The 57,500-nt window shown below is 36.9% G+C and overlaps 2 long non-coding RNA genes across 2 annotated transcripts in view; one reads left to right on the top strand and one right to left on the bottom strand.

Annotated features, from left to right (window-relative positions):
- Positions 1-11,059: 11,059 nt before the first annotated feature.
- LOC118767249 lies at positions 11,060-42,851 on the bottom strand. The gene is made up of 3 exons (XR_005003151.1): positions 42,728-42,851; positions 13,523-13,577; positions 11,060-12,066 (listed from the first exon to the last, which is right to left on the bottom strand). It is a non-coding gene; the product is annotated as an uncharacterized LOC118767249 (long non-coding RNA).
- A 12,090-nt stretch (positions 42,852-54,941) lies between these two features.
- LOC118767250 overlaps positions 54,942-57,500 on the top strand; it is a 7,936-nt gene continuing 5,377 nt past the window's right edge. The window contains exon 1 of the long non-coding RNA XR_005003152.1: positions 54,942-54,979. This is a non-coding gene — a long non-coding RNA (uncharacterized LOC118767250). The remainder of the gene's footprint in view (positions 54,980-57,500) is intronic.

Genomic DNA, 57,500 nt, shown 5'->3' with positions numbered 1-57,500 from the left:
GAAATATATGGCTATTGTTCGAGTATTATTTAAACTTAGAATGACCTTTTAAGAATTTAGAGGAATAGATTATTTTATATACTTAGTCGTAGAAATAAACTTTAATTAGGTCAGGACGCATTCACATCACTGACCACTCATAATGAGGATAAAATAACACCATATAAAGTAAGTAGATACATTGAAAAGGATTTTTAAAAAGAGGATATAAGAGATAAAGAGGAAATAAATATTGTTTTAATTTAAGTATTCAGACCAGCCTAAAGTAATAAAAATTTTATACTTTTTTGAATATTAGAAACAGAATTGATAGAGATGAGTAAAGTAAGTTGAAATTCTAATCATATTTAGTCATAATCCACACAAAAAAATCCCCCTATCATTTTAAGGCTTAATGTGTGATTGTTAAAATCTAACTAGAGTAAATCTATGATTATTTGATTAGGATAACTTATGTGTACTTCTATTTATGTGATATGCTATTTAAAAAAAAAAAAACTTTATTTAGAAAGTACTTCAATACTTTTTTTAAATGAATGCACACATTTCAGAGCTAATTCATTTCAGTGATTTAATAACCAGCAATTAGAGGTAAAAATATGGAATATTTCTTCCAAGCATAGGTTATACTTTGAGTTCCCAATTTTATACAGTGAAGTGCTACTAATAATTGTTCATGTAGTGTCTTTATCATTTAAAGACCAGATGAACCCATTCAAACTTGTACAATTCATTTTTTCCCTATTTTTGAATAAAGGAATGTGGCTAGATAATCTCTGCTTAAAGTCATTAGAACATGACCCTACATAGTAATAAGAAAGCCATCAGCCATTACTATGTTTTTCTGTAATAATATGACTGGTGGTAATAATAACTATATGGATATGTGAGAATATAATATGAGTAATTCTAGTGTGATAATAAAACCTGTTTGGCTAACAATAGGAATGAAAACAATAGAGAGCCTACTGTAAGGTAGATAGATAACTGAACAGAGTAACAAATCTGACACACCCAATTTAACCAATAGTGAAATTAATAATATCCATAGAGTAATACGTAGTAACATATATAGAGTACTTAATACTTCAGCCAATAGCAAGCACAGGGTTAGTATTAATAAGAATTATTGTAACTGTAAGAGTAAATTATGTTCACTTGAAAGGCAATGCCTAAAAAAAAAAAATTTATAGATGTACAGAAACAGCTGATAACATTTCTAATACTATACAGGGTCATGTTCTACTGAACTTAATCAGGGATTACATAACCAGCTTCCTTCAAAGACTGCACCAAATTCTCCTATCTACTTTGGCATGATTTATATGGCTGGATGCCCTTCCTAACACCAGCTGTTTTACAGCATGCACTGAGTAATTTTTTATACCACCAACACTAGTGAGATAACCATGCACCTCACAAGACTATGAACCTTTGAGGTGGGCATGAGGTCACCATATGCTTAGAGATGAAGGAGTTAAAGTATGTGAGAAGGAAACTGAGCAGGTTTCCTATAAAGGAGCAACAGAGCAACTGACATTTAGAAGAGAGGGTGAGCATGATCAGTAGGAGCTGTAAAGAGATAAATAGTGGTGATGCAGTATTCAGGTGGCCTTTCAATGTATGACATGAGTAGAAATGAGTGGGGCCAAAAGAAGTAAAACTGTGAGTGGGTTAGGGTTTGCAAGGCTGTATTGGGAAGCAAGTGGGGGGAAGGTAGGTAACAAATGTAAAGATTAGATAGGATGCAAAGGTGAGGGAATGGTGGATAATGATGATACACTTGACATTGGAGTGAATGAGAGAGAGAGTGAGAGTGATGACATGTAGTTGGGTAGGTTGCAGAAGAGAGAGGCATGTGTTGTGCACGAGGAGAGATAATTTGGTGTTCAGCAGTGGAGTGATCAGTGTAATATGTGGGAGGAGAGAATGATATTATGAGATGAAGAATGGTTATCAAATGAAGTAGTGATTCTGGGAAGTAAGAAAAATGAAGTGGTATCATGGAAGAACTGCAGTGAAAGAAAGATAGATGGAAGAGAAATTTGAGGTGAAGGGCCTATTTGTGCTTATATACACATACACAACACTCCAGAATTCATGTTTCACTGAGGTGGCCAGTGTTTTGTCATGTCCTCTATGAGACTCACAGTTCTTTTGTCCCGTGTCTTCCTGGATTTCTCTCTTCTACAAATTAATCCACATTTAGTGACCAACACTTCTTTATACAATTGTCCTCATCCATATGCATCATGTGTCCATTGAACACATCTGACTCCTCTTATTCATAGTTGTTCTCTCAACACATTTATACTGTCATTCTTACACGCTGACATTGGGGAGAGCCCTTTGGTCATGAATGACCATGGGATTGCACCTAGAAAGTTACCCTCCGAGGCACAAGTCCAGGCAAGGTTGCTTCTGGATGGCCAGCAGTCGTCCATGCATACCGGCCTCCCCTCTCCATACCACTGATGTTATCCAAGGGAAAGGCAAAGGCTGATACAGCTTGGCACCAATGATGTTGCAACTCATTTATACAGCTGAGATAAGTAGAGCAATGTGAAATAAAGTGTCTTGTTCAAGAACACAACATGCAGCCCAGTCCGAGAATTGAACTCGCAACCTCACGATCATAAGGTCAACACTTTAACCACTGAGCCATGTGCCTTCACACTGACATTACACACCCAATAAAACATGTTCACTTCATTACTTTACAGTCTTTTCAGGTCCCCTGCATTTAGCACCTGTATCTCACTACCACACACCATTGCAGTTCTAACACAAGCGTCACCTTTCATTGTAAGGAAAAATATCCTTGTTGCTAACAGTGGCAGTAGCTCCCTGAACTTTCCCCAATCCATTTAAACTTTAGCTACTATACTATCAGAACAAAGACCTCCCTTGCTAATTACATCTCCCAAATAACAAAAGCCATCAACTACTTCTAGGGAAACATGCATACATGTATGTAATTATGTATGTTTCTCTCCCTATATCATCATCATTGTTTAACATCCACTTTCCATACTGGCATGGATTGGATGATTTGACTGAGGACTGGCAACCCAGATGGCCGCACCGGGCTCCAATCTTGATCTGTCAGAGTTTCTACAGCTGGATGCCCTTCCTAACGCTAACCACTCCGAGAGTGTAGTGGGTGCTTTTACGTGCCACCGGCATGGGGGTCAGTAAGGCGACGCTGGTAACAATCATGCTCGTATGGTACCTTTTACATGCCACTGGCACGGAAGCCAGTTAGCCGCTCAGGCAACAATCACGCTCGGATGGTCCTCTTAGCACCCCACAAGCACGGGGCACAAGTGTCAGTAAGGTGACGCAGGCAACTTTCACGCCCGAATGGTGTCTTTCACATGCCACTGGCACGGAAGTCAGTCAGCCGCTCTGTCAACAATCACGCTCGGATGGTGCTCTTTGTGCCCCACCAGCACGGATACCAGTCATTGAATTTGATTTCGATTTCACTTGCCTCAACAGGTCTTCGCAAGCAGAGTTTAGTGTCCAAAGAAGGAAAGGTACACAATAGTGGGCAGGTTACACCCCTGGCATAGGCCACGAGGTTATATGAATGTATGGACAGATGTATGTATGGATGGATGCATGCATGCACACATATATACATGCATCAGAAATTATGACAAGCACAAGCTAATAGTTTATATTATTTGTTCCATAACCATAACCCCATTGTGGATTTTGTAATCCAAATATCCATGCACACACACACATGCACACGCACACATGTGATCATCCAGGCAATAACGGAGAAATTTCAGACTAGTTGCCCTTAAGAACAGCTATATACTAATGACCATTTTCTTATTGTGGAATTTGTAGTAGAGTCAGAAAAGAAATTCTTGTTGTAAAAGGGTCTTAAAGTTAACTTAATAAAAAATCAATCAAAGGTCCCTTAGTAAAAACTAAAGTTCGTTTTAGAAGGAAAACGGATAGGACTCTAATACCTTTAGAGAAAATAGCCCTGCTCAATATATAAGAAATGGAATAACAGAAAGGTTAACAGAGAAAACAGTCTTTGTAGCAGATGCACAGGTGCAATAAACACTAAGGACACACAAGAAATAGATTTTCTTCAGATTGCAAGACAGAGTGTGAGAGAAAACCATGATGTCATTGGAGAGAAATGTGTTCACATGGATGATGGTTCCCTTGCGTTTAGTAATTCTGCAAAGAAAAAGGCTTGGAGATGCCATTATGAAAGACTGCTGAATGTGGAGAACGAATGGGAGGAGGATAGTCTGCCAAAGGTTGGCCCAATTGAGGGACCAGCAACCCAAATCAACAGTACCCTGGTAGATAAAGCAATTAAAGATATGAAGACAGGGTAAGCACCTGGCCCAACAAGAATCACCACTGAGATACTTAAACTATCAGGCAGGGTGGGTTATGGTCTTGTTTGTTTGTTTTTGTTTTTTTTGGTAATTCATATTTAGAAAGTGGATCTTCGGTTTGGCAGTTGTTTCTAGCTTGTCGGGCTTTCCGGTTGGAGCATACTTGGAAATTGAAGATTTTGAAAACACCAAAAATGTTTTCAAAATTTTAATTTTCTCCCTCCCCACCCTTCTGGCAAAGAAAAAAAGGAGGTGGGGGAAATTAAAATTTTGAAAATGTGATTCGTCGTTTAACTGCTGTTTCTAGCATGTCGATAGATACTTTTTATGTCTGCTATTTTAGTAGAAGGAGAGGGTGTTTATTTATTTTTTACAAATTAAGATTTTACACTTTTTTTTTCAGAATTATATAATCCCCGTATTTTTCTACGTCTTTCGCAAAAAAAAAGGAATTTCTAAAAAAAAGTGAAAAAATTGGAAAGGGGGGGGGTAAAATTTTGAAATGCCGATTTTTATTGCAGATTCGGAATCTCCGCAGTCAAAAAGGTGGGTTTCTGTAGAAAAAAATACAATAATAACCGAAAGGGGGTGCGGTCCATGTCCTTCACCTCCGCTTCCATCCGTCCATATATACACACACACATACTGCAAACAAGACATCAAACTAGAGTTTGAATGAAAACAGATAGAGCGTGGGTAAAGGGAAAGAATCGTAAAGCTTTATAGTGCTGGTTAATTCCCTTGTGTTGGATACAACAGTGCAAACTGCCTTTTGATAAAATTTATTCAAATATACATTTACACACACACACACATAATATAAAATATTATTATTATGTAGTATATAATTATGCAATTGTTAATTGTTATCCATCCGAGAATTTAAGTTTGAATATGTATATATACAAATACATATTGATAAATAGTTATTATAAACGAACCAGATAGTATATTACTGGCAATACATTGTAGTAATTGGGTTGGAGTGAACGAATTAAATTGAGTCAAATTTATTGATTGCCTTAATTCTGCCTGTATTGTGTACGAAAACTGCATGTGATTGATCGTATTTACATAAAGAAATAATATTCATATGTTTAAAGTATTCGTATCATATTAGTCTATTACGATGTTTATTCTTGTATATACTATAAGTGTATATGTATACAAGATGACACAAATAAGTTTTCATATGTATATTTGTGTGTGTGTGGTGTGCGCGCACGATGTCTCCTGGTCCAGACAACATTCCTCTGGAGCTCATCCAGAATGGTGGCTAGTCTTGAAGAACAAAGCTATTTAACTGCATCTCGAGAATGGGGGAAGCTCAAATAGTACCTGTAGATTTAAAGAATGTCCATAAAGTTATCATCTTTATAGAAGGAAATCGCAACATTTATAGTATAACGTTAATGAGAAATGCGAAAATTGATATCGACTTGAAATGAACTGGTAAGCGACGGTTTAGTCTCCGTTATAAAATGCAATGATAACCATACATGAAATAGCAATATAACAGGTTACAACAATGATGTGTGAGAGACTTCGTGGTTAGGGTGAACTGTTGATCTAGTAGACAAAGTTGACGTACTGTTTGGGGTGTACAGAGCAGCCGTTGGTCTGTTGGTCGTGTGGTCTTCATACAGTAACGATGTAGACAGGTGGAGAAGATGAAAGCGGAGACTGGCTGGTGTCAGACACATCGTTATTGGAGACGAGTTGCGTGTGCCAAAGAATTTCTTTATTTGCCTAGAGGGGCATACATAGAGGAGGGTGGGTAGAACAAGGACGATCTTTACACAGGGCTGGAGTTACAATCATAAAATTAAAAATTGATTAAATTGGTATGTTAAATCGAAAAGATGAATGAGAATAAAATTAAATGATTATAATGAACACAGTTCTTGAGTTTTTATTTAAACCGCCGACTTTTTCCTTTGTTTTCCGTTCCTTTTTTACTTTCATTTTCGCCTTGACCGGCTACACTAGCACGGCCCCATTCAATCTCGGCTTCTTTACAACAGTTATCCATCTTCTCTCGAACACTTTTTGAGACAGGCACTTTTTCTCCAGACGGATCTTTCTTATCAGGTGGTAGTTAAAATGACTTACCAACCCGTGTCTGGAGATAAAGTTGCCTGTCTCAGTTCTCCTTCCACGCGTCATCCTTACTGTGTTTTTCACTATGGCTACTACACAGAAAAAGGACGCCTCTCTTTCCTTATTAAAGGAAGAAGGTGGTACGATCTTAATGATGGACTCAGTCGATAGCTGTACTCTTTACGTTTCCCACATCAGTTATTCGACATAGGTTATATCAGTCCCCTCAATTCTTCACAATGTACGAAGGCGTGCGCGACAGTTTCTCTGACGCGCCCGCACCTCGGTCATGTGGGAGGGGGGGGGGCCTACCTTGATAACCTCTCTCGAACTGGTAAGGCCGATCGGTAACACAGCCAAGCTAAGGATTTCTGGAAATTATCCAGGTACCTTGGCCCGAATGTCATTCCAAACAGGTTGACTAGCTGGTTCCCATCAAAGTTCAGAACCTCCCCCAGGACGTCATCGGACTCGTGCTCTACCAACCCGCTATAAAAATCCGCAGTGTTAGCCCCGTTGCCGGTACTACTCGCATGGTAAGACAGAGTGAGTGCTTGTCTGCACTCCTGCCATTCACTCATTCTAGGTCTTCACTTGATCCATGCGCCTATGTCCTGTAGGGATGTTAATTGCAGAAAAAAGAACTTGACGTGCGGTGACCACATCTGTTCACCATCCAGGTAGAGTCAGAAATGTCTCAGCCTCAGCGCAAACTTGTGCATCATCAGCCAAGGCATCCTAAACCACCTTTCAACGGTTTCTGGCAGCAGATGGAGCGCCTCACTTAATGGTGGTTTCTCTTACCACAAGAAGTGGAAAAGGATTCATTCCAACCTGGTCAGCCACACACCAGGGCAAGGTACAACGGTTAGGTGATAGGTTATCCCAGATGCTATAAGCACCTGTACAACCTCCGCCCTCCTTAACAAGGATAGCATCCTCCCAGACTGCACTCTGTGACCTCACTCCAATTTTTCTCCATCTGGAGATCTGGTCCAAACCAGATCCCAAGCAGTTTAACCAAGCTCTCTGTCCAATGTCCAACGATACTGTTGGGAGGCATCAACTTGCCCCCAACCTCTGCAGCAGTGGCTCAAGAGCCAATACATACAGAAGCAGGGACAAGGAGCAGCCCTGGAGAACTGAACACTCGATTGCAAACAGCTTCGAGAAGAAATGGTTCACCCGGATGACTGAATTGATGTCACTATACATAGCATTGATCCAGTCATGGAAAGTTGGACCCAGTCCAACTGCCGCCAGATACCAATTGTCAGCCCTGTCGAATGCTTTAGACTGGTCTAAATTCACCAGTGCCCAACCCTTGCCAGGAATTTTATTAACCCTCCCTACGGTGTAGCGAATGGGTGAAGGCTGTCATGTATTGTCCTTCTTGGGATGGTGCATGTCTGCACCTCTCCTACCAAGTCGCCTATAACAAGTCTCACTCTCTTGGCTAACACCTTGGCCAAAATCTTTAACTCTGTGTTTAGCAGAGTTATGGGCCTGAAATTATTAATGATATCCCCCTTATTTGGGTCCTTCCTGATCAGTGTTTACTACTCCCCGGTTCACAGACTTGGGAATTCTCCCATTCTGCTGCCAGTTTGCATATATACCAGCCAGTATGTTCCTGAAGAAGTCTAGCATACTTTTATAAAATTCATACAGTAGACCATCCAGTCCTGGCAACTTGTCCCCGGGGCACTCAGAAAGCACCTCTATAACCTCTGCAGCTGTGATTGGCCTTTCATAATGCTCAGCTTCACATGCTGAAATATGTGGGCCACCGGCCAGGAAATTCCAAAGAACATCTCTATGGTCCAGCACCCCACCCCTCCCAAACAACACAGCGAAGTGTTTGTAGAAGGCCTTACACATCTCTTCCTGTCCTTGGATCTCCTGTCCATGCTCATCTACCACAGACCTTATTGTAGCATCTATGCCACATTGGGTTTCTACTAAGCAAGCCCACCCAGCAACGTTGATACCCTCGCAACCCAGTGCATGTACTTTTGCCCAAACTCTGCATCCTTCATGTTTGGCATTAAGGTGTCGGTCCAAGACCTATCTTGCAGCCAAAACTTGGGGTGCAGAGCCCACTCCCAGTGTCTCTTCTAACACCTTAACTAAATTCCCTTCTACTCTAGCCTATTCTAGACTTAACCGTTTGCTAAATCTAATAGATTCAAGTCGAATGGCTTGTTTGAGGGCACACCACCACCAGTTATTTAACATAGTGCCAGTTAGTGCCCTCATTACTAACTCCTTAATCTGGCTAGAGTAAGTTTTGCAAGCCAATAGGGACTTGTTCAACTTCCAGTAGCCAGACCCCTATCTATGGACTTTATCTATATGCATCCCACATGTCACTAATTTGTGATCCATGTAGGGTACATAGGTAAATTATGGACAACTAAAACTAGACTTATCTCTAGAATTAACTGTTATCCTATCTATATAAGACCTGATGGATCCATCATTATTACTCCTAGTGCACATTGGAATGCTTGGATTATCAAGTCTGTATCAATCTGCCAGCCTAAATCACTTCAGCAGATCGACGAGGCACGAGTTACATCTCATATCATTTGAGCCTACACTATCCTGGTGTGCATCAAGAATAGCGTTAAAGTTTCCTAGCATAACTAGTGTCTTTGACATCACAAGAAAGTTCTCCAAGCGTCAATAGAAATCATTCCGTCTGCCTGTCATGCCAAGTGCGTAAATGCCAATCAACCTGAAGGCCTTACCTCTGAATGTTAGACCCAGAACAACCGACTCACCTTCTGGGTCCACAAAGATTGTACATGTCTGCAGGGTCAAGTTTTTCCAGAGCAATACTACAATGCTCACCATCCCCCCTGTCCAACTAGGAGACATGACTTTCTCATAGCCATTCAGGAGAGTTGAGAAGGCCTGCAGCTAGTCCAACTTGGCCTCTGTAGCAACCATAACATCTATTCTATGTGACCTGAGGTCTTCAAATAAACAAACCTGCCTCCACTTCAAGCTCAGGCCATGCACATTCAAACAATCTATACACAGAAGAGTAAAATGACAAAGAAGGAAAGTAGAGCTTACCTGCCCTTTCATCTTTCAAGGAGGGTTGTTCTCAGTATCAATGAGATCTGTTCCCCACTTCCTCTCTTTTAGGCTTGGTTCCGCTGGCAGGTTAAATACTTTTGGCAACTCTGTCAGTTTTACAATACCTTTGGGGTTTCTTCCTTTAAGCTCTGTGTACAGTTTTCAGGAAATTTTCCAGATTGTGATTGGACTTTTACTATCACTGTTGGTATAGGTTAGACTTTGTTGGTGGGTTTTGATAACCCCTTCAAAGTATTTGTTATTGCTTTTATATACCACTGTAATGAACACCAAACAAATGCCCGATGTGCAATGCTTTTTCTATATCTCCTATTATGTTATTGCCTAATTTGTCTCAACAAAAATTATGCAGTGGTACAACACTAATTGTGCACAAATTGTGCAAATATTCTCACTGGTTGAGATAAATGTGACAGCATCTTCGTTCCTCACATACCAGTTATACCATCTAATATCCCATTCAAATTTAAACCCTTACAGTTTCCTATCCCACTTTCTTTTGCCATGAGCATTAATAAAAGTCAGAGCCAAACACAAAAAGTTGCTGGATTGCAACTCAAAAAACAAACAGAAGTTCGTATATGAAATACATTTTTTTTCTACTGCAATTTATTACATGCTTTTCTCTTATACAATACACATACAGGATGAGTAAACCTAAATCTGACTGACAGGACACAGCATTTGTAATTTCATTGGACTATTACTTACTGTTACCTTGACTTCCATTCCTGTAATATAGTTTTGGAATTTCTGCTTACACCATAGTTCAGATTTGAAACTGAATTTTTCAATTCTCCTTGGGCATATGGCCTATGCAAATATCAAAAGAAACCCTGTCAAATGGGTCTTCCACCTCACCTGTGGCCTTCTCAGCACCATTGCACAGTCACTTGGATCGCCTAAAGCTATTCTTCTATATGATATAGCTATTCTTCTAGCTTCATTCGTGGTATACTACCTATTCAAGTGTCAAAAGGAACAGTGACAAATGGATGCTCTACTTGACCTGTAGCCTTTTCAGTGTGATCACAGTCACCTGGTTTCCGTAAAGCTATTCTTCTATATGATATACCCATTTTTCTAGCTTCTCAATTCTGATATGAGCATTAATAAAAGTTGCTGGATTTGCAACTTGAAGAACAAACAGAAGTTCGTATATGAAATCCATCTTTTTTCTACTTCAATTACTATACACACATACAGGAGGAGTAAATCTATATATAATAACTCTTTGAATGTGGCTCCCAAGAAACAGTAAAAGTAATTACCCAATCAATGATGGGCATTACTGCTAGTATATATATATATATATATATATATATATATGTATTTACAGGGAGCATATGATATTAGAGGACAGATTTACATTTATAAAAATACAGATAAATAAATAACAGATAACTTTATTTATCAAAAAAATGCTATGAGGATGAAAATAAATCTTCTTTTCTATAATGTTATTTAATAAAGTCACCTTCACTTCAACAACAGCTTCTATATGAGATCTAAATCATCTACATGCTCGAATCAAGTGGTCCTGGTTCATTTTGGACATTACTCTAACTATGGCAGCTTTCAAAGAATCTTCCTTGACCTCTTTTTCAACAACACTGCACATGTAATAGTCCAAGGATTGAGATCTGGAGAATTAGGAGGCCAAATGTTAGGGGTTATGTGATCATGAAAATTTTCAGCCATCCATTCCTGTGTTACTAGAGCCATATGTGATAGTGCAGGGTCTTACTGAAACACATATGGCCTCCCATTGCATACACTGTCTATCCAGGGCTTAACAATTATTTCCAGGACCTCAATGTAGGCAGCAGAGTTAACTCTAAGGCCTTGTTGAAAGAAGTAAGAAGGCGTCACATGTCCTTCATTGCTTACAGCCCCTAAAACCATGAGAGTTCTAAGAAATTTTGTATACATTACACTTGGTACTTCAGAAGAGTCTGCACATAATCTCTGTTGTTTCTTCTGTTAACTGATCTTGATCGAAGTTTTTCTCATTTGAGGAAAACCAAGTCTAATCTTCTGCTGGATTTTTCAGTTTGTTTAAGAGCCTTTTAGATATGATGTGATTTTCTTTTGCTTTTTCTGACAAGTTGACCTTTCCTCATCATATAAGATTTATAGCTGATGTCTTCGAGGACAACATTTCTGACTGTTCCTTCTGACACATGGAAATCTTTTGCAATTGACCCCATGGACTTTCTGGGATTGTAATCAATGGTCTATTGAACTTGCTGGATAAATTCAGGTGTTCTGATGATTTTAGAGCATTTAGAATGCTTTTTATGCTTTGATACTGGTGAAACATTTCCATCTTCTGTCTCTAGCTCCTTATAAGCTTTGTAGATGAAAGATCTGACAACTTTTATAATTGAGATATTTATAAATCACTATGATCAGCCTTTATAACCACAATAACAGCATGCCTCTTCATTTCTTGAGTAATCTGAGGGTCTGCCATCATGATTTTCTGAAACAAAGATTATACAGAGTTAGCAAAAAATGCAGCAATGAGCCAAAAAAGGTATGCCCTCAAATTTTTTATGCACTCTGTATATATTAGCCTTTGGGATTTGCCTGAAATACAGAGAGAGAGAGAGAGAGGAAAAAGGGTAAAGAAGAAAAAAAAATAGATAAGAAGATAGAGAGAGAGAAGCCCTCGCTAAAGCTGACAACAATGATAAAATTGAATATGTGTGTGTGTGTGTGAGAGAGAGAGAGAGAGAGAGGAGAGAGAGAATTAAAAAGCTACAAATACATAATGGCCATGAAAATAACTGTCATTGAATCAATAACACAAATTATAATAAATCTGACCATACCAAAAATATAGTTAATCCTAATAACATCAAATACCTAAAATAGTGTTCCTAATATTTAAATAAAAATAAAGCAATAATTAAAAATAAGACTAAACTATAACAAAAGTTACTAATTTAGATACTTCTATTGATAAAACTAATATTGTAATTAATAGTAGTGATTTTAGTGTTAATAATAATAATAATAATAATAATAATGATAGTAGTAGTAGTAGTAGTAGTAGTAGTAGTAGTAGTAGTAGTAGTAGTAGTAGTAGTAGTAGTAGTAGTAGTTTTTTTATTATTATTATTATTATTATTATTATTATTATTATTATTATTATATAAAATAGGTGGGTAAAGAAAAGAATGCATGGAGAATTTCAGAATGTTGAAGATAAGACAGACAGAGAAAAAAGATAGCTGTGGATGACTAAAAGTGATTCAAAATCAGAAACAGAGGCTCTAATCTGTGCTGCCCAAGACCAAGCACTAGGAACAAACTACATAAGATGCAGAATAGACAACACATCAGAAAGTGATAAGTGCAGAATCTGTGGACAAAATGGTGAAACCGTATGGCATATTACCAGCCAATGTACACCACATGCTCAGAAGGAATATAAGAGAAGCCATGACAATATAGCAAGGCTTGTCCATTGGACACTTTGCAACAAGTATGGACTTGACAGAGAAAAAATTGGTACAACCATAAACCCGAAGGCATCATGGGAAAGGATAATGCAAAGATCCTGTGGGATTTTATGATTCAGTGCAATCATGAGATAGAGAATAGGAAGCCAGACATAGTCTTAATTGAGAAAGAAAGCAAACTATGCTGGATCATAGATATAGCATGCCCAGTTGACAACAAGGTATGCAATAAGGAAGAAAGTAAAGTTGAAAGATATGACAGGTTAGCTTGGGAGGTTAAGCAGTTGGGGTTGATGAAAAAGGTGATAGTAGTACCAATAATTGTCAGAGCCCTGGGAACAGTGAGTAAAAATCTTGAGAAGTACATGGAACAAATAAGGGCTGCAATAAGGATGGGGCACTTGCAGAAAACAGCACTGCTTGGAACTGCTTGAATACTCCAGAAGGTGCTCAAAAAATAAGGGGTGTTACCTTAGTTCACTGGTAGTGAACAGCTGACAACGTAGTACATCTCCAGAATTAGAAGCTGTGTAAAGGCAATGATAATAATAATAATAATAATAATAATAATAATAATAATAATAATAATAATAACGATGATGATAACGATAGTTGTAATAATGATTATAGTAACAACTTTCAACTTGATTCAGCATTTAAAAACTATAGTACTGGAAGTAAGTACAAAAATAAACATTCCAAATAAGTAGAATTTACAACTTTAATAAAAAAAAAAAAAAGCAACAGAAAAATTTTGTGGTACAATGCTCCATTTGGAATCCATATTTCTGATGAAATTCTTCTTTTAAGCAATTACATAAACATTTCCCACCTTCTAATAAATAACAAAAATTATTTAACAGACATACACTTAAATGTTCATACTCTATAACATTGAACTTTTAAATATACATAAATAGACAAACAGCTTTAAACTATAAAAAATCAAATAATATTACAATTTACCTAAATAATGATGATGATGATGATGATGATGATGATGATAATAATAATGATAATAATAATAACAATAATAATAATAATGATAATGATAATAATAATAATAATAATAATAATAATAATAATAATAATAATAATAATAATAATAATTAGAAGAGCCAAATTAATTGTGGAAAGTAGGCTCAATGGAAAAAACGAAATCAGGGCAATGAACACATGGGATGTTTCCTTGATGCAATCTGGTGCAGGTGTTGTTAAGTGGACAAAAGAATGAGCTGGAAGAAATGGACAGGAAAATCAGAAAAACAACGACAATTAACAAGGAACTACACCCAAAAAACGATATTGACAGGCTGTATGTGCCTGAACAAGTAAGAGGTCTGAACAAGTGAGTAAGAGGCATCATAGAATGCAGGATCTGTGTTGTCAATGAGAAGAACAGCCTGGGATGATACATCAAACAGCAGAGTGAATCCTTGCTTGCCACTGTTAGAATTAATAATACAATACCTACCACAAATGTGATGCACCCACAAACATTTAAGAAACAAGATGAAGAAGAAAGAATAAACAATTGGAAAATGAAATCACTGCATGGACAATACCTCAGAGAAATCGAAGGAAAAGACAAGACCAACACTTGGAGATGGTAAAGAAAAAGTGATCTAAAAGGATACACTAAAGCATTTGTATGTAGTGCCAGAAACAAGCTCTGAGGACTAATTACACCAAGCTTCGAATAGATAAGAGTAGCAAATTACCTCTTTGTAGGATGTGTAGCAGCAAAAATAAAACAATCTCATATATTGTGAGTGAGTGTAGCAAGCTGGTTCAAAAGCACTATGAAAGGAGGCATAACGTGGCTAAGTTTGTTCTCTGGAGACTATGTGAAAAGTATGGCCTAGACAGAGCACCAAAATAGTATGAACATGACCCAGAAGGAATCACCATAAACAATGAATTTAAGATACCATAGGATCTTACAAACCAATGGGACTACCTAATCAATTCTCAGAGACCAGACACTGTTGTGGTAGATAAAATAAAAAAAGAAATCATCAAGATTATAGATATTGCAATATTTGAAGATGCACGCTTATGTGACAAAGAACTGGAAAAGATGGAAAAATACAGACAACTAAAAGACGAAATTGCAAGAATGGAATGACAGGAGAGTGTCTGTTATATCCCAGCAGTTTTCGGGACACTTGGAACACTAACAACCAAGTTTGAGAAATATATCAGAGAATATGGAACTGACATGAGAGCAGTACAGGTCCAAAAAACTGCTCTGCTGGGGGCAGCTAGGATTTTGAGATTGGTACTTGGGTGTTGAATGGCTTCCACAATAATTAAGATCCAATTAGCAAAGCTTACAACTTGCAGAAAGAGACGCTGTATGACATCTGACAACAGGCTGCTGTCTGCTCTTACTGAATCAACCAGAGCAAACAAGACCAAGTGCTCTGAGAAGTAAAACAATAATAATAATAATAATAATAATAATAATAATAATAATAATATATAATAATAATAATAATTCATGAACTAATGCTCTAGACTTACCCAAAACCACTCATGAAAGAATACCCTAGACTTGCCCTAAATCACTTCACGAATGAATGCCCTAGATTTACCCAAAACCACTACAAGTTGTGGTGACATGATCAGGTAGCGAAAGCGCTACTTGGAAAACTGTGTGAAAAGTGAGGACTAGAGAGAAGCAAGATGTGATATGAGCACAAACTGCAGAGAGTGGCAGAGTCAGAGACTAGCAAAATTCTCTGGGATTTCCCAATCCAAACAGATTAGATATTAGAGCATAACAGTCCATACCTAGTGGTGGTGGACAAGATGCACCACATATGCTATGTAGTTGATGTTGCATGCCCTTTTGACCCACAAATAGTCAAGAAAGAAAGCAAAAAGATAGATAAATACAACCTTCTTAAGTACGAAATGGCTCAGCTATGGAAAATGAAGAAGGGGAAGATAGCGCCAATTATTGTTGGGTTCTTGGAAACAGTATCAGAAGGCATCAAGGGGAATATAAAGGAAATTGGAATAGAGTACCCAGTAGAACTGTTACGAAAGGTTTACCTCCTTGGCATGGCCAGAATAATCAGGAAAGTTTTAGATAGCTGAAAAGAATGGATAGCACGGTACTGTAGGCTGCAGGTAGCAAGCCTGCTATGCATGTAAAACTCCAGAAGCTCCAATAAAACCTGTGATAAAGAGAAATAATAATAATAGTAATCCTTTCTACTACAGGTACAAGGCCTGAAATTTGGGGGGTGGGGTTGCTAGTCAATTACATTGACCCCAGTGCACAACTGGTTTTTATTTCAACAACCCCAAAAGGATGAAAGGCAAAGTTGACCTTGGCAAAATTTGAAATTAGTATGTAAGGACAGATGAAATGTCACTAAGCATTTTGCCCAGTGTGCTAACAATTCTACCAGCTTGCTGCCTTGGTGGCTCAACAAGGGCAACCTAAAAAATAATACTGAAAGCCTAATCATCACAGCCCAGGACCAGGCATTGAATACCAACTTATTGAAAAAGAATATATATCACACAAGTGCGCTGGACCTCTGTAGAATATGTGGGAAGAGGGTCGAAAGTGTGACTCACATTGTTAGTGCTTGTGAAAGTCTTGCACAGAAACAGAACAAGAGTAGATATGACAAAGTAGCCCAAAATCTCTACTGACTACTATGCTGCAAGTATGGACACGAGGTTATGGGTGCTTGGTACCAACATATACCGGGAAAGGTAATGGACGAAAAGGGGAAGACAAAAATCCTCTGGGCCTTTGATTTCCAGAAAGACAAAGTGTCAGAGCACTGAAGGCCAGATATAGTAAGATTTAGGAGGGACAAACAAGAGTGCGCAATAATCGATGTAGCAGTGCCAGAAGATCAACACATCATCGTGAAAGAAAGAGAAAAGGTTGATAAATATGGAGACTTGAGAATTGAGATTACTAAGATGTGGTAGCTACAAGAGTTGAACATAAATGTTATCCCTATTGTCATCGGAGCATTGGGTTCAATACCACCCAATCTGAAAGAAAACATTTGAAAACTTTAGAAATACTCTACAATTTTGATGTATTGCAAAAGTCGGCATTACTTGGAACTGCAAGCATATTGCATAATGTACTGTCTGTCTGAGGTGCTTGTTGTGAATTGACAAACAGTACAAACCCCCAGTAGACACAATATCTTCAATCTACACTCTCACGATATTGTATACTGTGCAACGTTTATAATAATAATAATAATAATAATAATAATAATAATAATAATAATAATAATAACGATAATGATTATGATAATAATAATAATAATAATAATAATAATAATAATAATAATAATAATAATAATAATAATAATAATAATTACAGCAAATAAAGAAGATTGACAAGAAAACCCGTAAGCTGCTAACTTGTAATAAGATGCACTACCCAAAGGCAGACGCAGATTGTCTTTACCTACCCAGAGCTCAAGGAGGTCGAGGCTTGATCCAATTTGGAATCTTCTACAAAACCACCACAATTGTACTGGTAAAATATCTTGAAACATCTAATGACTGGATGCTAAAGCTCATTGAAAACCATGAAATACATAAGAAGCTACATTCTGTTAAGAAGGAAAAATATTTTTAAGTGAGTTTATGCATAATACCCAGGCTGAACAGCATGAGGGTAGTGTAGCAACTGTAGTTGCAAGGAAGGTGAAATCAATGGCAAAGCAAAATATGTTTGAACAATTGGCCGATAGGTGGGAACAGAAACCTCTGCATGACAAATATGTGGCCTATAGCAAACAAGCTGATGTAGACCAGAAGCACACCTATCAGTGGCTACAGAGCTCAGGGCTAAAGGCATAGAGTGAAGGTTTTATCTTGGCTGTCCAAGATCAGAGCTTATTGGCCCAGAACTATCAAGTCAATGTGATGAAAAATGGTGTAGACCCAAAGTACCAATACTGCAACGATGAGATTGAAACAGTGGACCACCTAATCTCTGGATGTAAGGTTTTAGCACCTGAAGAGTACAAATCAAGACATGACAGAGTTGGCCAATATCTATACTGGATAATGTGTTGGCATTATAAAATAAAAACTGCTGAAAAATGGTACAAGTACCATCCTGATGCTGTAACTGAGGGAGAAAATGTAATGATGCTATGGAGACTTCCCAGTATGTACAGACCAGACCATCAAAGCAAACAGAGCAGATATTGTTGTGAAAGACCAAAACAATAAAGCCTGTTTATTGATTGACATGAGCATACCCTTTTTGGCAAAAGAATTTGATAAGATTTGCACACTAAAATCAAAAAGATGTGGCATCTTAAGACAGTTACAATACCATTGGTTGTAAGAGCACTTGGAATGATAAAAAAAAGAACTGAAAATTTTTTAAGAATGATCCCTGGCTTACATCCATACAGGAAGTGCAAAAGAGTGTCTTAACTAGTACACCATACATACTAAGAGCATTGTCACTGTAAATTTTCTCTCCTATTTTCCCCTTTTATTTTTTTTGTTTACTTTTTTATTTTTTCTCTCTGTCTTTCTTCCCCTTTCTTCTCTATCACATGACTTTGTAAATGGACAATTTGGTGTGTTTATTTTAATAGCCTACCAATGTATACAGTGTGATTTTCTGTCTTAGGTGTCAGGAAGACACTCAGCAAGAAATGGAAACAGAATTGAAAGAAGATGATAATGAAAATAATAATAATAATAATAATAATAAGAGTATCTCATCAAGAGTATCTCAACAGGCATGATAGAGCTGCACAATATATTCACTGGGTAATCTGCAAAAACCTGGATTTGCCCCATGAAAAAAACTGGTGGGAACACAAACCACCTCCAGTGCTTGAAAATGACCACATCTCACTCCTCTGGAACCTCCCCATTCAAACTAACAGAAAGATAGATGCAAATAGGCCAGACATCATATTGAAAGACTTCAAACAAAGAACATGCCTCCTCATTGATATGACTGTCCCAATCGATATAAACATATCTGTCAAGACCTACCAAAAACTGAGCAAATATAAAGATCTTGAAATAGAAATCAGCAAAATGTGGAACCTGAAGACTAAAACAATACCTGTTGTCATAGGTGCCCTGGGAATGATAGCAAAAGGGGCTGATCGCTACCTAACTCAGATACCAGGAAACCCCAAAATGGCAGAAATTCAAAAGATAGTGCTCATGGGAACTGCTCATATCCTATGCAAAATACTTTCTATGTAACCTCAAGTTTTAAAACAAACATAACTTTCGTTTTGTTTTTTTTTAAATTAAAAAAAAAAATTTTTTTTTTAGGCATTCACTAGTACAACACTAAATACAAAACCAAATATATGGCACACTAGGCATTACAACAATACTAACTTCCAACCTGTTGCCTCTTGAGGTCTCTGGGTGAGACTTGGAGCCAACTTGTACAAATATAAAGCAAAAGTCAAACATAGAATAATAATAATAATAATAATAACCTTTTACTATCATCTTAATATCACACTATCATCTTATAAACACATTTTACTGTCTTCTTAAGATCACACTGTCATCTTATAATCAAATTACTCTTAAACAAACTTCAAATTTTCTTGTTTTAACAGACATTCTCTAGAACAATATTCTGCAAAACCCAAAATCCTAGTCATAACACCAACTTGAACTACTAACTTGTTGTCTCTTGAGGTCTCTGGATGAGACTTCAAGTCAATTTGTACAAATACAAAGCAAAAGCCAAACATATGATGATGATAATAATAATAATAATAATAATAATAATAATATAATAATAATAATGATTATAATATTAATAATAATGTTTTTGCAATAAAAAGGATATCTACATTTTCGAATATTCAGGGAGGAAGGAAAGGAAAGAAAACAAGGGTTAAATTTTCATAGAAAATTGTAGATATTAAAGTTTTAAATTTTCTAAAGATGATCATTTGTATGTCCAACCAGAGAAAACTGTAGTGTTCTTGAAATTGCAGCGCCAATTCAAAAATGTAAACATCCTTTTTATTACAAGAACACTACGGTTTTCCCAGGCCAGACATACAAATGATCATCTTTAGAAAAATTGAAACTTTAATATTTACAACTTTCTGTGAAAATTTTACCCTTCTTTTCTCTCTGATTACTCGAATATGTAAACATACCTTTTAATGAAACAACAAATTAAAAGCATGATTAAAAATTAAGGAGATAAGCACCTGCCATTATGTACAAACTGCACAATTACAAAAACTGTAAACCATAGCAAAACTTATAGAAAGAAAAAGAAAATTCAAAAAATCAAAAATAAACATTGAAATATTCAACAATGTAAACATCAGTATATATATATTATTATTTTGACTATCAGTAATTAAAAACAGAATAAGGTGAATTGATTCTTTCTGAGGCCAAGGTCAATGCTCTCTTTGATCTATAGTAGTTGTAAACACATTTGACCTCTGCTGACCGCAAGTATGCGATGCTTCTTTTGTCTTATGATCGCACAGGAATGTGAAGTCCTATTGTTGATCTCCTCCTCACCATCTGCTGAACCTATTTACAGATTTATCGAATTTGATCTATTCAGTAAGCTGCTTCTCTTTCACCTCCAATCCCCTCCAACCCTCACATATTTATGATTATCTCGAAGACAAAGGTCAAAACTAAACAACATATAACAATACCATGCAGTAGTAGGAGCAAAGATGGCATCTCAAGATGGTTACCAATACCAGTGATTGTAGGAGCACTTGGAATGATCATAAAAGGAACTGAAAATTATTTAAGAATGATCCCTGGATTACTATCCATGCAGGAAGTGCAAATGATTGTATTAATTGGTGCATCACATGTGTTGAGAAGATCATTATTGCTGTGAATTTTCTTTCCTTTTTTGCCCTTTATTTTCTTTGTTTACTTTTATATTTTTTATTTTTTCTGTCTTTCTTCCCCTTTTTTCTATAATATGACTTTGAAAACAAACAATCTGGTGTGTTTATTTTAATGGCCTACCAATGTATATAGTGAGTTTCTCTGCTCTAGGTATCAGGAAGACACCCAGCTAGAAATGGAAGTGGAATTGAAAGAAGATGAAAATAATAATAATAATAATAATAATAATAATAATAATAATAATAATAATAATAATAATAATAATAATAATATATGCTAAATAGAACTGGATGCGGATACAAATGTTACAGCAAAACAATCAGCCACCTTTTACATATGGATGACCTAAAACTATACGCTACAAATGACAAACAGCTGGAAACACTACTATAGACAGTACATGGATTTACCAAAGAAATAGATATGAAATATGGATTAGAAAAATGCGCCAAAGCAACCCTGAAAAGAGGAAAACATCACACAAGATAAAGCCAATGAAATAAGAGAATTAGACCAAAGCCAGACATACAAATATTTAGGAATCCATGAACTAGATATGATACAACACACACAAATGAAAGAGAAAATAAAGAAAGAATACTATAGATGAGTTAGATCAATACTAAAAACAAAACTCAATGCTAAAAACAAGATAATAGGTATTAACACTTTAGCCATCCCAGTTATAAGTTACAGCTACAATATCCTTAACTGGACACTAAATGAACTAACCAAAACAGACAGGAAAACAAGAAAAATAATGACAGGATCTAGGATGCACCACCCAAAATCTGACATAGAAAGGCTATATATATACAACGTATAGAAGGTGATAGAGACCTTATACAGCTGGAAAACAATTATAGAATAACCACCATAGGACTGCAAAAATATCTACTTCAGAAGCAAGGAAAACTGATACAAATAGCCTCAAAACACGAGCAAAACAAAAAACTGTTCTCAGTATTTAAGGAAGTTGACAAATACAAACAAGAAATCATACTACCTAACAAATATGAAGAAGAAGAAACAACAAAAGCTATAAAACAAATGAAATCCAAACTAAAACTTGAACAGCAATGGACCATGATAAAATGATGGCAAGAAGAGAACCTTCATGGCAAATACTAGACTAAACTAAATGCAAAAGAAATAGACAGAGAAAAATCCCAGCAATGGTTGAGAAGCTCAGGACTCAAAGCAGAGATGGAGGGATTTTTAATTGTAGCACAAGACCAAAGCCTCTCCATCAGAAATTACCAAAAACATATAATGAAAAGAAACATAACAAGTAACTACAGAATATGTAGAGATGGACAAGAAACAATAAATCATATTATCTCTGGCTGCCCAGTCCTGGCTAAGAAGGAATATATTCACAGACACGTCAGAGTTGGGACCTACATACACTGGAAGCTATACCAACACTATGGAATAACAACAGAAAAAAGATGGTATAGGCACACACCAGAAAAGGTCACAGGAAACGAGAAAGCAACCATACTCTGGGATATGCCAATACACACAGATAGAGAAATTAAAGCCAATAGGCCAGATATAGTTGTTAGAGATCAAGAAGAAAAAAATGCTTTCTAATTGATATATCAATACCAGAAAATGACAACGTGTCTCTAAAAGAAATGGAGAAACTTTCAAAATACAAAAACCTGGAAATAGAGGTAACTCGAATACTCTTTTACTCTTTTACTTGTTTCAGTCATTTGACTTTAGCAACTAGCACTTAGCCGAGGTAATAATAATAACAACCAGCACTTAGCCGAAGTAACGATCAGAAGAGGTATCTTCCAAGGACACTCTTGTTCACCTCTGTTATTTATTATAGCCTTGATCCCATTTTCTGTAGTCCTACGCAAAGCTAACGCGTTGGGTGATTTAAAACTGTTCGCAAAAACAGAACCTGAAATGGAGAGGCTGGCTGAGGCTGTGAAAATGTGCAGCAAGGATATAGGGATGGAATTCGGTATCTTGAAGTGTGCGGTGCTTACTTTGAAGTGGGGGGGGGAGTAAATTGTAGGGGCATAGAATTGCCAAACGGAGAGAGAATGGAAGACCTGGATGATGATGGGTACAAGTATCTTGGGATCCTGGAGCTGGACAATATCTTGCACAAAGAAATGAAAGGGTCATCACTGCATATTTCAAGCATATTTTCCACTTGTGTCCTGAAATGGACACAAGCGGAGATTAACCAACTCGATCGCACTACCCAGAAGACAATAACAATTTATGGTGCCCTCCACCCTAAGACGAATGTACACAGGCTCTGCATGAAGAGGGGTAAAGGTGGACATGAACTGATTTGCGGACAGGAGTGCATCAATAGTGAAAGAAGAACATGTCAGAATATTCGGTAAACAGTAAACAGGATTTGCTACAGCATGCTGTTAATACAAAAGGTTTTAATGAAAGTGGACTTGAGAGTCCTCATGAATTCCGATCAAGGACAGCTAATGAGAGAGAAGAAACCCAACTCTGCATGGAACAACACGGTCAGTTCCACCGTGAAACCAAGATATTAAAAGACCAAGAAGCATCATGGAGGTGGCTTAACAAGGGTGACCTAAAAAAAGAATACTGAAAGCCTAATCATCGCAGCCCAGGACCAGGCATTGAATGCCAACTTCAGTGAAAATGAATATATACCAGACAAGTGCAACGGACTGGACCTCTGACGAATGTGTAGGAAGAGGGTCGAATGCATGACTCACATTGTTAGTACTTGTGAAAATTTTGTGCAGAAAATGTACAAGCATAGACACAACAAGGTAGCCCAAAACTTCCAATGGCTACTATGCCGTAAATATGGATATGAGGTTACGGGTGCTTGGTACCAACATACATCGGAAAAGGTAATGGACGAAAAGAGGAAGACAAAAATCCTCTGGGACTTTGACTTTCAGACAGACAAGGTGACACTTGTTAATTGGTCATGCTTCAAGTACCCTGCGAAGAATTCTTGGGATTCCAAGCAATGCTGATTTTTGTAGATGTTCTACCTTCACACTTGCATCGATTTTTTTCAGCCATGTAGATATAGTAAGCTTTAGGAGGGGCAAACAAGAGTACGTAATAATTGATGTGGCTGTGCCAGGAGATCAACATGTCATCATGAAAGAAACAGAAAAGGTTGATAAATATGGAAACCTGAGAATTGAGATCACTAAGATGTGGCAGCTATGAGAGTCAAACATAAAGGTTATCCCTATTGTCATTGAAGCATTGGGTTTAATAACACCCAATCTAAAAAAACAACTGAAAACTTTAGAAATCCCCTACAATCTAGATGTATTGCAAAAGTCAGCATTACTTAGAACTGCACGCATATTGCGTTAAGTACTGTCTGTCTGAGGTCCTTATTGTGACTTGGCAAACTACAAATCCCGTTAGACACAATATCTTCAATCAACAACCTCACGATATTGTATATTGTGCGACGTCTATAATAACAACAACAACAACAATAATAAGCCCCAGCAGGGTTCTTGAAGCATGACCAGTTAACAAGTTTAACCTTAGTCTGTTGGCTGCGAACAGCTGACACTTTCCATCGTACCCAGCAATATAAGTTGTGAGTTTTCATATAATAATAATAATAATAATAACAATAATAATAATAATGGTACTAATTACTTAAAAGACCAAGAAGCGAAAACCTTATCATCACTGTCCAGGATCAGGCATTTCACAACTCAGTGAAAAGGGATATATACCACACAAGTGCAACAGACCTCTGCAGAATGTGTAGGGAAGAAGGTTGAAAGCATGACTCATATTGTTAGTGCATCTGAAAGTTTTCCACAGAAAGAGTACAAGAACAAACACGACAAGGTAACCTAAAACTTTCATTGCTACTATGCCGGAAGTATGATATGAAGTAACGGATGCTTGGTACCAATGGACGAAAATTGGAAGGCAAAGATCCTCTGGGACTTTAACTTCCAGACAGACAAGGTGTCAGAGCACCAAAGACCAGATTTAGTAACCTTTAGGAGCGACAAACAAGAGATCCTAATAATTAACGAAGCAATGCCAGGGGATCATCATATTATCATGAAAGAAAGTGAAAAGGTCACCAAATATGGAGACCTGAGGATTGAGATCGTCAAGATATGACAGCTGTGAGGGTCAAACATAAAATTTGTTTCTGTTGTCATTGGAGCATTGGGTTCAATATCATCAAACCTGAAGAAACATCAGGACACTTTAGAAATACCCTACAGTCTTGGTGTATTACAAAAATTGGTTTTACTACGAATTACACTCATGCTGCGTAAAATACTATCTGAAGTCCTTGTTGTGACTTGACAGACAGTACAAACCCCTGGTATACACAATATCTTCAATCTACATCACAATATCGGATACTGTGCGACGTCTTCAATAACAATGGTTTCCATTTTTTACACAAGACCAGCAATTTCAGGTGGAGGAGGCTAGTTGGTTACACTGACCTCAGTTCAGCTGTTATTTATTTCATCAAAAGGATGAAAGGCAATGTCAACTTCAGCAGAATTTAAACTCAGAACATAAAAACAGATGAAATGCTACTAGGTGTTTTGCTTGGATTGCTAATGATTCTGTCAGCTCGCCACCTTTACAATAATAATAATAATAATAATAATAATAATAGACAATACAAAGAGTGTGATATGATTGCAGTAGATATTTTATTGGTTTGAACAATATTTCGACAGCTAGCCTGTCTTTGTCAAGTTCAAAATGATAAGTGATACATAGAAATTCAAATCCAAAATTTGAACGAGGGCAATCAGCATTCCACATTGATGAAATGACATCATCAGCTTTCAATTTTCAAATTTACAACTGGCAAAAAGAAAAAGAGGAAAAGAAACAAAAACAGGAAAAAGAAGAAAATTATTTAATCAAACAGTTTTGTGCAGATATGAAATTCTCCTCTCATTTTATTTATCTCTCCAGGGCATGATGTTAATAACTCGCAAACATTTCTCCTCATGCATTTTGAGGACTGAAAGTGTAGTAGATTGAATCTTTTTCCAGTGGTGTTCTCTGTCTATTATTTTAACTTCATCCCACAGGAACTGGTGGTCTTCATTTTTCCATACATGAGCAGCTATACCCGATTTATCGATACCACCTCATGTCACAGCTTTGCGTTGTTCCTCTATCTTTATTTTGAGAGGGCAGCATGTTTCGCCTTTGTATAACCTACCACAGCTGCATGGGATGGAGTACACACAGTCTTTGGTTATATTCTCTTCCATTGGTGGTTTTACTCTAAGGAGATATTTGTGAAGTGTTGTATTACTCTTGAATACTGCCCTGATGTCATATGGGCCGCATATTTTTTGTATCTTTTCAGAGAGGCCTTTCACATAGGGTAGATAGACTGTAGTCAGTTTATGGGTTTCATCCTCTCTTCTCTTTATAATTGGAGTGGACAGTATGTTTGGAATGGACGGGCTATAAGTACTTGGGGATTTTGGAAATGGATAAATTGATGGAGAAAAAATGACAGGAAAATTTAAGGTAGAGTACTCGCGCAGACTGAGACTGATCCTTAAGTCAAAATTAAACAGACGGAATGAGATTGATGCTATCAATACCAGGGCGGTTTCATTCCTTAGATGTGAAGCAGGGGTAATCACATGGACTGCAGACGAACTAAACAGCTTAGGCAGAAAGACAAGGAAGTTGCTAACTAGATATGGGATACTCCACCCAAAAAGTGACACAGACAGACTGTATGTACCAAGAAAAAGAGGGGGAAGAGGACTTATTGGATGCGAACACAGCATTAGAGCAGAAGGAAACAACATAGCATGGTATGTAAAAAATTCCACAGAACTGCTATTATTAGAGGTAGGAAGGTCAGGCTTGTGTAGGATGAAAGATTGCAAAAATAAAGCACTATACAAGAAATTGAAAACTATTGAAACTGAAAGTAAGTGAATAAAGAAAAGAATGCATGGCCAATTTCATGGGGATGTTGAAGATAAGATAGACAGAGAAAAAAGATGGCTGTGGATGACTAAAAGTGATTCAAAACCAGAAACGGAGGCTCTAATCTGTGTTGCCCAAGACCAAGAACTAAGAACAAACTACATAAGATGCAGAATAGACAACACATCAGAAAGTGATAAGTGCAGAATCTGTGGACAAAATGGTGAAACCGTATGGCATATTACCAGCCAATGTACACCACATGCTCAGAAGGAATATAAGAGAAGCCATGACAATATAGCAAGGCTTGTCCATTGGACACTTTGCAACAAGTATGGACTTGACAGAGAAAAAATTGGTACAACCATAAACCCGAAGGCATCATGGAAAAGGATAATGCAAAGATCCTGTGGGATTTTATGATTCAGTGCGACCATGAGATAGAGAATAGGAAGCCAGACATAATCTTAATTGAGAAAGAAAGCAAACTATGCTGGATCATAGATATAGCATGCCCAGTTGACAACAAGGTATGCGATAAGGAAGAAAGAAAAGTCGAAAGATATGACAGGTTAGCTTGGGAGGTTAAGCAGTTGGGGTCGATGAAAAAGGTGGTAGTAGTACCAATAAATGTCGGAGCCCTGGGAACAGTGAGAAAAAATCTTGAGAAGTACATGGAAAAAAATAGGGGCTGCAATAAGGGTAGAGCACTTGTAGACAACAGCACTGCTTGGAACCGCTCGAAGGCACTCAAAAAATAAGGGGTGTTACCTTAGTTCACAGATAGTGAACAGTTGACACTGTAGTACATCTCCAGCGTTAGAGGTTGTGCAAAGGCGATAATGATGATGATGATGATGATGATGATGATGATGATGATGATGATGCTGATGATGATGATGATGATGATGATAATAATTATAATAATCCACAAAACATGAAAATTAGGGGGAGGAGTATTGTCAATAACATCAACCCCATGGCACTTCTTTTATAGATCCTAAAAGGATGAAAGAAGTACACCATGGCAGAATTTTAATAATAATAATTACAATATCAGAACTGTTTGATGGTGCAATTACAGAAATAATTAAATTGTCCTATTAACAATCAATGCCTACAAAAAAATTATTATATATAAATGCTCCAAAGATACCAGTAACAAATCATATTACTATATTGATGCTGTTGCTTCTGAATTTAAATCTAAATGAAATAACCATCTATCTATGTTGTAAGAAAAACATACTTCTTTGACAACTTTAATCTGGGAATTGACTGGTAATAATATCAAATTTTCATTGTTTACTCCTCAACTCCTTATAAAGGTGGCCTACTCATCGTTGCCTATTCATCTACTCTTTATAAAGGGATATATATATATAATGGAGAAATTATACAAAATGTATAAATAGATGATGAGTAAAGCATCAGCACAGTGTCGACTACTACCTGTTGTTATCCGTAGATTTATTGCAGGAACTTCGTAGTGGTGGTTGGGGTAACAGTATTAATAAAATAGATTGAATGTGTAATAGATTTTATTGGGTGCAACACATATTTCGACCTGTTCTGGGAGTCTTCTGATACATCAACTCACTAGAGATTTCCTGAGTCGGCTTACCGCTATATGTCCATCAAATTCGAGAATGAGCAAAAACAGAGAAAAATTATTGAAAAGCAAAAAATTCAAATGTGAATGTGAAAATTATACATTCTAGTTTAGAGAAAATGATGAAATAAGCCATCGCTGTTGTAACTGTTGAGAGAAAGAAAAGGAAGTAGAAGTTGAAAGGAAGATAATACTTAGACGAAAATTTTTTGGTGTTCGTGCTTAGACGCACATATACATCATCATCATCATCATCATCGTTTAACGTCCGTTCTCCATGCTAGCATGGGTTGGACGTTCGACCGGGAATCTGGGAAGCCAGAAGGCTGCACCAAGCTCCGGTCTTATCTGGCAATGTTTCTACAGCTGGATGCCCTTCCTAACACCAACCACTCTGTGAGTATATATATATATATATATATATATATATATATATATATATATATATATATATATATACGCATATATATACATATATGCTCACACACACACACACACACATATACATATACACACATACATACATCATACACATACATATATATGCATATACACACACATATATATGCATACATACACACATACATACATACATACATACATACATCCATCCATACATACATACATACACACACCCACCCATCCATCCATCCATACATACATACATATATATATATACACATATGGATCTAGATTGCAAAATCATATGTCAAGTGCAAGTTATTCAAATATAGTTCCTCAAGTTCATGTGTATTAAGAGTTGTGGGCGTCATGTATACATTGTAATATGTGAATATGTGCTTAGCTGTGTGTAGGCATCTGGGTAATTGTTCAGTGAATTTATTTATAATGCGCTCCTTTGTTAACATTATCGAGGGTGACTCCTCGGAGCATAACTGCCATTTGCGGGATATATTGTTGTAGGAACTCGCGTGTCTAAGTAAGGACGATGTAAGTTCGTATTTTATCTTTGCTTCTTTAAGCCTCCAGATAAAATCGGCCAGTGATGTTATAAGTCATTTAAGGATATTTCGAAAGCTGGCAATGTTGGTGCGGTATCGATTTTTGAAAAAATCAGCCGATGCCCCGATATATACGTAAGGGCATCCTCTAGTATTTATAGTGCACTTGTATACCATGTTCTTAGTCATACATTGGTTATCCAAATGGCAATTGGATCTACCTCTGCATGAGCATAACTGTTTGATTTTGTTGGCTTGTGTACATCGAGCGCTAGAGGGATTGGTTCTGTTCGGTATGTTGGTTGTCACCTCAATTTGTGGTTGTTAATCTTTTGAATATGATGCTCTAAGTTTGATGAATTTGTATATGATAGTTTTATAGTGTGTCGGTTGAATATTTTGCTGTACACTACATTTTTAGGGAAGCAGCGATCAAGTGCGGTGAAAAATTGTTTCACGATCTTAGATGAGATATTGGAGATCCAGACTGGGTTATATCAAAGGCCATCAATAGATTGGATATATTATCCAAAATATATAGTATTATATATCCATCACAACCGATCTTACCAATTCGTTTTTCGCAAGGAACAATGAAGTATTAGGTAAAAATCTGATTGTATAATCTTATGCTCATCAGAGTTAGCCAATATGGAAAGAAATATGGCGACTACTTTCTATTGTTGGAGGTGGATTAACACAACCTATCAGCGGCTGCTGTGGAAAAGGTTGGTGAAACGAAAAAGAGCCAGGGTATTAGGTTAGGAGTTATGCCCCTTGGTTGCGTATGCTGTGAGGCCGGAGTGTTATCTCAAAGCGTTTGTGTGGGAAGTGCGCATTATTAAGTGTGACGCTCCTGTGGGGATGGGGTGTGTGGTATGTGTAGTGGTGTCATATACATAGACCCTCTCCCGCACACAAATTACACACCGTACACTAACATAACCCACACACACATGCACACCTTATCTTTTATTGAAAGAAAATGGATCAACGAACACAGCCACGTTTACCTACAACCCTGGAAAAAATTATGCACATGACACCACAACACATATCACACACCCAATCCCCAAATCCCCACAGGAGTGCCACATTTAATAATGCACACAAACACTTTAAGATAACACTTACCGGCCTCACAGCATACCCAACCAAAGAGCATGACTCCTAACCTAATACCCTGGCCCTTTTTCATTTCACTACCCTTTTCCACAGCAGCCATTGACAGGTTGTGTTAATCTACCACCGACAATAGAAATCAGTCACCATATTCCCTTTCATATTGGCTAACTCTGATGAGCATAACTTTATATAACCGGATTATTGCCTAATAGTCCACTGTTCCTTGCACGAAACCGATTGGTAAGATCAGCTGTAATGGATATATAATACTATATATTTCGGATAATATCCACACTATATTGATAGATATACGAGTGCATCTTTTCCCCAACTTATGGACTCTTAGAAGACTCACGCAAGCACACGCTTCCACAAAACGTAGAGTGTATTGCAATAGGTCCTCTGCAGCTTGTGCCATATATCTACGCTCACCGGCGTTGTGCTCTACATAATCATCAAAGATTATAACATTATTTTATACATGCTTTACAAATGGATTTGGGATATTCAACAAAGAATATTCCACCACCACCGAACGAACTCTATACAAGGCTGCTGCTGGAGAAAATAATCGAATTGATCAGGTGGATGAGATGGAAAGCTTTTTACTTTGACCAGCCCAAACCACCAACGGAAACTGAAAATTTGGGCTTAAATCTGGGAAGTTTCCACCCAAGATCAAGGAACTGGAGGCTTTCAAAAATGACCTGTTGAACATAATACTCCGCCTGTAAAAGTCCTCAAACCCTTTCCAACGTAAACTCAGAACAGACACCTGTATGCTTCAGTCTTCTGACAGGCCCATTCTCTTTTCTGATAAAACAAAAACTTTATATAGAGTAAGTAGTGACACATACGTATAACTTCTTAACAACAGCATTACACAGATGTACAGTGGGGCTAGCCTCCAGGCATACAATAGAAATATAGCTTTATAAGGTGGTGAGCTGGCAGAAACGTAAGCACGCCAGGCAAAATGCGTAGTCATATTTCATCTGCCATTACGCTCTGAGTTCAAATTACGCCAAGGTCGACTTTGCCTTTCATCCTTTCGGGATCGATAAATTAAGCACCAGTTACGCACTGGAGTCAATGTAATCGACTTAATCTGTTCGTCTGTCCTTGTTTGTCCCCTCTGTGTTTAGCCCCTTGTGGGTAGTAAAGAAATAGGCATTTCATCTGCCGTTATGTTCTGAATTCAAATTCCGCCAAGGTCAATTTTGCCTTTCATCCTTTCAGGGTCGATAAATTAAATGCCAGTTTCGCACTGGGGTCGATGTAATCGACTTAATCCCTTTGTCTGTCCTTGTTTGTCCCCTCTATGTTTAGCCCCTTGTGGGTAATAAAGAAATAAGAAATATAGCTTTTAAACTAGGCATAGAAAATAGGGTAGAAACGCTGGTGAAGAAAGAGGCCTTCATAATGATCAAGGATCATAATCCTAACTTTACCTCCAAATCTAAATGCAGGCTGATAAACCTGGTGAAGTCTGAGATTGGACAAGTAAGTAAACAGCTCATCAGGAAGATCAGTAACGGCATTAGAAACTTCTCTGACATTGCCCTATGGCACAACACCAAAGAGGTCATTACATGGCTTAAGGCCAATAGAGGTAGGGATAGAGCTAGGTTTACCCAATTTTATATAGTTGATTTCTACTCATCTATACCAAAGAAGCTCCAGTCAAAGGCCCACACTGAAGTCAGCAACGAGGACATACGCATTATCATGAACGCCAGAAGAACCCTACTCTTAGCCAAACATACTTACCCGGAGGACTCCTTCAACAGTGCTGATGTATATGACCTAGTGGGTTTCTTCATCTTAGATGCACTTAAAAGGAAATTCCCTTCAAGTAGCTTTGGACTCTACAAAGATAACGCACTGGAAATACCAAGAGGGGCCAATGGCCACAAGCTAGATAGGTTCAGAGAGAACCTCACAAGCACCATGAACTCTCTTGGACTGAAGGTCATGATAGAGACCAACCTGAAAACGGCAGATCTCTTTGATGTGACCCTGGACCTGGAATCTGGCGCCTGTAGGCCATTTAGAAAACCAAATGAGAAACTGCCTTACATTAACACAGGTTCCTGCCATCCAGCCATAGTGTTCAGGAACCCGGGTAAGGACATCAGCAGGAGAATCTCCATCTTATCTTCAAGCAAAGAGATCTTTAATGCTGCTACCATGTACTACAACTGGGCCCTAGCTGCCAGCGGTTTCAAGGATAGTATTAGTTACATGCCAGATCCTAGCCCCCCTCTCATTGAAGAGAAAGCGTTACCGGAATGTGCTGTGATTCATGCCACCGGTCTCTTTAGACGTAAAGACCAGAGTAGGTAAATTTTTCCTTAGTTTAGTTGATAGGCACTTCCTCCGTACTAATAGATTCAATAAAATATTTAATAGACATACCCTGAAACTATCCTTTAGCTATGCACCTAATGTAAAAAAGATATTTGTAGATAGGCCTACACCCGAGGCAGAAGCAGGATGTTCATGCAAGGATAACACAACTTGTCCGCTGAATGACCACTGCAACACAGGGATAGTAGCATACAAGCCAGAGTTAACAGTCTCAGGACCAAATGGACAACAGAGCATTTTATCTGATCAAATTCATCCTATGGTTGCAGAACTGTTTCCAGAAGGAAACACAATCTTTCAGGATGATAATGCATCACTTGTTACTGAATGGCATGAGGAACATTCTAGTGAAGTTGAACATCTTATCTGGCCACCACAGTCCCCAGATCTCAATATTATTGAACATTTACGGTGCATTTCAGAAAATCAAGTAAGGAGTCGATATCCTCCACTACCATCACTACAAGAACTAGAGACTGTTTTAGCTGAAGAAGGGACAAAAATTTCTTTGGAAACAGTTCAAACTTTGGTTGACACTTGGAAGGGCATCCAGCTGTAAAACCCTTGCCAAAACCGACCTGCTGGATGGTTGGTGTTAGGAAAGGTATCTAGCTGTAAAAATCCTGCCAAAACAGTCGCAGAAGTCTGATGCAGGCTTCTGCCTGGCCGGCTCCTGTGAAACTGTCCCACCTATACCAGCATGAAAAGCAGATTTTAAACTATGATGATGATGACGATATATATATATATATATATATATATACACATATACACACACACATATGGTCTGATCAATAAGTACATGGGTGTTGCCATAGTAAAGAAGCTAAAGCACATAGAGTGAAGCCGCTTGGCAAAGATTAACTTTGAACTCTATTGTGCATGCATACTAAGTTTTAACATTCTAGCTCAATTCCGCTGCTTACAGAAGTGCTTAGAAGGAAGGTCTGTAGCATGTGTCCGTCGCATTGACCATGACAGAAAGTTGTCATGACAATACCTGCTCAGAGGCCTACACAAATTTGCAGAAAGTGTATGGAGAAGAGTGTATGAGCCACATACAAGTCTACAAGTATTTCAGACGTTTCCACGAAGGCTGAAAAATGTCGATATTGACGAATGTTCTGGGAGAACCACAACCAGTAGGACTGAGAAAAACATCGCAGTACATGCAGCTCTGAAGGGAAATTGTTGAATCACCATCCGTGAGTTATCAGATGATGTGCAGATTAGTTATGGTTCAGTTCAGTCCATTATCACTGAAGGTTTGGGTATGAGATGTGTGTCTGTCAAGTTTGCGCCAAAACTGCTTTCAGCTGACCAAGAAGTTACTCAGGTTTCGGTTTCGAGTCGAAAATGAAGAAAACTTTTTGAAAACTTTGCATTGACCTCCGAACAGATATCGCAAAGCTTTTGGCAAAATTTGATGCAGATTCTCTGCTCAACTTAGTCTGTCATGGTCAATACTACGATCATACGCTATACACCTTTCTTCCAAGCACTGCTATAAACAGTGGCTGTGAGCTGGGATGTTGAAACTTAGTGTGCATGCACAACAGAGTTCAAGGTCAATTTGTGCCAAGCAGCTTCATTCGACGTGCTTTAACATCTCATACCCCTTTTAAGTTTTTTCTTTTTTCTTAGTGAGTATTATTTTATTTCTCTTAAAAGCAATACTTTTTATATCACTCGCATCCTATTTTTGAGTTTTCTTTTTTTTTTTCCTTAGTTACACATTTAATATTTTTTGCGATTGGCATCCACTTTCAGGAACTCCGTACTTTTTCTTTTGCTTACGCTTGTGTGTCTGGGTTCAATTACCTGCGGTGCTGTTGGTACTTGGAAAGTATCTTATAACTATTCCATTGGTTCTTCCATTCTCTTGGGTTCACTCTCAACAAATCTTTTTTTCAGTTGGTTCATGTGTCTCTTTTATAGCCCTTTTCTACTTTTTACCATGTATAGCATTTTTCCTATGCATTTGGTAATCACACCATCTTCCCAACACTGTTTTCCATTCTTATACCCCCTCACAAATACCTTTTCACCAATTTTGAAAAATCTTGCTGTATTATCAATCCATTGCAATTTTTCTTTTCTTACCAGGTAGTAATTGTTGAAGACTGATTTTATTTTTCTTGCAAACATCAGCCCTGCTGGTGTAGTTGGATTTGGTGTCACACAGTATACTCTTAAGAATTGTTGTAGAGCTGTCTTATCCGTGACTTCCTTAGGGCTCTCTTGAATGTGTCGACAAAGCGTCTTGCTTGTCCGTTAGATCTGGGATGGTATGGCACCATAGTTACATGTTCTACAGCGAACGTTTTACACAACTTTCTAAATTCAAAAGACACAAATTGCCTTCCATTGTCAGACACTATCGCGTCTGGGATGCCAAATCTCACAAACAGCTCATGTAAAAAAAATTGTCAGTTGAGGAGGTTGTTTTTTTTACACTTACAAATTTCTGGCCATTTAGAGAAACTATCAACTACCATTAAGTAGTATGAACCATTTAAATGACTGGTGAAATTGATATGTAGTCTCGACCACAGAACATCTACTTTTGGCCAAAGCTTACTTTTTCTTGCCGGCAATTTTGCTGCTAAAGCACATCCACTACAGCCTTTCACTAAATTTTCGATTTCCCTATTCATTTTTCACCAGTACACATAGCTACGCATTAAAACTTTCATCCTCGAAATACCAGGATGTCCATCATGAAATTCCCTGAACATTTACTTTTGCAGTGTTTCAGGTATCACTACTTTCTGTGTATAAATCAGTATGCCATCACAAACTGAGTAGAGGATCACATCTTGGTTTCATTTTGCACTAATCCTGTTCTTATTTACTCTTCCTGACCACAGTGTTCTTTTCACTTTTGTTATGAATTTGTCCTTTACTGCATTTCACTTTATGTCATCTAGGGTTACCAGTAATTCGCGTATCACATTCCACATTACATTTTTTATTCCTCCTTCTGCTCTTAAAGCTGCGATTACCGTATCTTTGAATGGCTAGCAGTGCTTCAGTCTCAGTCTGGACAAACCATCTGCATGCCATAGCTTTTTAGACGATAAATATTCCCTTTCGTAGTCAAAATTCAATAGTGTAGAGCCCCATTGCTGTAGTCTATTTGCTGTGTGTGTTGGTATTCCTTTTTTAGAACCGTATATTGAAGTTGTGGGCAATGATCTATTTGTGAACAGAAACTTCTTCCATGAATAAATCTATGGCATTTTCGGATCTAGTTTTTTTCATTCGCAAAATATGCATTTTTTAAAAGAGAGTAAAAAAAATATGAAAATCGGCTATAATAATGTAGCCTTCCAGTCTCATTGCTTTGAAGGTATGATGTTGTGGAGAAAACAATTGGAGAAAAAAGTTATAGAGGTTTAATAAGCGAAAAAATTGGGTATTTTTAGCCAATAGCGAGACAGAAATTTTCTGTGTTTAGTGGGGCGGGGTCAATTTTAAGATTATACCCTGTAAAATTTATAGTTTAGTGTCTGATATGTCCATTGTAAATTTCTAAATGAATAGAAATACCTAATTTCATTGTAGGTTTCTAAATAAACAGAAATACCTAATAAAATCAACATCTTGAAAGAAGCCCGTCGTATATATGTACATATATATGTATGTGTGTATATGTTTGTGTGTTTGTCCTTGTCCCCCCAACATTGCTTGACAACCGATGCTGGTGTGTTTACTTCGGCAAAAGAAACTGATAGAATAAGTACTAGGCTTACAAAGAATAAGTCCTGGGGTCGATTTGCTTGACTAAAGGCGGTGCTTCAGTATGGCCACAGTCAAATGACTGAAACAAGTAAAAGAGTAATATATATTTCTGTATGTGTTTACTTTATGTGTATTTCAGTATTATTGTAAACCTGTCATGTATTTGTGTACATCATTAATATAAGTGCATGTGTGTGTGTGTGTGTGTGTGCATGCGCATGTGATTGTGCGTGTATGCATGTGTGTGTGAGAAAAGGAGGCGTCTGTCTCGAAAACCCCAAAGTTGAGTAACGTTTTCATAGTGTAGAAAAGGAACGAAACCAGTATGCTCCACTGGATGTGTGATGTCAGCGTGCATACTTGACAGAGTGTAAGTGCCTTGAGAGATAAGTTGGACCTAAGAAGCATCAGATGTTGTGTGCAAGAGAGACGACTGCATTGGTATGGTCATGTGGTGTGAATGGTTGAGGATAGCTGTGTGAAAAAGTGTTACACCCTAGCAGACGAGGGAAACTGTGGAAAAGGTAGACCCAGGAAGACTTGGGATGAGGTGGTGAAGCATGACCTTCAAACATGAGGCCTCACCAAGGCAATGACTAGTGACCGAGACCTTTGGAAATATGCTGTGCTTGAGAAGACCTGGCAAGCCAAGTGAGACCATAACCCATGGCCTATGCCAGTGATGTAACCAGCCCACTTTGGTATACCTTTCTTGCAATGGATGGCTTGACAGGAGCTGGCAGGCTCTGATTGTCTGTTTTGGCATGGTTTCTATGGCTGGATGCCCTTCCTAACACCAACCACTTTATACTGGGTGCTTTTTATGTGACACCAGCACTGGCACTTTATATAAGATACCAGCATGGGTGCTTTTTAAGTGGCACCAGTATAGATGCTTTTTACATGACACAAGCACAGATGCTTTTATATGGTACCAGCACCTGCAAGCTCACAAGACAAAGACCTCTCAGCTGAGAGAAATGGAACCAAGAGATTAGAAAAGAACAGAAGTAGCCCTCTTACTGGAGGGGATATTTGGCTTCCTCAGTGGGACAAGGAAGAAGAGGAAGTTAGGAGAGAGTTAAAGAAAGATAGAGGGATAGGTGGAGAGAGAGAGAGAGAGAGAATCTGCATGCAGGGAACAGTTGGTGTAGTATAAGTAGTACAAAAGGGATAGAAGGGTATGTTCCATAAGAGTATGAGAGGAGATGTTTAGAGCCAGCAGAGCAAGTGATGTTGAAAGAAAGTGAAATGGCTATAGAGATAGTAAGTGATGATGAGAAGAATTGGAATTGGCTGGGGTGGTGATATGGTAGGTATATAAATACAGAGAGAGTGTGTGGATAGGTACATGAGGAAAAGCAGCAGGTCCTGCAGTAGGTGATGAGGGTGTGGGGGAGTTTGACAGAGAACAGAATTGTGTGTGTGTGTGTGCACGCGCATGAGTTGGGGACTGGCTATAAAGAACATGCCAGTATGGATGGATGGCCAAGATTTTACTTAACTTGACAATTCTTCTTGGGAGCAACAAATCGCCAAAAGTCTCAGACACTTGTCATCTTAGGATTGTACTGCAACACAAAGAAAACAGAGCTGCAACTATTCAACCACAAAATGCCTGTGTCAGTGAAAGTGAGAGATAGCAAGTCACTCAAGGTAGTCAAAAATTTCAAATACCTTGGTGCTGAAAAAGACATCATAGCAAGGAAAGCTCTTGCCTGGCGCACATGCCATAAATTGAGAAAGGTATGGATTTCAAAGTTAACAAAGAAATTGAAAGTGAGGTTGTTTCTGGCCACAGTGGAATCTGTTCTTCTATACGGGGCTGAAACTTGGATGCTCATGAAAGCATTAAGAAGCAGTTGGATGGTTCTTATACAAGGATGCTTAGAATGGCACTCAATGTCTCCTGGAAGAGTCATACAATAAATGCCAACTTATACCAGGGACTACCAAAAGTAATATTGAAGATACAGCATAGAAGAATGAGGCTAGCTGGACACTGCATCAGACACACTGATGAAATTGCTAACAAGCTAGTGCTCTGGCAACCAACGGAAAGAAGAACCAGGAGACAAGGAGGAAGATGACCTATTTTGACAACCTGCTGGAGGTTACTGGTATGGAAGGGGTATAGGAGCTGAGGACCATTATGAAAGATCAAGGTGAATGGGGAAAACATGTGGAAACAGTCTTGGGGCATTCTGTGGGATGACCTAGATAGACAGGTAGATTGTCATCCTCTCAGGGAGGTTCAATAGCTGAAGGTCCTTTCTCATTACTCTGTCTCACATCTTCCTAGGTCCACTTCTTCCAGTTGATGTGTGCAAGAAAAACAATTATGCTTGTATGGACGTGATGCATATGGATGAGAACAGCTGTATAAAGAAGAAGTGATCACTTAATGTGGATGGAATTTGTGGAAGAGGGAAACCCAGAAACACATTGGATGTAGTGGTAAAGGCTGATCACAGGATCTTAAACTTTATGAAGGAGACAACAAGTGATTGAGATGACTGCACTTTTTGAGAAGTCCCTATCACCACCACCAATTCAGCAAACCTTAGTTCTGGAAGAGCAGTGTGTGTGTGTGTGTGTAACTATATATATCTTATGAACTTCATTAGATTACAACTGTTTCTGTTATAAGATGCAGTGGACTGGCTCCAATGAAACTATAAGGTATTACCCAGATACTCAACTATGAGTCCACTATAGCAGAAACAGCCGAAAGCTAATGTAACTCATAAGATAACTGTTTGTTCCTTTGGCATCTCTCTTTCTTAGTACCACTCTATACTCAGCTAACACTTTGTTCTGAAACATATGTATATTGGGTTCTACACCAGGTCTTGCAATGTCTTGCAATGCCTAAGTGGTATATATGCACAATTGGGCCCTTTGCACAAATTCTTCCCAAAACACACCCACCATTCTTCATCTCTGTGACAGCAGTTTTTCCTTGATGCCACATACTTTTCTCATTACCCAGAACCATTTCACTTGATATCCATCCCTCATCCTTAAAATTGTCCTCTCCACCCAGACTATAGTCATCACCATTAACATTGTGTTCCTCTAGTCACCACCATTAAAATTGTCTTCCAACTGCCTCTCCTGTAGTGGCTATCACTGGTAATATTATTGTTATTATTTTTAATATTATTAATTTCTATTATTAATAGTAGTGGTATTGTTATAATTAATTTCTTATTATTATTTTCTTCTCGTTATAATGGTTGCAGTGATTGTTGCAATTGTTTTTACTACCATCCTTCCTTTTTTCTTTGTTAGTTTCTTTATTTTACCACTAGATATTTCAGATTCTACACCAGAATTACAATAATTTTGTCCGTTGTAATTTGAGACTGGAGTGGGATCACTTGTTACTATCCACATCATTCTTCGGTCCTTCCAACTATTTATTTTCACTTTCTCTTTCTTCTTGACCTCCTCCTCCTCTTTCTCTCATCTCCTTCCTCTTCTACTGCTTCTTCATTCCCTAACCATACTTTTATTTACTTTGGCACTGACACTGTACTTGCCCTGTCGATCTTTGCACAGTCTATTTACATTTTCATCTTTATTTACTTTGTTTCTTCCCAATATAAGCAAAAACACAATGATAGAGGCACAATGTAAGAGCCTACCTTTGATGCAAGACTGAAGCAAAGTCACTCTAATGTTTAAAACTACAAATATGTAAATTTTCACTCGGAGCTTTTGCATGAACTGGTGTTGAAAGGAAAGTTGGTACAGAAACAATTGTAACTGATCATTAAAGACGTTAAAGTCTTTCTTTATCTTCTTATTTGCGTTATATATATATATATATATATATATATATATATATATATATATATATATATTCTTGTATTCAATGAAGTATTAACTTATGTTCAAAGCTAAATTGTTGATTTAGATTCTATAATTAAATTGTTTATAAATTATCTCAAGTAAGAAGAGTATGATCCCTTCGCTTATAAATGAATATATTGTAGGGGAATAAGGAATCTTCAGTATCAGCATTTACTCGGTAACAGAGGGTGCAAGCGCACCCTACTAAAATTGGGGATGAGGGCAATGAATAACACTGAACATTCTCTTGAAAAACTTCATCACCAAAACAAATTTTTGGACTGATTTGAAATATTACTTTTCCATCAATGGATTTATTTGATTTCGATTGATGTACAGATATAATAATTATAATTATAATTATTATTATTAAACCTGTATTTGTTTTGATATCAAGATTGAAAAATCCGACTTTGTAAAAGAATGTCGAACCCGGGTTTACACCCGCTAAGCAAATTTCATTTATAAGAATGAATGTCAGCCAACCATGTTTGAATGTTGATATTTTAAAAACAAAAGAATTAATGTGAAGTGAGCTCTAAAGAGTAACACATTGAAGAAGTATCATAACTAAATGTAGATGATAGCTTTACTGGTAAATCAGTAAAAGCATTTGTTGAGGTATTTTATTTGCACAGAAGGTGTGGCATGAACATTTTTTTTAATAAAGCCTACTCGTCAGTAGCAAGAGCTCACAGACAAATGAAATTAATTTCTTTTCAAACTGATATTTATAGTGTTACCAAAACGTTTTGAAACTAGTCTCCAATAGCTGCTGAACCTATCATACACTATCGCTCCTATACTTTCTTTCAGTGGTAGGGTTTCTATCAATTAAATAGAATGTTTGACTTTTAATGTTGAAAAATAAACTTCCTGACAACGAGCAATTGAAAAATGCTTCTCTTGAAACTTAAATGTCTACTTATAATCAACTCATAAATTTCGCACTTCGACCCAATTTCATATCTAAACTGCTTCCTATTCAATCCTACTGCAAACCGAACAAAACTTAAATGATGACCACAATTTCCATTTGTATTCCACTTAGAAAAAAGAATTCTTAGGAATCACTTTTAACTAATAATAACCATTCTAACTCCACTCAAGTTTCTGCCGTTTTTATTATTTCCACGTATACTATTTCCTACGTGTTACGAAATAATAAAACAAAAATCGCATGGCAAGCTTTATTCACAGACGGTTATTGGACGTAAAGTTCAAGAATTCATTCCTAAGTTAAACTATTATTGTTGTTTTCGGAAAAGATAGTATTGAATTCAAAATACCTCAGCTTTACTACCGCGTCAGTATCTCTCTATTATGCCATAGGGAACCGACATTTACATGAATTATTGATAAGTGTCTTTCAAAATTTTGATGTTATTAAGGGAAAACAAATACAGAAAAATAACGGACAGACTTCATAAATCCGCTTCACGACTTTTTCACGGTTTCGAGTAAGTGTCCTGTATCCATAGCTTCAGGTTGACCAAAATATCATTAGTATAACTTGCTAGAAACTTTAAGTCCGACGGAGGGTCCGTTTCCATTCTTTGGTAAATAAACAATCTACCGAGTGTAGACAACAACTGACCCCTTGAACACCTTTACAAGCATTCGAATTACATCTTCGATCTGAGGATAAATCTTTATTTCAAAGACCTAGGTTTTCTCTTTTTTTCCTTTATTTTTTTTTTTTTTTTTGTATTTCAAATAGCCATTCTGATTATATATTTCGTCGTTTGGTTTTAAATAGAGCAGAATTGCCATTAAATAAGTATTATGTAATATGAAACATTGTAAGCAATAGCAACGGGTTTCTGAAATGAAATATTAATCATCTAAGTAAAGGGAGGAATGTCACAAATCGATAATTATAATTGCAATATAAATGAAGAAATACTTGGCCTTCCTAAAAAATGGAAAGGCAAATTGGTGTCGGGAGATTAAACCTATGAGGAATACGTTCTTAAACCCTAAGTTCTGAAATATTAAATAAAACAGTTTCAAATCGTTTTATTGCGAATTAAAAAACCCGTTTCCATGATCTATTGTGGATCTAAATTATGAAGATATGCTGTGAGAAAAACAGCAAAAACATGTGTCTGATGGGTTTAAATAATCGAAAGCTTCAAGAAGGTACAAGAAAGAAGCAACTTTACGAACCAATATTAAGGCCTGCGTTAATCCTATAACATTCTCCTTACAATCATAACACGCTATGTTTGCCAACTTCCCGGAACACTTTACGCAGTTCGGCCTCAATCGTTACCTCTCGCCATGGACACAACGTCTGTGTGTGTGTGTGTATATATATATATATATATAATATATATATATATATATATATATATATATATATATAATATATGTGGTGTGTGTGTGTGTGTGTGTGTGTGAGTATTACGAGGGGTATATAAATATTAATCGAAATGTAGTATATATATCCATTACGGCCGATCTTATTCATAATATATGTGTGTGTATACATACGTATATATATAAATGTATACATATAATAAAATATATATATATATATATATATATATATATATATATATATATACACACAAGGGCTATATATGTATATCTATGTATATACAAAGGCTTTATATGTGTGTGTGTATATATATATATATACGGAAATGTACTTGCATAGCAAGTGACTTGATCTGAGATAGAGTGCTGCAACAAAAACAATTATATATATTAATCGAAGTGCACAGTACTATATATCCATTGCGGCCGATCTTATTCATACTATATATGTATATATAAATATTTGTGCATGTATATGTATGTATGTATGTATGTATGTATGTATGTATGTATGTATATATGTATATATATATATATATATATATGTATATATGTATGTATGTATGTATGTATATATATGTATATATATATGTATATTATATATATATATATATATATATATATATGTATATGTATATATATATATATAGATAGATAGATAGATAGATAGATAGATAGATAGATAGATAGATAGATAGATAGATAGATAGATAGATAGATAGATAGACAGATAGATAGATAGATAGATAGATAGATAGATATTGGTGGAAAAGGACAATACATACATACGTACGTACGTACATACATAAATCGAAGTGTACAGTATTATATATCCATTACGGTCGATGTTATTCATAATATCATAATATATATGTATATAACTATTTGTGCATATGTATATACACACACTCGCACTAAACACACCCATAAATTCATCTACAGATGCTCATATCAAATAACGGCGTAGCTTTTTCTTTTCCAACTATGTAAGATCAACGAATATAACATGCATAATGCTTAATATATTACATCATTTCACACACACACACATTATTTAGTACAAAGAGGAAATGTGCCCGTTGTTTCGCATATTCTCAGACTGGTATAATCTATACGGTTAATGTTTAGCTAAAATATTTGCATATTGCTAATTGTTGATAATTGCAGAGAAAACATGCAAAAAAGAGGTGCTCAATGAGCTAGAGTCCAAGTGAATTAATGAACGAAATATTTAGTAGAGGAATGACTGACGCATCAAGTAGGCTTGAACATTTGCAGTACATGGCTAGCAAGTTTAAAGAAACTATGATAGTTGTGTAAGGAAAGAGATTTGGAGAAATGATACAACACGTCGTTGGGTTTGTGTTAATAGTTAGTGATTGAATGTTTGCTAATCAAACTGTTGTGCGTAGCAGCTGCTACGTCTCTGATATGTGATCGGTACTTATGGATCAGAAAGTGATCAGCAATGGAACGTTCAAAGCTATGTAAAGTCTGAGGTTACTTTGTGAAATCAGAAGTTATGAAGCTATCAGTTGTGAAGGTTTTAGTCCAAAGCTACAAGTTCTTAGAAGAGTGTTGCAGCTTGTTTTTGTTTTGTTTTTTTTAATATGCATGGCAAATATTTCTCGAACCCATTTATATATATATATATATATATATCATCGGTAAAATATAAATCCGAAAAAGAAGCACACTCTAAGTTATAGAGCAGTATATTATATAAATAAAGTTAGATAAGACAAGTTTATGGGATTACCTTTGGTTTCACGTCCATAAAGCGCTTAGATCCCAAACCTGTTGGCTTATGGCCTCTCTAGGAAAGTGTTTTATGGACGTGAAACTTAGGGTAATCCCATAAACCGGACTTATCTAACTTTATTTATTTAGATAGATAGATAGATAGATAGATAGACATATATACGCGAGTCGCTTATGTATAAATGCACACGCGTACACAGCATCAATTTCTATACCGGATTTACTCGTATATAAATCTCATCTCAGTTTTTTCAGTTAAAATCAAATATACAACAGTAAGACTTATACATTAGTAAATACGGTGTGTGGGCGGGTAAAGAGAGAGAGAGGCAGTTACGAGTATAACAAATTAAATATAACAGCATGAATTTGATATACAAATATATGTATACATGCAAACAGAAGGAAAGACTGAAAACATTCAGACGATGAATGTTCAAGTTTAACATATATCTATATTGTTGGATCAAACTAGAGTACAAACGACAGAGAAAATAAAAGGGAAGAGGTTATAAGTCCAACAGCTGTTTCTGGGGGCGCAGAGATCCATTATAATATTGGTAGATGTAGCTCACCATAATATGCAGGCCATAATGAAAGCAAATAAACATTAGATAATTGAGACTCAAAAAAAAAATTTTATATTTGTTTATCAGCATAATTGCCATCATATCTACTCACCTTGATTTGTCTAAAAGACTTTGGAGACTTTCTTCAAATCATTTGAGCGCTACTAAGTTTTCTATACCGAGAGAATCTCTGGTTGTCATCTGTTGACCATGTGTGTGTGTGTGTGTGTGCATATATATATATATAATATATATATCATCGGTAAAATATAAATCCGAAAAAGAAGCACACTCTAAGTTATAGAGCAGTATATTATATAAATAAAGTTAGATAAGACAAGTTTATGGGATTACCTTTGGTTTCACGTCCATAAAGCGCTTAGATCCCAACCTGTTGGCTTATGGCCTCTCTAGGAAAGTGTTTTATGGACGTGAAACTTAGGGTAATCCCATAAACCGGACTTATCTAACTTTATTTATTTAGATAGATAGATAGATAGATAGATAGACATATATACGCGAGTCGCTTATGTATAAATGCACACGCGTACACAGCATCAATTTCTATACGGATTTACTCGTATATAAATCTCATCTCAGTTTTTTCAGTTAAAATCAAATATACAACAGTAAGACTTATACATTAGTAAATACGGTGTGTGGGCGGGTAAAGAGAGAGAGAGGCAGTTACGAGTATAAACAAATTAAATATAACAGCATGAATTTGATATACAATATATGTATACATGCAAACAGAAGGAAAGACTGAAAACATTCAGACGATGAATGTTCAAGTTTAACAATATATCTATATTGTTGGATCAAACTAGAGTACAAACGACAGAGAAAATTAAAAGGGAAGAGGTTATAAGTCCAACAGCTGTTTCTGGGGGCGCAGAGATCCATTATAATATTGGTAGATGTAGCTCACCATAATATGCAGGCCATAATGAAAGCAAATAAACATTAGATAAATTGAGACTCAAAAAAAAAATTTTATATTTGTTTATCAGCATAATTGCCATCATATCTACTCACCTTGATTTGTCTAAAAGACTTTGGAGACTTTCTTCAAATCATTTGAGCGCTACTAAGTTTTCTATACCGAGAGAATCTCTGGTTGTCATCTGTTGACCATGTGTGTGTGTGTGTGTGTGCATATATATATATATATATATATATATATAATAATAAATATTAGGGAATAAATCCAAATTTACAGGGAAAAAATCAGATTTAGGATTAAATCCAATTTTATAGTAAAATATTATATAATATTAATTTGAGACAAAACCACTATTTCGCAAAACAAACAAGGAAAGACTTAATCAATACATAAAAATTTTTAATATAAAGTAAATAAACCGCCACTACAATTGTTTCATGTCTTCAAATGACAGTCAGGTGGATTTCCGATCTTCTAATCCATAAATTAAAACTGATTAGAAGATCGGAAATCCACCTGACGAATGTCATTTGAAGACATGAAACAATTGTAGTGGCGGTTTATTTACTTTATATTAAAATTTTTATGTATTGATTAAGTCTTTCCTTGTTTGTTTTGCAAAATAGTGGTTTTGTCTTGAATTAATATTATATATATATATATACCGGAGTAAACACATAAATGTGAAACAAGGTGGAAAAAAAGAGTACTCAAATACCAGTGTAACAGGTTTTGTTGAATTTTCTGCTGCTTTAAATAAAGCGTATTACTCTACCACTGGTATTTGAGTACTCTTTTTTTCCACCTTGTTTCACATTTATATGTTTACTCCAGTATATATATATAATATATATATATATATAATATATATATATGTGTGTGTGTATATATACTCTCACTCAACATCAAGTCTTGTGTGGGAAGGATACTCTTCAGGTTAATAGGCAAACATTTCACGTAGACACACAGATACAGACGTTTATTCAACAGGTACAAACTAAGGGTCTCTTTTAGTTGTGCATCCAACATGAAGAGTATATTAGCAAACACCCATAAAATATGAGAAGAGGCAGTTTGCTCTTGCAGGGTGTATAATGACTGTCCAGTGGAAGGCCAATGCAAGGCTGATGGAACAGCAACAGATCATCCAACAATATTGACAGCATCGGAGGCAGTGACAGTGGCAGAAACACCAGCACTGTCGCCAATGACCCCAGTACCAGGTCTACAGCCAGAGAAGATGACCATACCAACAGCAGCAGCACCAGCAAGTGGAGGCGCAATGGCTCAGTGGTTAGGGCAGTGGACTCGCGATCGGAGGATCGTGGTTTCGATTTCCAGACCGGGCGTTATGTGTGTTTATTGAGCAAAAACACCTAAAGCTCCAGAAGCCTCCAGCAGGGGGGGGAAACCCCTGTTGTACTCTTTCGCCCCAACTTTCTCTTACTCTTTCTTCCTGTTTCTTGTCCCTGACTTCCTATGCAACCGCTGAGCCTGGATGCATATTCATCCATTCGTCGATGCTCTCGGTGTCGAGGTTTGACCTGCTTTCTTTTCTGCAGGTCTTACGAATAGCAAAGGACCATGTTTCGAACTTCTCCCATCTTGCAAGCTTTGGGACAAAGACCGTTCGCTCAACAGCAACGGCAACAGCAGCACCAGCAAGGCTACTGACCTCACACCCAACATTACCAATGATGGCACCCACATCATCACCAATGATAATAGCACCAACCCTACAACCAGGGACAACCATCACAATGACAACAACCACAGCAACAGCAGCCATAGCAGCATCACAAGACCCATCATGATGATAACAGCACTGACAGCAGCCCCAACAGCACCAGTGACAACAACAACATCCTCAGGCCTGGAGTTAACCAAAGATACACCAGTAATGTGAACACAACCAACACCCAAGCCTGGAAATATATTAGGTCAACTGGGATGGCATTCAAGCTATGCTTGAACAATGACAGGTCTTCCTTCAGAGTCCTGGAAAGACAATATGTCACATCCCTGGCCAGCTATGGGTGGCACCCCAAAAATGAAGGGACCCCATATGATGTCAAGTCGAGACCTTACATCAATGGGAATGTATGGTGCAAGCTTTGCATAGCCAAGTGAGCTAAACCTGAGTCACTGAATATTCACCAAAAAGTTTTCACACCATGTATACATTTTCAGTGCTACTTGCTGGAAACATGTGATTCCCCATTTGTTGATTAAACAAAGAAAAAGCAGCCCGTGGGATAAATCCTTTGTTCCCTTCTTCCAGCCCACAAATAGCTTGTCTAGGGGAGATAACGCATCTTCACTGACACGACTATTTATTCTTTGATGACCAATGACCATAACAAATTTTTGCCTCCCAGAGGTGAAAAGTTAAATTTATCTTCGGACCAGAGCCTGATGAGTCATCCACAAGGATACAGCCTTCATGGATGTGAAACCATTGGTCACTCTATGACCAGACGTTAACTTTATTACTTATATGTGTATATATATATATATATATAATATATATATATATATTATATATATATATATATATATATATATAATATATATATGTGTGTGTGTGTGTGGTTAATTCCGAAATCGATTCAATGTTGAGATAACGAAATTTAAACATTCCAATGGTTAGTTGCCCGAATTTCAGTTCAATTTTCTGTAGCAAGCAGATTAAATGTGGAATATCAGTATATTGGCTTTAGAATAATCTTCTTTAGCCCTTGCTTATAAGATATATATATAATGGAGAAATTGTACAAAATATATAAATGGATGATGAGTAAAGCAACAGCACAGTTTCAATTACCTGTTGTTATCCTTAGACTTACTGCCGGGACTTCATAGTGGTGGTTGGATTAATAATATTAATACTGTTACTATAGAATATGTGTGAGTATTTCTCAGCATATGAAACTGTTAGTAGCACTTAAAAACATGTATTATGCCCTTTAAATAAATAATATTTATCTCCCATCATATGAAGTTCTTTTTTGTTCAATTTTCTATCACAAAACAGTACATTATATATGTATATATATCTACACACACACACATGTATATATATATATATGCATACACACATACACATGCACACACACACATGCACATGCATACATACATATACACACATACCTTTATGCATACATGCATATACATATACACAATCACACATACATACATAAGTTCATACATATAGTTGCATATAACTATTTTGACAACAAAAAGTGAAAACATCATCATCATCATCTTCATTTAACGTCCGCTTTCCATGCTAGCATGGGTTGGACGATTTGACTGAGGACTGGCTAACCAGGCTCCAATCTAATCTGGCAGAGTTTCTACAGCTGGATGCCCTTCCTATTGCCAACCACTGTGAGAGTGTAGTGGGTGCTTTTACATGCCACCGGCATGAGGGCCAGTCAGGCAGTACTGGTAACGGCCACACTCAAATGGTGCTTTTTATGTGCCACCTGCACAGGAGCCAGTCCAACGGCACTGGCAACGACCTCGCTTGAATGTTTTTTCACATGCCACCAGCAAAAGTGCCAGTAAGGCAACACAGGTAACAATCATGCTCGAATGGTACTTTTTACGTGCCACCAGCACGGAGACCAGCTTGTTGCTCTGGCAATGATCACGCACGTATGGTACTCTTAGCTCTCCACTACCACTGATGCCTGTCATCAAATTTGATTTCGATTTCGATTTCATTTGCCTCAACAGGTCTTTGCAAGCAGAGTTTAGTGTCCAATGAAGGAAAGGTATGCATAAGTGGGCTGGTAACACCCCTGGCATAGGCCACAAGGTTATGATCTCACTTGAGCTTGCCGAGTCTTCTCAAGCACAGCATATTTCCAAAGGTCTTGGTCACTAGTCATTGCCTCAGTAAGGCCCAATGTTCAAAGGTCATGCTTCACCACCTCATCCCAGGTCTTCCTGGGTCTACCTCTGCTACAGGTTCCCTCAATCACTAGGGTGTGGCACATTTTCACACAGCTATCCATATCTGTTCTCGCCACATGGCCATACCAGTGTAGTTGTCTCTCTTGCACACCACATCAGATGCTTCTTAAGTCCAACTTTTCTCTCAAGGTACTAACATTCTGTCGAGTATGCACACTGACATTACATATCCATCGGAGCAAACTGGACAAGTGGGTACCACACAAACTGAACAAGCATCAAATGACACATTGTCTTGAAACTTGCTGTTCTTTGCTGTCACAACATAAAAGTAAACCCTTTTTTACATTGTATTGTTATGTGATGAAAAATGGATTCTTTGCAACAATAGCAAGTGTTCTGTATGGTGGTTGGATAGAGATGAAGTGCTAAAACACAATCTAAAAAAGAATATTCACCAAACAAAGATATTGGTGTCTGTTTGGTGGTCCAGCACTGGTGTCATCCTCTACAGCTTCCTGAGACCTGGTAAGTCAATTACAGTAGATGTATTCATCAGCCAACTGGATGAAATGATGAATGATCTTGCATTTAAACAACTGAGATTGGTCAATATAGACAGGCCAATTCTCTTGCAAGACAGTGCTTGACCACATGTTGCACAAAGAACACTACTCAAGTTACAGGAACTGAACTTGGAAGTTCTCTGTCATCCACTATATTCACCAGACCTTGCACGAACTGACTATCACATTTTCTAGGCATTAGACAACTTTTTGCAAGAAAAAACTTCAAATCTGAAGAAGATGCAAAAACAGCCTTTTGTGATTTCATCACCTCTTACTCTCCAGAATTCTTCACTGCCAGCATAAATAAGCTACCAATAAAATGGCAAAATTGTGTTGATAATTTAGGTGCATACTTTGATTAACTGCATAGCTTTTTGTTGAGATAAAGTAAAATAAACTTTCAGCTCAAACTCAGACATTTCATCTCTCTATATATAAACGGCAGTTTGTCTGTCTGTGTGTCTGTGTGTCTGTCAGGTTGTACCCTCACCCTGACCACGGCTTTCAACCGATTCTGATGAAACTTGACACACACATAGCCCAATGTCATAATTCAAAACTAACGCAGCGAAAATTTTGAAAAGTTCCCCCAGTTCTGAAAAAAATCGATAAATAAGACATGGGTCGAGAATCTAAGCTTTTTATATGCAACACATTTTCTACAGACTGTCTAGGGGGCGCAACTCGACCTTTTTAACTCTCGGAACACGTGGGGTAAGTATCCCAAAATGTATAAAAATGTACAAAAACGGCAAAAAAGCGGGCAGCAATGTGAGTGACAACAACGAAAAAGTCAAAAGTGACAAAACTGAACAAACGAATGGAAAAGGTTTTTTGATGCACACGACAAAAGCGGTTTATAATAAACCAAGAGTTTGCAAGTAGCGTCCGAGGACCCTTAGGGTACGTCAAAAATTTAAGGTAAGACGTTTGGGGTGGTAGTTATAAAGAAAGTGTAAACAAAAAAAGTATTTGAATAACTTGCGACTGCAGCAGCTATTAGCAGAAGTGGCGGTGTTGGGGGTAAAGTCTCGAATGTAATTTCTTCCTGATAGGAATTGATTGGGTTGAATTATCGATAGCTGTTTGATAGTTATTTGGGAGTGAAGAGAAGACATTGCAACCTACACATGCGCCTTCGTTCCCTAGAGGGAAAGGACTAGATTGGGATTAGTCGTTGCCTACTAGGGGCTCTTACATACCCGGGCTATGCTGCTAGTTCTTAATAACCTTATAACTGATCCTCCTGTATTTTATTTTACCCAAAGCCAGGAACTTTTCAGCATGCCCTCATAAGCATTGGATAATTGATTCCTTGTGCTTGTTAATACAGTTTCTACTGTTCTGTACTGTATGACGAACACAAATTACTGATCAAGACAGTGTGTATTTTATATTGTTATCTTTTAACTCCCAAATGAGAATTGTGAAGGATGTATTGTTAGAGTTACTTTAATATTTGAAAGAAGAAATGTGGTTATAATACTTTAATTCATAGATGTGGCATCCATATAGTAGTAGTAGTAGTAGTAGTAGTAGTAGTAGTAGTAGTAGTTGTTGTTGTTGTATTGATATTCTTACAACTATTATTATTACCAGGATGTTATTTTTTTCATAATTTAAAGAAGATATATTATCACCTACACTAAGCAGTGTGGTGTTTTTCTAATAGTAGAAAGAATAGAAAAGGTATTTTAGTGGATATATGACTACTAAACAAAACATTGTACCATATAATTTTTCTGTTAATTGATTCACTAGATCTGTAACATTTATTATTTTTATTAATTATTTATTTATTAGTAGGGTTATTATAGTAATGATTATTATTATTAGAATCATATTTATTGTTATTAAATTTATTGCTGTGGTTATTATTATGTGAGTTATCAACTTAATCATTATTTTGTGTATTTTTTGATTAATAAATTTTACAATATTCTGTGTTAATGGAATCATTTTTTTAATTTATTGTTTTATTATTTGTAGTACCTAATTGTTGTTTATCATTTGTATCATTTCTATTTTATCTTTATATCGAACTCTAGAAATAACTGAATTACAGTAGTTAGTATGATAGGAAAAAATATCTTTATTATCTGAAATTTTAGAAATACAATGTGAAATGCCATTTATAATTTTATGTAGATTTGATTTTTTTTGTGTGTATGTATTGAAGATTTTCATTAATTTTGTGACAAGGTTTATATGAACCAGAGTTTAAATAAAAAGAGACATCTAAATTTGTCCTACGAAGAAAGGCTGAGGACGCTCGACCTTTATTCTCTTGAAAAACGCCGCCGCCGTGGTGATCTCATTCTCGCCCACAACATCATAAGTGGAAAGTGTAACCTCTCAAAAGAGCTGTTCTTCATTCCTGCTCCAGAGCGTCGGCTGCGGGGTCATTCCGAAAAGCTCTACCTGCGATGATTTCATCTTAATCGAAGGAGAGGAGCTTTCTCCGTCCGGGTTGCGGATCCGTGGAACAAGCTGCCAGACGAGATGGTGAAGATGCCGACGACCGCTTTGTTCAAAGCCTCCCTTGACCTCAAGTGGCCTGAACTCTTTACATGAACACCACCCTGTACTTAACTCCATGTCCCCCTACATGGCCTTGCTATTTGCTTTTGAGCCAAATTAACTAACTAACTAACTAACTAACTAACTAAAAAATCAGCTGTTTTATGATTCAAACCCACAATAGTTGAAGTATTTTCTTAATTTTTTTGTCACATTCAATTTCTACATTACTATATCTATAAAGTAAAAAAAAGAGTCATCCCTACATTGACAACCTTGAATAGAATGGAAATACTCTTTAATATTATCTAATAAATACAATCCCACAAGTTCTGCCTTCTTTATTATTACAACCCCACTCAATCGAGGGAATTTTTTCTGTGTCTTGCAGGTTACTTGATGATCTCATAAGGCTGGTGTTACAGAAAAAAAAACCTGGGGTACTCTGTGAAGTTGGTGGCTTTAGGAAGAGCATCCAGCCACAGAAACTATGTCAAAGCTAACTATGGAACTTGATGTAGTCCCCTGATTTGTTGAATCCTGTTCAAAACATGCAAGCATGGAAGAAAGATGATGATGATGATTTTTATTAACTAGATCTATTACTGAAAGTTTATAACTATTAAATAATGTATATGTTTACTCTTTAATCATGAAATCTAGAACATCCAGAAATGTAATTTTCTGTCATTTATTATATCCTAATCAAGTACATAATTCATTTAAAACATAAAATCCAACTTCATAATGTTTATTGCCAAGTCTATAATAATAATAGAAATGTGTTTGCATAGGTATTATCATTAGAAATGAATGAAGTGAATTTTCAAAGGCGTTTTGCTTTCTTATTTTACCTTTAAATATACACATTCATCCCCAAGAATATTGAAATTTTTTTGTTCACAACCAAGATAAGGATCTCTCATTATTATATGAATTTAATATCTATAACATCTCTTACATTCAGTGAAGATTCAAGCCAAAGTTTCCTACACTATCTATAAGCAATAGTTTTGCAATATACAAATACCTGTACTCAGTGGTGAGCTGCCAAAATTTTAACCAATGCTTCGGGATAAAATACTACAAATATGACAATAAAATATTGGCAATCCTTTAGAAAGATTGGCAATATTGGATACCAAATTAATTACAAATTACTTTAATTTTGTCATTGAATATTTTGTTTACTGAATACACTTACATCTTTTAGCTATAAACAAATACACTGGAAGTGTTAATTATTTATGTCTGTCTCACAGTGAAGATCATATTTGAAACTAAATTGGAAAATAATCTATACATAGAATAAATGAATATTAAAACATGATATTTTAGATTATAAAAAGAAATAAAGTTAATATTTTTCATTTAAGAACAGTAAATCAATGATATAAACGATTCATATAAACTAATACAATGATATAAACTACTACAACTCAGCAACATTCAGAAGGAAATGAAATTACAGATGTGACTTTTGTAAGAAAGTAATGTGAAAATAAAGAACTGATATCATGAAATATTCATTTATTTTATTTCACTTTCTTTTCCCTTTTATTTCTGCATGGCCAAATCATCTTTTGGAGCAATTGAAACTGGTAGAAATGCATATACTTTCATTTTTATTTATCCATAATAAAGTTCTCAAAGCATTTTCTTCTTTCTGTTTATTAATATGAATTTACCCACATAATAGGTGCAGGCATAGCTGCGTGGTAAGAAGCTTGCTTCCCAACCACATGGCTCCAGGTTCAGTCCCACTGCATGGTACTTTGGGAAAGTGTCCTCTGACAAAGCTGATCAAAACCTTGTGAGTGAATTTGGTAGATGAAAACTGAAAGAAGCCTATCATATATGTATGTATATATACATATATATTTATATATGTACGTATACATACATATGTGTGTGTGTTTTTGTGTCTGTGTTTGTTCCTCATCGCTGCTTGACAACTGGTGTTTGTGCATTTATGTCCTCCTAACTAAGTGGTTCAGTAAAAGAGACCAACAGAATAAGTACCAGGCTTAAAAAAGTACATATGTATATACCATCATCATCATCATCATTGTTTAATGTCTGCCTACCATGCTGGCATGAGTGGAATGGTTTGAGAGCCAGCCAAGCCGAAGCCTGCACCAGACTTCTGTGATTGTTTTGGCAGGAATTTTACAACTGGATGCTCTTCCAAACACCAACCACTCAGCAGATTGGACTTAGTGCTTTTTATGTGGCATAAGCACAGGCAAAGTCAGTTTTGGAAAGGTTTTACAGCTGCATGCCCTTCCAAATGCCAACCACTTTACAGTGTGCACTAAATGCTTTTTAAGTGGCACCTGCACTGTCAGGGTCACCAAGTACCTTGCAAAACAAAAAAATATTTTTGAGAGTGGAGGGAGCATTGGAGATCCAAACTGAGGGAGTGGAAGAAGTAAATTCCAGGCTAGATGTGTTTCCTAGCCGGCAGATCCTCTGATGTAAAAATTACTCAATGAGGGATACTCAGCTAGTGTCTCATCAAACCAAAGATACCTAATTATATGAAGGTTACATTGTCACTAAGAATTCCCAAGTTAACTCACCAAAGATAAAATTTGAAATATATATAATATATATATATATATATATATCAGTGGCAACTCCAGCTCTCAGGCTGTTCGGGCTTGGCCCGAGCATAAATTTAGTAAAGTGAACATGTATTTTCAAGCTGATTTAATTTCTGCCAACACTGACTTCAAGTATGTAATTTCAGTCAATAAGTTGGGCTCATTTTATTGAGCCTGGTTGCAGTCTATTTATTTTCGTTCAGCATCTGATGGTCATCTTAGAGGTGCCCTATGTCAAAAAATATCATTCATAGCAGACATTCTTTCAACATCGTTCACATGTGCCAGACTCGGACTCAGAAGTTACAGTCTGAGTTGTTATCCATAATCATAAAAATTAAAAGTAATTCAAATTCAATTTTTTCTTGAAACAATAAATTTCTATAGCAATTAGGAAATAAGTCCCAATCTATGAAAAGTTTCCATTCTACAATATTCTTAAAGGAATGAAAAATTATCCAATACAACAATCCCATCTCTCCACTTGCAGTTATCATCTGCACACTTACTTCTGATGGACCAGCGCCTTTCCTGTTTTCATTTCCTTCATTGCCTCCACTACCTCTTCCCAACTAACCCTCTCCACTGGCCCCTTCACCACCACAGCTTCCACCCTCTGATTCTATTCATTCTCCTCATTCATAATTTCCTCCATATGCTCTTTCTAAACTCTTCCCCTATCCTTCTCACTAAAATTCAACCTTCCATCACTCCCTCTCATACGTCTTCCACCTTCAACATTTCTTCCATCTTTTTTCATTGATTTAAACCTAAACACTCTATCTGGGTTCTCATCCAGTCCATTCAACTTCTCCTCAGTCTCCTTCTTTATTAACCTTGCAACCACCCTCTTTGCACAATTCTTTGTTATTATACCTTTCTTTCATTTGCTCTGTCCTATTATTATATAAAGCTTTGTGCGCCCCCTTCTTTCTTGCTATCACATCCCTCACCTCCTTGTTCCACCACCACATATCTCCTCGATCTCTCCTATCTTTCATCCTTCCACACACTTTGTCACATGCCTTTAGTACCTCTTCCTTAAAAGACTTCCACAAATCCAGTGCATCAATGCTTACCAACTCCTCAACTCTCTCCTCAAACCTTGCTCTTGTTTAATCTTCCTTCAGTTTCCACATCTTTCACCTCTCAACCATTCCCTTTCTCACACACTTTTTTACTTCCTTCTTATCCAAGTCAGCAATCACCAACCCGTACTGCAACTCTCCTGGTATTGTCTTCACATCTCTCAGATATTTTCTGTTTTTCCTGCCCACCAACATGAAATCAATCTCTGTCTCATTCCCTCCTGTACTGAAAGTCACCTTACTTTTCTCTGTTTTCCTAAACCATGTGTTCACCACACACAACTCCATCACATCATAAAACTCCAATAGCATTCTTCCTTCCAAATTTCTCTTCCCAATTCCATTTCCCCCATGCACACCCATTTCCCAACATGTCCATTAAAATCACCCATGCCCAAAACCAATTCATCTATCTTATGTAAGTCCCACTCGTCATTTCATCAAAGAACCACTCTTTCTCAATGATCCCTCTTCCACTTTGCAGACCATACCCACAAATCACTCTCACCACTTCTTCCACAAATGCTAATACTTCTGTCATCATTCTGTCACTCTTTCTCCTGACCTCCACCACCTTCTCACAAATTTCTTCCTTCACCAAAACTCCCACACCTCCAGTCCTCTTGCCATTTCCCAACCA

Source organism: Octopus sinensis, linkage group LG20 (assembly GCF_006345805.1).
Source record: "Octopus sinensis linkage group LG20, ASM634580v1, whole genome shotgun sequence".
In the NCBI taxonomy this organism is placed as follows: domain Eukaryota; kingdom Metazoa; phylum Mollusca; class Cephalopoda; order Octopoda; family Octopodidae; genus Octopus; species Octopus sinensis.
Note: the sequence above shows the minus strand (reverse complement) of the source record. Positions and strands in the feature narration are given on the sequence as shown.